General features: G+C 36.9%; 3 protein-coding genes across 7 annotated transcripts; 2 read left to right on the top strand and 1 right to left on the bottom strand.

Moving 5' to 3' along the window:
* Positions 1–3269: 3269 nt before the first annotated feature.
* LOC122078519 (dof zinc finger protein DOF5.4-like) lies at positions 3270–4634 on the top strand. The gene has a single exon (XM_042644534.1). The coding sequence runs from the start codon at positions 3473–3475 to the stop codon at positions 4373–4375; it is 903 nt and encodes a 300-aa protein (XP_042500468.1). The 5' UTR covers positions 3270–3472; the 3' UTR covers positions 4376–4634.
* A 4353-nt stretch (positions 4635–8987) lies between these two features.
* Positions 8988–15374, bottom strand: LOC122077872. Of its 4 annotated transcripts, none has more exons than XM_042643772.1 (6): positions 15240–15374; positions 14001–14078; positions 12529–12646; positions 10499–11622; positions 9388–9797; positions 8988–9305 (listed from the first exon to the last, which is right to left on the bottom strand). In XM_042643772.1, the coding sequence occupies exons 3-6, from the start codon at positions 12536–12538 to the stop codon at positions 9197–9199; spliced, it is 1653 nt and encodes a 550-aa protein (XP_042499706.1). In that variant the 5' UTR covers positions 12539–12646; positions 14001–14078; positions 15240–15374; the 3' UTR covers positions 8988–9196. The 4 variants fall into 4 exon arrangements, with proteins under 4 accessions (XP_042499706.1, XP_042499707.1, XP_042499705.1 ...); XM_042643773.1 differs by lacking the exon at positions 15240–15374 and adding an exon at positions 14560–14813; XM_042643771.1 differs by lacking the exon at positions 15240–15374 and adding an exon at positions 14240–14432.
* A 25908-nt stretch (positions 15375–41282) lies between these two features.
* Positions 41283–57257, top strand: LOC122079868 (protein MICROTUBULE BINDING PROTEIN 2C). Of its 2 annotated transcripts, none has more exons than XM_042646623.1 (5): positions 41283–41711; positions 41840–41923; positions 42437–42775; positions 43554–43772; positions 56934–57257. In XM_042646623.1, the coding sequence occupies exons 1-5, from the start codon at positions 41505–41507 to the stop codon at positions 57138–57140; spliced, it is 1056 nt and encodes a 351-aa protein (XP_042502557.1). In that variant the 5' UTR covers positions 41283–41504; the 3' UTR covers positions 57141–57257. The 2 variants fall into 2 exon arrangements, with proteins under 2 accessions (XP_042502557.1, XP_042502556.1); XM_042646622.1 differs by having other exon boundaries at positions 41284–41711; positions 41837–41923.
* The last annotated feature ends 6776 nt before the right edge of the window (positions 57258–64033 follow it).

Raw genomic sequence — 64033 nt, 5'->3', positions numbered from 1 at the left:
AAAAAAAAAAAAAACAATAGTCTAGCTTTTTAGTGACAAGCAAAATCACATAACAATCTTGCTCAAATACATATATACTAGATTTGGATTCTTCCTTGTGTTGTATTGTATATTAATATCATGATATCATTATTAGTTTTTGGTATATAAATATTAAATGGTATTTGTATTAGTTTTGCATGTGTTTTATATATGGTACGTATTGTATGTTTAGATTAAAGGCATATATATTATATAATAATTTAACATAAGGGTTCATATTCAGTGGTGATCTAGATTTAATGATTCTAATATGAAAAAAAAAAAAAAAACTAATTGAAGAGATAGTATCTTGACATGCAACAAAAAAACATTTTCTTTTTAATTCTAAAAATAAAAATTGTTTTAATGTAAAAGAGAGAGAACACTTTCTTTAGGATTACATACATACATACGGGTTTCGTTTACAAGGATTTTGTGTGCTAATCAGGCCAGAAGAACAACTACCTCATTAGTAGGCTTGAGATAAAAAACCAAGTGTTGCAAAGAGTTATACACATCTAGAAATAAAGGTATCACGTTTAAAGGCCATGAGGTATATGTTAGGGCAAAATTAAGTTCAGTATGTTGTAGGTCTTTCGAATTGCTCCACACTTCCTTCACGTCCTATTCCTTCAACTTTGCCTGATGTGCCCTCAGTAGGAGACCCCTTGTGCCTGCTTCAAGCGAATTTCATATTATCAAGTAATTAGTCATTAGTAATTAACAATTTCCCTCAAACATAATTCCCAACTAGTGATATGGAGGTTGGGTTAGAAACAACTGCACAACAATGAAGTTGAGTCTTGGAATGTCAACAGTCAGCAATTGGGAGAGAGAGGTTACCTGTTGTGTGGGCTGCTCCTGCTTTTTAGGTTGGATAGTATTAATCCACCATAATGCAGGGGAGAGAATTTTAAAAGTATTTGTTGTGACACCCAAAAATACTTCAAGTATCAGACTCGCTTGGGAGATTAGTGAGGTGTCCCTATTAAGAATACGATAAGTACTAGGGGGTTTGGGAGATTGGTGAGGGTGTGCAAAATTTAGTCTCATATCACCTAGGGGGAGATTACTAAGCCAGTTAATAACCTCTAACCTCCTTAGCATTGCATAATGTTTTTTAAAGCCTTGAGGCTCGGCCAAAGAAGATAATATTGTGCAAGGTTAATGGAACCAGGGTGTACAAATGGTATCAGAGCAGACTCTGACAGTGTATGGAGCCACAACGAGACCCTGTGCCAAAAGGGTGGAAGTTGTGACACCCAAGGATACAGCAAGTACCAAACTCGCTTGGAAGATCGGTGAGGTGTCCCTACTAAGAATACGACAAGTACTAGGGGATTTGGGAGATCAGTGAGGGTTTGCAAACTTTAGTTCCACATCGTCTAAGGAGAGATTATTAGGCTAGTTAATAACCTCTAGTCTTCTTAACATTGCACAACGTGTTTTAAGGGCTTGAGGCCCATGGGTCAAAGAGGACTATTTTGTACAAGATTAATGGGGCTAGGGCATTATAAATTGATTTTTGTTTTTATGAAATTTTGTTATTTCTATGAGATCATATAAAATAACAAAAGATAATAAAAGTAGAGAAGAAAAAATTAAGATCATTTCTAGGATACAGTTAGAATTAAAAAATACATAATCAAATGTTGAAAAGTGAGTACTAAGAGAGAAGCAGTATATAAAACCAATGGGCTGGCTACCCAGATTCTCTTGTGACTTTTTACCCACTAACTTCATGGATTCAAATTCAGACTTAATGATGTTACCCAAGAATCTCTCCCCCTCCTCGCATTCTCTTGGCAAAGCTCAGGCCATGACTGTGAGGTCCATAGTTCTAAGCATTAGTGTCAGACGATCCAAATTGGTTTGGCATGTCTCCAATCCTGATACCTGGTCATACTATATCGGTTGAAGAGTATAGGTCAAGGGTAAAAACGGTTGAAGAGTATAGATCAAGGGTAAAAAAAAAAATCAAACAAATTATCCTTTTAAGGAAAATAAGGGGTATTTCTATCTGATCGAGTAATCCGACACCGATCCCTTTCAATACCATTATGAGATCCTTGTTAAGAATGACCGTCTTATCAGAACAAAATTTAGCTACTGCCTAAGTTATGGCTGCAATCCTAACTGGCAATCACCGAAATAGAATCTTAAAAAATATTTTAAGATATTAAAAAAGAAAATATTTATGAAAAAAGAAAAAAAGGATTTATTCTATTTCTCTGGCTATCAATAGAAATTACAACAACTTCACTTCAACCCGAGCAGCAATCAAAATTTATCTCCGTCAGAGATTGATACCAGATCAACATTGAAGAGGCCTAGAAACCGTGACAAGACGTGCTGTTTCTATGAGCAGACGTGGTATATCAATTATGAATGCTGGAGTTGGGCCCACAGATATAATCTCTACGTACCATGTACTGTACTGCATAGTACCCCCTCCCTTCACGGTTGGAGCCTGGAGGAGATCCCCTCCCCTCCCCTCCCCCCATGCGCAATTGCTCAGGGACAAAAGTTCAGTGTTGAGAAATCAACCGCAACTGCTACTATCCGTAAAGCACGTATTTGTTGTCCTGTGACTCCTGTCTTTTGTTCCCATGCTCTACACAAAAAGCCATATGATACGACAATTGGCAAGCCCAAGCCCAAGCCCAAGCCCAAACTCAAGTCCAAGCCCAAGCCCAAGCCCAAGCCCAAGAGCGTCACGTCTCACCGGTACAGCAACAATAATTAGTCACCCGCCAATCACACCTTGCAACGTGGCCCTTCCGTCCACCTTTGGCTGTCAAACAGTAGCAAAGCAGGATGGCCGACATGAGGATAAGTGAACAGAAATACCCATCTTCCAACCCTACACGTGTTTCCAATGAAAGAATCCTCTGCCAGGGACGTACACGGGTCCAATTCCAAAATCACATCTCTTCACCCGGTCTGACCGGTCTCGTTGACCGTGTGAATTCCAGAAGACTAGAGTTGTGTGACTCGAGTGACTTACCCATAACCGGATCTGGTATCCCCTACCTGACGTTGACAGAAAACCCAAACAAACTGGTAGGGTTATTATCGGTATTCCGTATAGAAGGATCATGGGATGCCTTCACGTTTCCTTTCTCTGTCTATTAATAGAAGCGATTATGTTCTACGAGCCGTTAGATCAAAGGTTCAAAGGTCAATTCTGTAATTGACATGGAGGATATTTGCCTGCAAATATTGTTGTACACCCAGCTCTGTGCTGCTCTCAATTCAAAACTGTTTCAGACTTTAGTGTCTGCAACACTGTGAGAGAAAGAGAGAGAGAGAGATTGGAAATTAAAACTGATCACCGGAAATTGAGAAGATTTTGCCGGGAAAAATCCCCTGAAAATTTTTAGATTTAAACTGTCTCAATTTTTGGCCGGAGTTGGACGTCTTATTGGTGTTTAGACTGAGATATTTTGAAATGCAAGATTTTCAGGCGATGGGGAGTCGAGGAGGAGGAGGAGGAGGAGGAGGAGGAGGTAGAGTGTTGGGAGTAGACCGGAGACCACGTCCGTTGCCGAATCAAACCCTGAAATGCCCACGCTGCGACTCGCTCAACACCAAGTTCTGCTACTACAACAACTATAACCTCTCTCAACCTCGCCATTTCTGCAAGAACTGTCGGAGGTACTGGACCAAAGGAGGTATCCTCCGTAACGTTCCCGTCGGCGGTGGTTGCCGTAAGACCAAACGGTCGAAACCCAAACCCAAACCCAACTCAGAACCACACGAGGAGAGGAAATCAACGACTTCGCGTTCGAGCAGCGAGAGCTCCACTCACACAACCACGACGAACGAGGCAGCTTCTGCGCCTTCCTCATCGAACTCTGCTTCAGCTGCAACAGTAGGTTTACTCAATTTCCACGATTCGACACTGTTTGTCACTCAGAACCCTAACCTGAACACAGATTTCGAGCCGCCGATGTTGGATACCCTCGGGCAGGTGTCAGACGGTGGGATTTTCCCGGAGTTTGGGAGCTTTACGAGCTTGATGGCGACTTCAAATTCGACGTCTCTGGGGTTTAATTTCTCCGATATATCGCCGTTTCGGTTCCATCACCAACAGCAACAACAAGGGCAGAAGATAGTAAGCGAGGAGATGAAGATCCCAGAGTTGACGACGGGGTTGATGGATCAGACGGTGCCGGTCGACTTGGCTGAGATGCAGGGTAGGAACGCTAATGGGGGTGGGAGAGGGTTGCCGGAATTACAATGGCCGAGCAGTGGAGATCAAGGACTGTACGATTTGGGAAGCTCGGTGGATCAAAGTTATTGGGGTGAGAGACAATGGGCTGACAACGATCAACCTGTGTACCTCCCTTGAAGACAAAGCAACCAGTTGAGGGTCTACTAAACCTTCACTTACTGTCAGATTTTCTCACCATTTTTGAGTATTTTAACAGCAAAACAACCCAAATCGAACAGAGAAAGATTAGAAATTGTGCATCTGTGTAAATTTTCCTTTAGCCCTTTTTTCTCTTTTCCCCTTTTCTTTTGTGGATTTGATTGTAGTTTTGGCTTGATCATGGTGTGCGTCATCTATATTGCAACTAACTTGCATGAATTTTCTACAAGTTAAGATATTATCTTCTTTTTTTTTTAATTGAAAAATATAGAAGAAATATTGAGGTTTTTACTATAAATTCCTTGTTTGATCATAAATTTTATCTTCGTCTTTGTTAGAGTCAGAGATGCTTTGAAGTAGTCGAGTGCTATTGGATGAATCCGTAAGAACTTCAACATTCTTCGTCTATCTCTCTCTCTTTCTCTCATTCTTACTCTTCTCTTGGTGGGCTTGGGTTATATTTAAGAGAGCGAATCAGGACCTCATACGAAAATTGCTTTCATACGAGATTGATTCACAGATGGAATCTATCCAAAATTTGATCCACATTATTCTTCTCAATGCTTTCTTCAACCATCCTTCAATCAGACAGATGCAAATCAAGTTCCGTAAAGAGTTGTGTGTTGAATTCAGTTCAGCCATCACCCATGAGAAGACACAGTGAGCTATCAGGATGCCGTAATCATTCAATGATCGTATGAAGATAAATATCGCCGGTGGGGAGAGGGGAGAGGGGAGAGGGGAGAGGGGAGCAGGGAGCAATTTAGTGGATGAGATGGGACCACATGCCTATATGGGCTCGACCAGAAGAGGGGTGCAGTTACAATCCCACGTGGCAATTTGTGAATGACAGAGCCCTCCACCCCCGAAGCCCTCGAATTCATCTTTATTTGGCATTGGGATAGATTACTGATGTGAGAAACTTGAGAAAGGAATCATGGAGAGAGAGAGAGAGAGAGAGAGAGAGAGAGATTTGTAATGGTATTTGATGTCCGCAATGTGTGAGTGGATGATGATGTTGAGTGGTCCTCAAAGACCCCACTGAAGATGCCAACGCTCGTGGGTGATGATGACATATATGTTGGACGAAATTGGTATGAAAGCATGATTTTAAGAGTGATGATTGTCGGCCGCGAGCATCCGATGGTCGAGACGATATCGGCATGCCCTTTATATCGTTTTGGCTATCATTGGATGTTCATTATACCGTCACATCCACGGTAGAGGATGTTTTCATTAATTTTAAACATCGGATCGGAATGATCATTATTAGTTGGATTGGATTAGTAAATATTGATTGGATTGAATTGAATCGATCAATATTAAATTGACCCGCATTCCTGATGATACACTGATACACTGGCATAGTCCAAAGGTAAGAATACAATAAAAATAATTTTTTTTATTAAAAGTAGGAGTATGTCTGTTTGATCTAAACTGATTCAAACCGATTTGGCTTTGCTTGATTCTAAGTTGATTTTTCCTTTTTTCGGTGGTAAAAGATCGATCCTAAATTTTAATTTAGAACCTTGTATGGGGTATGAGGAATAACAGCTTGTTGGCTCTTACTTCTCATGATATCATTAGCCATCGTTTCCATGTGAATAGCGCATTGATAAATTGATACGGATAAAGGGTAAAACACATACAATTGTCTTACACGACCTATCTGTACTAATATCATACCGATATCGTATCGATTTTAAAGACAACCGATACCAATCAAGTACCATGCACTAAAACCTTGCCCTGTGACCCATCAGCTTTAACTTGTTTTCCAATTATAGGCTGAGAATTTTGATAGGGTTGTTGGCCGTTGGGGCTCTGGAACCACCGTTCTTTGAAACAGTATGGACCACGGAACTTTGTTAGGCCAGCATGAAAAGGACAATATATAATAATATATGTTGAAGACCACAGTTCTTGAAGTTCGACCTAACTGGTTTTTGAATCCATGTTTGAGTTAAATCGACCTATATTTTTCGTTCCTGGTTTTCCTACTTCATTTCTCAGTTTTGTGAATACCCGCGAGTTATACTTGGAAAATCAGAACTCTGCCCCCCGATTTGGTTCATTGCACTACTAATGGTTTGAGGTTTAAGAACGATATTGTTCAAAAAGTCGTGTGAATAATTGTTTCTGTTGTTTCTACACCTGCTCAGATATAGGATGAATCCCGTTGGCTTCTTGGGTTTTAATGACAGTGAATGTGTGTGTGTGTTTTTTTTTTTTTTTTTTTGGTGGGGTGGGGTGTGGGGGTGGGTTTGGGAGGACAACAAACTAAAATCACTAGAGAAGAGAACCACCCTTGCATCAGTGTGGAGGCACAGGGGCATCAACATGGAGTAAATATTTTATATTTCACAAGGGTGGGGCTGTCTCCCCCCATTTGTGTTTGGGTGCAGATGCCACATAACCAAGTATTGTTCTCTTCCCCTAAAAATATCAAACAAAATAATAGGAGGAAAAACTCTTTCCAAATTGTTGGTACCCAATTTTAGCAAATCTGGCCTACAAGACAATCGGTCAATAAATCGACATCAATTTATTGATCTATTGTGTCAAGGATTTGACTGGTTAAGATGACCGGTATTCAAATTGGCAAAAAAAATGACGACTTTGTATTAAGGAGTTGATTGGTTAGAATAACCATCAAGTTGATCGAGCAAACTGACCGAATACGGTCAGATGTAGCTAACTGATTGTGGTTTTTTACGGTCAGCTAACCGATTGTGATTTTCTACGATCAGCTGACCGTTGCGACTTTTTACGAGCAGCTGATTGAGTGCGATTTTCTACAGGTGACTTTTTATGGTCAACTAACTGGTTTTGACTTTTCGACCAGCTTGATTGATCGTCAATTAACATAGTTCGTACAAACGTGGGTTAGTTACATGAAAGTTACAAACACATGGCTTAAACGATTAAGACAGTTACAACCAATTAAGGGAGTGTATTTTCAATAACTACCCCACTAAGGATATGATACATGAGTTCCTGCGGTTACGAAACTGCCAAGAGAGCAAGATTTTGCAAATAAAACTATAAAAAGAACTATGGTGGAAAAAAGAAGGCATCATCAACGGATCAAACAAACTCAAATATCAAGTCTATCTTTCATGTTTTAGATTAGTGGTTTCTTTTAAAGTCTTGTACTTTCTTTAAGTCATGTACTTCAGTTCATAGTTTAACGATCACGTCTCTGGTATGTTTACCATCAACAGAGATACAGATCACATTTCTGATACGTCTAATATCAACAGAGATAGTAGATCTTGTTTCTAATATATTCAACATCAACAGAGAACAACAAATCATATTTCTAATATATTGAATATCAACAAAGGCAATAAATCAGATTTTTTTTTTCTATGGGTTACTATCATTTGTCTTCATCTTTTTCAATCCTTGTATCGCGTTTTTACAAAGAACATCAAAAAATCCCTAAAACAATCAGAGCAAAAGAAGAGCCCAAGTCGCTTGATTGAAGTCAGATTTACAATTAAATCCGGTCAGGAAGGATTATGGCACGCCCACGCACACCAATACGGTCAGCTGACCGTAACTTAGGGAAGGATTTTGTGGCCAAATACAAATATTCTGAAATTTACAGACAAGGTGGAGCAATCCGCCAAACCCATGATAAAAAAATAAATAAATAAAATAATAAGAAAAAAAAAACTCATTGCTATCAAATGAAAATGATGTTCTAAAATGAATAACTCAAATATAAGTAAGAAAATTGTAGCAATGAAAATGATGTTCTAAAAATGAATAGCTCAAACATGAGTAAGAAAATTGTTAGCCTTCTCATTTGCACTGTGATGATTATGCAGTACATTGGTATATCCTTTTCATATACCCAGAGATACGAGATTAATGTTTATGGTTTGATTATGGTTAAGTCGCTTGTCTGCATACCGAGCTCATGACAACGCCATGTGGTTTTTGGAGTAGATCTATGTAATAATGATGCAGTTAATACAAAAACTCAGTAATTAAAAGATAGCACCAAAAACAACCAATCGAATTACTCTAGAAAGAACATTAATTATGAAATAAAATACCAAATAAACTTATAAATTGTTGAAATCCTTGTCTTCTTCTCTTCTTCTGTTTTTCTCTTTTTCAGAAGTAAAATATAACTCTCAAACAACCTACTGAAGTATAGTAGTTGCAAAATCTGAGGAAAATGGAAGATATAGAAAGTAGACGATGTTGGCAACTTCCTAAAAGGGCTGTACAGATTTGGTAGATTAAGGGCATTCTAATGTTTCATATTAGAATTGAAAATTTGTATTCCACTAGAATTGGTCTAAGAGAAGTACAAGATCAGGATAATATCACCTTGGCCAAAAAGCTCATGCTGTGTCTTGGGTGTAAGATACAGTTCAGCATTCCCTTGGATAATAAAAGATGAGCAGTACAAGAATGCATAATCATATATCATTACCGTTGATGTATCAACCAGACAATATTATACACGACGACAGGTTATAATGACAACCATGACCAACCAATGATCAGGTGCATGATAATAAAACGAAAATTTCTTGATAAAAAAAATAAATAAATAAATAAATCTGACATATAGATAATGACTATGGCGATGATATTGATATAACTAAATTGAGATAATTACATCTCAATTTGCATGCCCCATGATATAACTCAAGCACTATAATTTGAACCCAGTGAACAAAACACACCAAGCCTGGGTAGAAGGGACTGAAAATATTTATGAGAAGTACTATTTAGATGATGTATATTGGAGCTTAACTAAGTGGATGAAAGAAGTATTCAGAATCTACAGCAAAGAATATTGAGCCTCCAACCCCGATGCTTCCGGAAATGTCTCCGATCAGCTTTTGCCATTTTGACTGGGCTGCTGTTCCACTCTGAAGGTAGTCTGTAATTGCATAAGTTACGCATGAGTTGAATTGATAAAAACAGCTATTGGAGATCAAAAGGAAAAGATTATGGCAATTTACACTGGGAAGGCAAAGGAACGAGTGCTGGTTGTACTGCTATCTGACCGGAGAGAAATGCTACCAGAATACGGTACTGGCCCTGAGTGTGATATTGGACCTGATAGGGGACCCACTGCAGAGAAACTTGACTCTCCATGACCATGTTGAATAAAAAAGCTACGGCTTGAACTTGTTAGACTATCCAATGTTCCATCTTCAAGCCCCCCAGGTAGAGTCTGACGAGGATGGTGGTCAGCATTTTGTGGGCTGTCCTCTCTACTGCTTGTTGTTGGAGAATCAAAATTGAAAGTGATGCTCCCACTCTCCACCTTACTATCAAATGGAACGTTGTTGACACAGTTTCTCTCACTGGGTTCTTCAGCCACAGAACACACAGCACAGTGTGCTGCAATTGGCTCTTTACTTGTATCCTGCTATTTTGCAGTCACAATCTGTCACATTTTGTGCTAAAGAAAAATAACTTCACACAAATAAACACTCTATAAGAATCAAGATGATAATTCATGCATCAACTTATGGCCCATTGGGTGGAATGTAGTAGTGCCATCTACAGCTTTTTTATGTCCTCTGTAGATTGTAAAGGAAATGGAATCAGTACAGACAAATGCATCATCCACCTAGGATAGTTCACTTGGTAAATAGACCTCAAATAAATGACAGAGCATATCACAGATTCTTGAAGTTGCAGGCTGGAGAATCCTAATTGCTCAATCCATATTCCATAGTGCATGGTCAAAACAAAAATGGACTATCCTGAATTAAATAGCTCACCAGTGGTTAATTGGGATTATAGCAATGTTAGGCAAATTGGACTATGGAGAAGGCCTACTATCCAAGGTGGCATGGTACTCCATGCTCTAATTTTTGTTATCCAAAATCATGCCAGAAACTCTGGAATCCTGATCATCACAAGAATGGAGCCTCTTGCTTCTAGTATAGAAGTGTTTGTCAGGGTTCCATATTCAGCACAACTTTCTAACCAACTGACAAACAGAGCTTAAACACTCAACAAATATTTAATAGTTTCATGAAACATTTGTTATTTTCGATTATACATTCTACTTCAAGAATAAAGTAGTTTCTTAAGCAAGCATTGTGGCCAACAGGTTACCTGCTTAGAATGTTCTTGATCTTCATTGCCATTAAAACTGGATGATGCAGGGTGAGAATTTTGAATGTCAATCTCTTGCAATAAAAGGACATTTAGAGGGACAGCAACATCAGAGACACCTTTTGTGGATTCATCATTTGCATCAATATTTCCTTCATTTTTCTGCAACAAATTCTCAAGACTGTGGAGCTGCTCTTGCCCACAATGTTTCTTGCCTTCATTACTCTCAAGTTTTAATGACTCTATGTGACAGTTCTCTTTCTCCAAATTTTGAAACAAAAGCATATTTTCAGTTACTACGCTCTCACCCTTGTCATGTGGGATCTCATCTTTGTAATCAATATTTGCCTCTCTTTTCTGCAATTGATTCTTAGAACAGCATTGCATGCAAACATTCTCATCAAGGTTGTGTTCAACCAATTCATTGTGGGTGATATCACCTTTTGCATCAACATTTTCCTCACTTTTCTGCAATATGTTCTCAGAATCACATTGCCCGGAAACATCCATATTGTGATAATCTACAACCAAAGATTTCATCTCTTCTGAAATGAGTGATCGATAGTCAACTGATTTTTTGCTCACTTCATTAAAATCTAAATAAGAAGTTTGTAAGCTATGATTACTATCCTCCTTTCTATGTTCTACCAAAACCTTGTCCAGGGAAGGGACTCCCTCATCAATGCAGATGTCCTTAACCACATGATAAGCATCCACCTTGAAAAATGCAATTTTCTCAGGCACTTCATATTCCATAACACTCTTATCAGTATAGCATTCTCCTTCTTTCTCAGACAATTCAACTTTGTTTGAAGGAATTGTATAAGGTACTACACTATCTTCCATCTTTTTTCCTATCCCATTTATGAAATCATCGTTCTCAATGGAATTGGAATTGAGTAAAACTGGTATCTTCCCCACTCTGTCCTCATTGTGCTTCTCGGATGGTAATTGTACTACATCCTTCTCACAGTTTTGGCTCTTTACATCAGATGGCATTCGGTTTTTGACTTCATTCAAAATCTCATTATCTGATTTTAAATCCCCCATCTCCAAAGGATTGACAGAATATTTAGAAACAGGCCTAACAACCAGAGTTGAATGATCATGCATGGGCTCGTTATCTGCAGTCAAATTCAAATTAAGGGCAACATAAGGACAGGAATACTCGGAGTCCAAACTTTTTAAATATTGTACCATGTCATACAAATAAAAGCATTAGCATAGAAGAAATGAGAAACAGAGTAAAGAATAACACTCAAATATGGTACAAAAGAAACACAAAGTGGATACAATACATAATGGCTCATTCACAACTTACATAGAAAATAAAAATTACTGGGAAGTTAAGGGCTACAATATCACATATCCAGTAACAATCTTGCATTTTGTCATTTTAAGATAATTGGCATCACATTTAAGGATCAGAAAATTTTAAATCTCAACAAATGATGCCAGAAATGTACCCACTGAAGAAAAATTAAATCATTGTTGGAGGTTTAGCTAATTAATGGTTAAGCTTTATGATGTTCCCTGTATGTACAACAAAGAATACATAATAAGGCTTCATTTGGTTGCAAGGGGAATTAAAGGGAAGGGAATATAAAATTTTCAAACCTAAAAAAGAAACTTCTGTAGTCGTTACCCATGTGAATATATCACTTACTCCAAATCATTCCATATTTGGTTATTAAATTTTACTTACTTTGCATCTAAATCCTTTTGATTTAAAAAGTAAAATAAAATTTACATGTAAAATGTATCATTAACAATGGTAAGAAATTCAAGTAATATTCACTTCCCTTACAACCAAACATAGCCTAACCAATATTCTGAAAGAGAATCATCCCCATTCCAACTCTTGGTATATAGAGAAGTTGCAGGGTAGAAAAGAAAAATGTAGACAGATAATTATGATTACAAGTCATTAAATTAGACCCTTTCAAAAATAAATTAAAGAAATGAGGCCAAGGCTAGTTTATTTTTTGTCCCGGCCCTCATACTTAATATAAGTAAGATCAGAAGATTACCAAGTTTCATGGTCTACATATGCTAAGTGGCTGTCCTTAAATTACATCAGCTTCTTGCATCATTTTGAGGACTAAGAAATTAGCAGATGTCATCAACTAAGTGAACCAATCTCCACTCCTGTAAGAACAGAAGCAATCAACTGTCATATTCAGGTTGAGATTAATTAAACTTCCAAGGATTCTAACATTCAGAGTAGAAAAATGACTAACAAGATCCTTGATCAGGTCACAAATATGACCATTCAGTAAGACAAAAAAGTCATTAGGAAAACACACAATAAAACTGGGGGCTTTGGGGTGGGGTTAGAGAGAAATGAAGGAAATAAATGTCAAGGGACAACTACCATTAATTCTAGAATGAAAAAAAAAAAAAGGAAGACATATTATCATTCCAGACGGACAATTGTGATAGAAATTGTGAGGAAACCATGAAAAACCAGGAACCATTTTAACCATTCTACTCAAGAAAATTAATATGTTAAATCTCAAGAGGAGGAAAGTTCAGATCTCTCCATTTCAGGCATATTCAATTGAAACATAAACTGCCCATTGATGTATCATAGGGTTTCATCTTTGTATTAAGGAAGAAATATAAGGGGTCAAGGGAAGAAGAAGAAACACAGACAACCTCCCCTACCCCCCCCCCCCCAAAAAAAACACACACCCGAGAGGGTACCGTATGAGTCAAGGGCACTCTCCAAAATTCAATAGAACAACAAGAACCAAACTCGTCATCCAAAAATAAAATGGTCAATTGTTAACATAAAAGAAGTCAAAGAAAAGGCAAAGCAACACTCGAATACAGTCAAGAAAGCAAAATGAGAACTTATGAAGATACTGCAGAGCCATTAAGAAACAAAAAATAAGATGCCCCCGGGTTAAAAAGAAATCCAGAACCAGGACAAAAGGGAATCCGTAAAAGGAGCAATCAAACAAAAGCAAATTAATTTCTTTCATTTAGTGGGGATCAAATGGAGGCCGTTCATTTTTTGTCAATTTGGTCATCATAACTGGCAGTATTTTCAATTCAAGCTACAGAAACTTTAAATGTACTAAACACATTGAAGTGCTCTTTGAAGATAACCTTTCTGACACCGGGAACAAAGAAGTTACTGGTTGTCAGCCTTTCTTCAGGACTAAAACTAGACTAAATAAACCTAAAAGAATTACTTCAAGAGCTAAACCCAAAAAAAAAAAAAAAAAAAAGAATCCAAAATCTGATTGGGCTTCCTTTAACAATCTGCCCTGCTCCGTATTTCTCATTTTTAACCCACTCCAGTGAGATTTAGACCATTCATCGAGTAGGGTTTCAAGCCTCGTAAAAAACACCCCCAAGAGGGTACTCCCAGAACTCACACAGAACTCTATAATAGAATCCGAAATGAAAAAAGCTGAGAGATCTGAATTAGATCCAAAACCCTAGAAACTTAAAAAGAAGATAAAAACAGTGAATCAGACAAAAAAAAAAGTACCTTTTATTAGTCTAAAAGCGCAGTCCTTTTTCCTCTATAGCTCCGCTTCTGAATAAAAGACAGCCCAATGGCCTTCGTCTGCATAAAGGATGGGGAAGAAAATAGTTAGCAGCAAAAATGGAGAACAAACGACAGAAAAATTAGAGAAGCCAGTCTTCTTAGACTAAAAACAGAGTCGTTCCAGGAAGCAACAGGACAAAAATCCAGAATTAAAAATTAAAAATAAAAAGAAAACCCACCTAAGTTCCTCAATGCAGCAGAAAAAGAAACATCCTCACTGGAATTAATGCGAGAAAATGATAAATCAAAGCTCAGCGAGGAGAAAAAAATTCTGAAAATTTGGCTTCAGCAAGAGAGACAAGAAGAGGAACAGAGGAAAGAGGATTGATCTAACCCTAAGCCAGTTATGAAAGTCAAAATAGTTCTCTCAGAATTTAATTTAAATAACGACTCCTCCAGAAGGGCGTACTGAACCGGCAGGTTCTAGCATTAAATACCGTGACAACTAAATTAATAACCCACATCCCCTCTCGTTTATAGCATTTGCTTCTCTTCTTACCAAATATGCTTAATATTTTACTTCCACTCCATTTGCTCAACCCTTAATACTTTCTCTTCTTTGCATCAATCACCGGAGCTTCGATCACTTCTATCACTTCTCCAAAGAAACCGATTTCTGTTCAGTTTTCCGGCTACTCGAATACAATGCAACCAAGAAAGAGAAACACCATTCAAATCGAGACAAGGACGATCGATGCTTGAGCTCCACTTGATTGAAAAAAGACAACGATTTATTAAAGCTTGATGAGATGATGATATATTTCCCTTTTTCTTTCCTTTTGAAGATTCAAAAGTAAAATATACAGCGAAGGAGAAAGTTAGAAAACATAAAAAAAAATGGATTAAAAATTGGATTCTCTCATCCAGAGATCTGAGATCGTATTGGATCTCTAAATACGCCTCGATTTCAGCTGTTTTCTTGCTTACTTACTATTTTAAAAATCGTTCCGAAGCTTCTTATCAGGCAACCGCGTTCTAAGGATCTTACTTACTCCGATACGTAAAACGAGACAGAAATGAGAAATCAATAGTTCTCCGATAAGAAATCCAACGATGTTTACTTCCGGCGGAGACCGGGAAAAAATCGCCGGAGAACCTAAGCTAGCTTCAGCTACTGCTTCTGAATTCTGATACTTCCAGCGAAAAGCGTAATTCTGATGAACTTGGAGGTAAGCTTACCTGAACGTCGTTTTTTCCGGTGACGGAAAACGGTGAGCAAAAGTCCGGGAAGGACGTTCCGGTGTCGGGTGTGAAGCTCCGTATCAGAAACACTCCTCGAAGCGGAGGGATCATATGGAAATGGTTACGAAATACGAACAGTTCACATTAATTATTTTTTTCCTTTTAATTAATTATAATTAATTGGTAGTGGCTTTTTTTTTTTTTTGAATTTTGAATTTTGAGCTGGACCCCACCCATGGTCTAGTGTAGAGAGGTCTTAATTTTTTGGACTTTTAAAATTCCTTAAATATAGTTCACTTTTTCACATGATCTCGCATTTACTCAGATCCACGTGTCCAAATAGGCTCTGATGCTCCTCTAGCTCCACTACTACGTCGCTCCCTGACCCTGTAAAACGGATAATGGCTGGGCTGTCCCTTCCTGCAAGTCGACTGACGGACAAAGCTGAAATTACCAGGAGATTATGAACGGCTACGATTTGACCAAGTATAGAATGATTAGAGTACTGATGTGGTTTGGTACATCACATCGAGGTAGATTATAAACCAATTGGGTCCCCAATCGTGCGGTTAGTAAAGCATCGTATAGGCATCCTGCGGGCCCAAATTCTAAGCCCCAGAGACTACGATTGGTAGGCACTGATTTGACACTTCGCTGGAGTCTTTGTATATTTCTTAGCAGCCATCCCACTTCTATAAGAACCAATGACATCGATGATCATTTGGACTGGCTTCGTCGGTCCAAAGTCCTGGCATGGTTTGAGGAATGGGATGAGATTGATTTGAATCGGTTGAACTTGAAACCACGTCGTGTGTTTCACAAGTTATGTAATCTTAACTGTTAAGGTTCTTATTTGTTAAGATGATTAAATGGTTAAATTATTTTTTTCATTTTATTTACATAAATTATTTTATTTTTTCTTTCATATAATGTTATGAACTTTAGATACAATAGTAATTATGAAGAATCGATCTAAAATTTTACTTAAGCCAAGCGATTAAAATGTCTATCTTATAATTAAATTGATAATATTACTTAGTGTAAATTTATGAATTAAGGATAGACAATGGTGGGTTATAATCTTAACATCTTTTCATCCATTTGGCAAGTATAAGCTTAGTTATTCACCAAAAAAAAAAGTATAGACTTAACATTTGTGATTCTTTGTAAAAAAAAAAAAATTACAAAAAATACATTCATAACCCTTTATAGAAGAAAAACAAAATACGGAATTTGCTAAAGTCAAGCCGACTCAACTCGAAACCCAATAAGTTTGTCTGAAAATGAATCTATTAAAATTAAGTGAAGTTAAATTGAATTTTAAGGCCTAGGATTAAGTTGACATTTTAAACTAGATCTAGTTTCACCCTCAAATTCTTTACTATGGTACTATGTGTCACCATGGATCATATACGGACGCGCACAAAACATTTGACATCTTAAAACTAGTATTGATGAAATAAAAGAGAGTGGAGCTGCAGGGGTCCCATATATGGTCCCACATCCACAGTGCCCTTGGTGTCCAAAATAATGACTGGTAGAGTAAATGGTATGGAGGATAGTTGGCTCAAAATCACAATCACATGATATAATAAGGTATTAAGGGTGTTAATATATGACATAAAATGGAGAAATAACATTGCAAACACATCTCTAGATGCCCTTTTAATCCTACAGATTACTTGGGAGAATCTCAATATCATTTTCCTTGACCGCTCCGTGTGTCTGAATATATGATGCAATGCTGACACCCACTCCCTATCCAGAATAAGTGGGACCCATGACGAACTTTAGAGTTGAGCGTTCGTGCATCATCATGATAACACCTACAGTGGCAGTACCCAAGACTCGTGTCTTATCAGCATTGGGCCCACATGGGTGTCGTCCTTCTCAATGACTACGGATGGTGGGACCAAAACTACGTTGACCGTTATAAGAGATTAACATTGCCCTGCACACTGGAACCGCGTTTTTCAAATTACAATAGCACCACGCCGCTCATACTTTCCTTTTTTTCTTTTTCTTTTTCTTTTTCTTTTTTTTCTTGTTTTTGGGGGTTAGAAGCTCATATAATTTTGCACTTGTATTTGTTGTAAGAAAGAAATTACGAAGAAACTGATAAGTTGCTTGCATGATCACCTGATTGTATTATTTAATACATATTCTTTTTGTTCTTAAATATATTTCTCTTTATCTTTATAATGGTAGAAGGTGGGATAGATATGATCATCGTACAACAACAGATCCCATCTTAGATTACGACAAAAAAAAGTATTTCACCGAGGAGAGAGAGAGAGAGAGGAAGCAAGAGCATGACCCTCTCCAATGTGCATTAGACCTATGGTTAGCAGTACCTAAGCACACACAACCTCTAAGATCTTATGCAGACTAAACACATTGGCACGTTGGAGAGGATCTGGTTTTTTAGAACATGGTATGGAATTCAATACAAGTGTAACATGGATTATTCCAATCAAGCGTGCTCCTATGCTTCTTTTGTTCTCGTAAAAGTAAACAAGTGCAAAAAACATTCCATCAAAATGTTACTAGACACAGCCTTGTGAACTCAAACCTAGAGAAAAGAACATTGCAAGGTTGGGGGCCTTCATGATGGTCATGGGGTCTAGACCCAAGCCAATGGTTCAATTATTCACGCATTGCTTAGAGCAACAACCATCCTCTCATCATCGTCATCATCATCATCATCATCATGTGTAAGCAAGCACATCATACAATATATCACAAGGGAAATACTAACACTTGATACCCACAAGGTCATGAGTTACAAATCCGCTCCATATATGTCACATGAACATACGTTTCATGTGTCAACACCATCTATCCCTTTTGTTTTCGTAAATATCCCTACTTATCCTTTAAATTATTGACAATAAATAGGACATGTGTTAGCACCTAAAGTGTATGTATAGGTGAACGATTAACATACATGTAGGGCAAAGGTCTTCAATTCGATCATGGGTAGCATTAATTATTATTAGCAATAACTGTGTGGGATTGTGGTGTGCAAAAATCCACATTCATCAGGAGATCTTGAGTTCGAGTCTCCTGGTTGTAATCTTCCCCCCTCTCCCCCTCTATAAGTGTACCCATATAAAAAAACATACACGTAGGGAATCTCTCAACCTAGGTCACAAGGTCCACAAGTGGTTATCCTCATCTTAAATAACTAACTTGATAACTAGTTGGTGCTTTTTTTGAGTGAAGTAGAAGTGGTTAAACATTGTTTCGTCAAGACCTCACCAACCAATAAAGAGTTCATTCCAAAAGCATTGGGAGAGTTGGTAACCTTATCGTACGTGGGTCCAACAGACACATTTCTTATTTCAAAACCATATCCTCAATGTTCCTTCATGACTTCACCAACCTTTCTAACAAATAAAACCAAACAAACCTGAAAATAGGATTGCTTTGGAATCAATTTTCGTTTTCTTCTTTACCTATCGTTTTGTTGGCACTTACAAAGCCCAGCTACCACAGCTGGAGAATGGAATGGATGAACTACATTAATAATTAATTTGTTCTCTAGCTAATTTTCTTCTTTGAACTTCCCCATTCATTTTACAATAATATGAAAGTTTGACAAATAAAATCAAATCAAATCATAAGGCCCACTTAAAATGATCTTTTGTGGAATTTGGTGGGGGATTCGAAACATGCCTCACCTATTTACATCCATCCGTGGATTTAAGAATTTTGGGATTACCTAGAACCTATCAGCTGGGTCAATTCGGGATCAATTGAGACTGATATGAGGTTTTAAAGCGACATAGAAATGAGGGAAGTGTTTTTCACCGGGGGGGGGGGGTGCGGTTCCTGTACTTGTATGAGGGTCAATGAAGAAAAGCATGAGAAAGCATCATCAGAAGTGTCATTTACCATTTCATGGGGGTAGGCTAGTCATTTCCCCACCACCCCCATGTATTTAGGTGCAGGGACCACACTCCCCTACATAAATCATTTTCTCATAAAAATGCAAATATTAACTTGTTTGCCTCTTGTTTTGCCTCAAGGTTTTAAATTTTGGGGATTGGTTTGGTATCAGTCTTAGTCAATAGCTATCGGATACTGATTCAGATTGATGGTACGCATCAATCTAGATTGGTCAATTTTATCCTTATTTTTTATTATTAAAAAAAAAAGAATTTTTTGATGATTTTACCTTTGATTGGGTACCGATACCAAATCCATGATCAGCCATATATCAATATCAATATCAACCAATACCAAATACAATTTGGTCAATCTGATATCGATACTTAAAACCCTATTTGCCCCAATTCAGCTCATCTCATCTTAAACATGATCAAGGACGAAGCTCGATTGATTACTAGTCACTCTCTTATAATAAAGAGACTGAATGTTTTCCTCACCACTCTCAAGTAGTTATGTTTGTACACTATATTCGGTCAACTAGACCAATCACGAGGTATACATACAAAGACTTAGTTGGTCATAATGGAAATGGCTGATATAAGGGATTGGCCGACACGGTAAAGGAAAGCAAGACTAGACCGAGACAGAGACGTCAGAGACCGAAAGAGGAAATGTACTAATGGGGCTTCAGTGGTTGGCATGAACAAAGGACTTAGTTACCACTCACTAACAACATGATGAGTGAGCCAAGACTGTTAAAAGAGAACTGCCAAAGGATCTGATAGAGGTATAAAAGGAAGAGTTTAGTGTGGTGGAAAGAAAGGCATGAACAAATCAACACTTTTTGGAGGCCTATAGCAGCGTTATATACACATTCAATGGTGTTTATTTCAAAACGTCGTTACATACAACAAAATATGTGGCATTTCTTATTAAACGCCGATGTAAATTCATAATGACAAAATCCTTCCCAAAAATAAAAGAGAGAAAAATATAATGTTTCTCCTTGTAATGTCATTCTTAATGTCTTATGTTCTTTGATTCTTCCTTTATAACTTTCAAATTCTTTTGGACACCTGCTACTAGTGGTAAGTTCTTTGTGAGGTCTTCTTATTTTATTTTATTTTATTTGAAGTTGGCTTCAAACTAGTAGGCTTTCTCTTTGGATAGGGACGGACCCCTTTGGACTAATCTTTGGAAGTTGGATGATATGTGCTTCAAATGATTTTAGTAGTGAATCAGCTTTTATTTTCTTGGAGACTCTCCATTAGTCTGTTTTATTTCCTTTGTGCAACTAATGATGAATCAGTGATTCATGCATTATATTTTGGTCCCCACATGGCTATGAATTGGTATACATCTCCAATTCGGTTTGATCTTTCAAAACTTAAGCTTCGGTTCTTCGGAGGGTAGTTGGAGTTTTTTTTGTCATTTTAGGGGTGTCCTTGATGGGAAGGAATTTACCACCATTTAGTCCTCCCTTTTGTAGCAGATCTGGAAGACTCGAAATAGGGTCATTCACAATCACCTTGACCCTAGTTGGGTGTTCACATTGTGGGTGTTTGAGAGCAGGAATGAAACAAGGTCGGGTTGGCACTGATTGGCCTAGATTTTTGCCAACCCGACCTTGTTTCATTCCTACTCTCAAACACCCACAATTTGGCCTAGATTTTTGCCAAGGTCGGGCTAAACCCTGATTGGCCCTATTTTTTTCATTTGTGTCCTATGCATTGAGAGAGAGAGAGAGAGAGAGAGAGAGAGAGAGAGAGAGAGAGAGAGAGAGGAAGAAGAAGAAGAAGAAGAAGAACAAAAGATCAATACAGAATAAATTATGAGGTGCAACACAACAATAGATGTTGAGGACACTTAACCAGAAGAATCAATTACCTAGATTTCATTATTCTAAGTAAAAGGATAGGATGACAACCCTAAACAAAAAACAACAACTCAGCCTTTTCCCAGTTGAATGGGATCCGCTACATGGATCTGTCAAAGAAAAAGAAAAAAGAAAAAAGAGGTAAAATGAGAAAAGAAAGAAAAGAAATAAGGGAATGCAACACCTCCGGCCATGGATCTTTACCCTCCAAATTGCTATTTTTTATATCATACTATGGTCAAGACTTCGCTTCCGCATGTCTTTCCTTACCAACTCATCGATGGTCATTTTAGGTCTGCCCTTAGCTCTTCTAGATCCTTCCAATTGGATCTAATCACTCCTTCGTATTGGAAGATCCCAAGGCCTCCTTTGACCATAGTCATACCACCTTAAAAGGCATTCTTGGAGATTGTCCTGAATCGGGGTCACTCCCAACTCAGCTCTTACCTAATCATTCCTCACTCTATCTCTCCTAGTTTTTTTGCACATCCATCTCAACATCAGCATCTCTGTTACACTTAACTTATTAATGTTACACTTCTTGACTGACCAACATTTTGCCCTATACAATATAGTTGGTCTTATAACAGACCTGTAGAACTTCCCTTTAAGCTTGAGAGAAATACATCGATCACACAATACTCCAAATGTACTTCTCTACTTAATCCATCATACTTTAATTTTGTGAGAGACATCATCATCTATCTCACCATCCTTGTTAATAGTTGACCCCAAATATTTAAAACAGTCGCTTTGTGAAATCTCTCATCAGTCCTTAAACTATTAAAGTTACACACCATATACTCCATCTTCATTATATTTATATAAGACCTATTGATTCCAAGGTAGATCTCCATAACTCCAATTTATCATTAATCCATGCCACTAATTTATCCACTAAAATGATATCATCGGTAAAAAGCAAACACCACGGAATCTCTCCTTGAATGTTCTTGGTTAAATCATCCATGATAAAAATAAATAGATAGGGGCTCAAAGTAGATTCTTGATGTGAATCAATGGTAATTGGGAACTCACCACTATGACATCCCATAGATTTCACACTTGTCAGCATGCCCTCATATAAGTCTTTAGTTATGTCCATATACACAATAGACACCTCTTTCTTTTCCAATGCATGTCAAATTAACTCTCTGGGACTAGCCTTTTTCTAGTTCGATAAAAACCATATAAAGATCCTTCTTGTAGGTTCTCGAATTTTCCATGAGTTTTCGTAGAAGGTAAATCGCTTCTGTCATGGATCTCTCAGGCATAAAACAAAATTGGTTGTTTGAGGTACTAGATTCTCTTCTTATGCAGTCTTCAATGACCTCCCATAATTTCATAGTATGACTCATAAGTTTTATGCCTCTATAGTAATTGCAAATCTATATATTATCTTTATTTTTGTAGATTGAGACAACAATTTTTCCATTTATCAAGTATCTTTCTCGTGCTCATAATTTTGTAAAATAACCTGGGTAGCCAGATAGCCCCACACACTCCCAGACACTTACACACTTCAATTGGTAACTCATTCAGGTCTGGTGTCTTACCTACTTTCATCTTTCTCAGGATTTCTTTAACCTCAGTCACTCCTAGCTTTCAGACATATATATGATGTGTACTATTATGATGTATACTCACATTATCCTTTTATGTATTGTCTCCATTGAATAAGACACAAAGATACTCAACCCATTTCCTGTCAATGTCTTCATCCTTTACAAGTACTCTACCATCATCACTCTGAATACAACGAACATTATCAAGATCTCTAGTCTTCCTATCTTGAATTTTAGCTATCTTCTAGATAGTTTTCCAGCCTTCCTTGGTGTTTAGATTATTGTACAAGTGCTCATATTTCTTCATCCAAGCTTTGACCACAATTTTTCTTGCCTCATTTCTGACAGATTTATACCTCTCTTGATCTTTGACCTCTCTAGTCCTTTGTCAAATCTTAAAATTGTCTTTTTTAACATTAATGGTTGCCTTCGCTTTCTCATCCCACCACTAAGTCTCTCTAGGGGTTAGTCGAATACCCTTAAATACCCTTAAAACCTCTTTAGCAACATTTATAATGCAATTTGTTATCTTAGTCCACATCGTGTTGGCATCTCCTTCAAAATCTCACTTTCTCTGCTTCACCACTTTATCAGTAAAGGACCTCAATGAATCTCCTTTCAATATCCACCACCTTACCTTAGGGCAAACATATTTTCTTGACTTACGCTTCAACACACCGAGGCACATATCCAAGATAAGCAATCTATAGGTTAAAATCAGGGCCGGGTTGGACCTGAACCTCAATCCAGGCCTGGCCCAACCCTGACTCAGGGTCAGTGTTTTCCAACTCTAAATCGCCCTCAGGGTAAGAATCTTTGCCCAGACCCTGTTCGAGCTTAGGCAGGTTAGCGCCATCATGGCCAAACTTATACCCCTTTCTGAGAGCTTTATGGTGAAAGGACGTATTGCCTCTCAATATAGGCATGTGACTCTGCCAGTTTAGTAGCTACTCTGGTTACTAATCCGCTGGTTCTAGATGATCACTATTTTTTATTACCATGGATGGTGCGTTGTCTCTTAAATCCACTGTTGAAGGACACATTTTTTGCTTTGGTTTTTCTGCTTCAACAATGGTGGCTTCTCAATCCGTGATGCAATAATCTCTCGTAGCTTAAATTTGCAGCACATTTGGTCGTCTCTCCAATTGTGCCTTGGTGTTCTAATCCTTGAATAAGGATGGATCGTTTGTTACTGAGCTACTACTTCTACTGCTGAGGACATCATCAAGTTTGTTTCACTTCAGGTCGACAGAAATTTTCCTCAGCCCTCTTTAGTTAAATGAATTGTCCTAAATGACCAAAAAAAAAAAATCTTTCTCAATATGAAAGATCTTTAAAGTTATAATAACTAATTCAAACAACAAATTATTTTTTTTTAATTAATAATTGTACTTTGAGGAGCCAAGTTGGTTGAACAATTTATACAAATTTACGTACAACTATTCTTCTTTTAGGGGAGGGCGTTGAGGGAGGTACGTCTAGTCTCTCTCATAGTAATAAATAGAGATGAATGTTTTCCTCATGTGTTGCTAAGGAAGTCAAACTTTTTTTTTTTAACACCAATAGATTTGGCTTAATTTGTTGTTGCCCTAATTTACCACCCAAAAAAAAAATTGTTGTTTCCTTATGTGCTACACTATATGGCCCCTTCATTCATTAGTTAGAACCAAGTTTTTGATGCTTGAATTTTTCTGATCGGGGCAATGTTTCTAGGCAAGCTAGTCACAAGCAAGGATTTAAGGCCCATTTACTTTTGTTTTCAGAAACATATTTTTCCATTTTTTTATGCTCAAAAATGAAAAAACACTCAAAAACCGTTTGATTTTTTATTTCATTTCACTTGTTTTTCTATGTCTAGAAACAAGTTAGACTTATTCTAAATCTAGAAACAAGTGGGAGGGACAAAATTTGTAAAAAACCCGATATTTCACTCGACCTACCCCAACGCATTGTTGAAACTTCTCGCCATCCAGAAGTGGCGACTCCAATCTGGTTGTGCGAAGCTCACAATTCTGAACTACCTTTTCAACCGCGAAATCAGACCGGGTTTAAGAAGCGGGATATTACATGTAACTCCAACGTCGTGCCTTCACTCGTGAGATGCATACCTGAAATTGCATGCCATCACTCATGTCTTGAACCCAACTACACTGCTAAAAATGTTTAGGGAAACAAAAAAATCAAACACACTTTTTTGCAATTCCAAAAATCGTTCGTTAGCACAGAAAGGAAAAAAAAACCAGTTTTGTTGTTTCTAGACACAAAAATAGCAGAAACAGAGTCAAGCGAGCTCTTACTTCTTGGGTATCGGATTAGTCTCGGTCGGTCTCTGTAGACACTGATATGATATGGATCCTAGATCAGTCTGGATTGATCAATTTTACCTTTGTTTTTTCATAGGAAAATAGATTTTTTTCCCTTGATTTGTTTTCAATACCCAATCTTGGATCAGCTAGGTATTGGTATCGATCTCGATATCGGTTAATCCAAGCAATCCGATACCAATACTTAGAACCATAGTCATGTGAGGCATCTTCAGACCAAGGTTTGAGAAGATGGAATCAAGGGTTGGGATTGGTTGAGTCCAATATCAATCTGATCCCAATCGGCCTAGATTAGATAAAACTACCCTTGTGTTCTTTTTTTTTTTTTTTTTCATACTGATCCATCAATTTGGTTTCGACAAAGAATTGAGGTTGATCAAGATCGATACCAATTCGATCCAACTGATTCAAGTCAATTTGATTTGATTCCTCAAATCATGCCCTAGAAAAGCCTCGCCTCTGCCTTGTGGCAGCAGATGATAGTCATTCCAGTAAGAGTTACCTAAGTGGTAAAATCAATTATTGAAAAATTAACGATTGACAAGAAATGGATGGCTGACAATAAGAACAAACACTAGGATAGCCTAGTGGTGGAAGATTCTTCTTGAAGAGCCGAAGCCCAAGGGAAGAGGTCATGGGATCGAACCTTGTCCTACTCCTTTGTGTGTATGTAGGAGTAGGAAGGATACAAATTAGAAATAATTGGTGAGCTTAGAAAACCTCTGCTGGTGATGCCAGCCTAATGAAACTTTTGTCTTTCTTAGGTAACTCTTACTGGAATGACCTATCATCTACCGTCGCAAGGCAAAGGCAAGGTTTTCTATGAAACTTTTTTTTCCACCTGTTAGGAAAAAAAAAAATGCTATATTTGATTGTAAGGAGAATATAAAGGAAAAAAGAAGTGAAATTTTCATATTTAAAATAGAAATATATATAATCATTACCCATGTGAACTTTAACATTTTTTTTTTAAGTGAATATGTGAACTTTAACATTAACTTCAAATTATTCCATATTTGGTTATAAAATTTCACTTTACTTTGCATCCAAAACCATTTATGCTATAATATCTAAAATAAAAATTACATGTAAAATACATTATTACTAAATATGGTTAAAAAAATTAAATAGTTCATACAATCATATGTATTAATGACTATAAACATTTCTTTTTAAAGTAAGAAAATTTTACTTCCCTTCCCTTTAAATTCACATTGCAACCAAATGGAGCCGAACTTAAATCAAAATGTTTAATGACAAAGCGATATATTTATAAAAAAAATTCTACTCCAAGCACACTCAATGGAATCATCAACAACCAAGTGAAATTCATTCTAAGATATAATTTGATTAATGCCAGAGCCGTCTTAAAGAAACTTTTGCCTCATTTCTCGATGATGGATTCTATGATCTATTAAAATATATATATTTTTTTTTGACTAATTTACTATGCATTAAAAGAATTTATAATATTATGTTTTTTTTTTTCTTTCTCACATTAACTTTGACATATATTCTTAATATATGTTGGTCAGCTCCACAGTCTAGTCAAGATGGTCAGAAGAAACCTTGATTTGTTATTACGTAGTTAATTAAACAAAAAAAAAAAAAAAAAGTTAATTAAAAACTATCTATTCTTAGCTCCCCCCCCCCCCCCCCGGCGTATTGTTTATACCCTGAAGTACTCAAATAAGTGATCATCTCTACGAAAGCTAGCTGTTCCAACAAGTAACAATCTTAATTAATCTTAATTATATTTTAATTCATGTTAAAATCAATAGCCATGAACGATACGAGTGATTTATAATAGAATATTATTGGGAACAATGATACATGTGTTTAGATTTTAATCGGTGATATTCCGTGTCTCACGCGTAAAGAAATATTAAAAAAAAAAATGATTTGTGATTAACATTTTGAAATTTTAAAATAGCCCATGATACTGATGGAATTCAGTTCTATGAGACTATTTTACTTCTAAGCTTCATAAAAAATAGTAGAAAGAAATATAATAAGATGATTCCTTGTATTTGGAGCTAAAATGGGTTTAATGAGAAAAGTATGGATATGAGAGGCGGGGGGACTCTTATGGATCCATTTATTCAATAGCTTAGAATGGTAGTTGATCTACATGATAATGCATACTTAATGATATTATTTAATTTAAAGTTGTAAACGGATTATACGTTTATAATGTTTAGTTAATGGGAAATGGTTTCATGAAAGGCAGCGTGGTCCCTATGATTATACGTTTATCATGTTTAATTAATGGGGAAAAGTTCCATGAAAGGCAGCGTGGTTCCTCCGATTATACATTTATTTATCATGTTTAATAATGGGAAAGGATTCCATGAAAGACAGCGTGGCCTCTACATCATTGTAGGGGCCAATGAGAATGCATATGATAACATCAGTAAGGGTGGGATTTTCATCTTTCATGAGGTCGGGGTGAGACTATCATTTCACCCCATTTAGCATCTAGGCATAAGAGCCACATTGCTTTTTACGTTTCTTTTTTCCTTGATTAATTTATTGTATTTGGATCTTTTTTTTTTTATTATTGAAGAAGAAAAACCATGACATTAGTTTCTACATAAATTTACAAAATCAGCAGTGGTAATTCTATCGTTTGCTAAGGTTCGTTTTGTGAAAGATACAAAAAGAGTTACATGTTCAATTGTGTTAGGAATCTGCATGTTACTCCATTCATTGACTTATATACATTCAAAAAGATGGGAGCTAAATTTAGAGGCCACAAAAAATTATCCAAGTCAAAAGAGAGTTTGCAAACGAACTCTAAGTTGGTCCATATTTCCTTTAGGCTCGCTCATTTCCTTTCTGCAAATTGCACTCCAAACAATAGAGCTTTGGTGCTTCCTTCAAAAGGGTTTTCTGTCATTAAATAGTCAATTATTAGTACATAATTATTAGCGCCCTCAACTATTCCTACTGCCCAGCTTGTTAAGCCATAATTTGAGTTGCTTATAATTGCACATGCTAGTATATATTGAGAGGATGATGCGGGGAAGGTCTCAGGGGGTGTTGGGCTGGACATAGTCAAGGAATTAAATTGTTATGTTTGGACTTGGTTCGTCCCTTGGTCGCCACGATCTCTGAGTTGGGAGATCCACTTCAAAGATGGCCCCAAAACATTTTGTGGAAGGGGTTTTACCTTCCGAAAAAAGACCTTGTTCCTATGATCCCATATGAAATAACATAATATTATGAAACGGAAGAAGCAATACTCCCTATCAACTTGTGTTTGGATCTTGTTAGAAGCTTCTCCGTTCTTATCTTTTCAGTCTCTTTGATTTATATAAAATGAGTAAATTATAAGAAACTTCCCTCATGGGGTGAAAGTCCAAAAGAATAATAGCAACTCTAGCCATAGTTTTGTTTCACTCAGCTATTGACCTTTATTTGGTTGGCTGGAGAAAATTTCACTTTACGTTGAACATTGTCTTTGTTGAATTGCCAAATTTTCTTGTAAATCATGAACTTTTTATATTTTAATATAATATCAAATTTTTTTATTAGAATGGAAAAAGAACTCTGATAGAATTTGTCTTTTCAAGTTCTTCCTAGAGTAACTATGGGTGTTAATTCTAAGTCCGTCGATTATTTAAAGTATGAAACAGTTCAGTCCGATTAATAAAAGTGTTGGGCTTAAATCAGCCTGATTATAATCAGTCGGTCCCAATGAAAAGACCCTACCTGCTGGTCACCCAACCCAGTGTCCCGGTTGATGGATGACCTAGCCCGACCTTTTAATGATTACTTGAAATTTCTATTATACCCCCACCTGAGGCTCAAACTATAAAGACTAAGTAGTAAAACAACTAAACCCCACTTTAGGATGTTTTTAAGGTCCATATAAATCCCATTTTATTTCCTCTTGAGCTTCACTTTAGAGATCAAGTTTAGGCATGACCCGTTTAGAACAGTCCTGTAATCCCTCTAAGGCCCTTTTAGCTTCACTATATGAAGCCCAAATAAAGCCTAAGTCTGATATAAGCCTGATTAGTTAATCGGGTGGTCATGGTCAGGGGTAAAATTGGTCACGCCCGATTAAGCCCAATCGAGCCAGACCGGTTGACACCCTTGATGGCAACATGTAAATTCTTGAGAGATTTAAGTGTTTCCATAGTGTGGTATCACTTCAACCATTGAAAAAATTCTAATAGAGAAGAATAAAGTAATTCAAGGTCCTAGGGAATACTGTCTTACCAGTCTCCATTCACTGATGCCTCTCTTTGCTTCCTTGTTTTTCACCTTCATCACCTCTCCATACCCTTCTTTATCTTTCTGCCTAGCAATCTTTCCTTTTGCCTTGTCTTCTTTCACTCGTATCTCTTCTCAGGCCTTAATTAAGAAAGTGTTGGGATTTTACGATAAAGCAATAATTTCATATCCAACGTAGATAATCCAATGTAAAGACTTATAGGTACTTAAAAATCCTCTCCATTATGACTAGCTTTTGAGGATACGTTTTAATCAAGTCCCTAACAATAGTGCAATTGCCCAAACTAAGCTGTGTGATTTTCTACTCATTGCCTTAGGTTTGTCCTTTGACCTTCGGATTTACCAAAAAAAAAAAATTGTTTGACTTTGTTAAGGTCTTTTCCTTTTCTGTTTCATCTTACTCTTCTTTGTCCCATTCTGTGGTATTTTTTTTTCCTGGGTTACTGTGGGCTTTTTGTTGGGCTTCTAATTGGATATTTCCCATTTCAATTTCCACTCTGTTTTTTCCTTCTTGGGCTTTTTTTGTTTTGCCTTGGCCCATCTGTGATGCCATGTGCTGGGTTAGAGTGTTAGACTGTTAAAGCAGAGTGAATGGAATTCTTTTATAAATATAGCCCGGATCGATCCGAAGTAAGGATGTCAAAACCTAGTCCAAATCGATCAAAATGGATATGAGTTTCTTGGATCATGTTTCGGTTGAAATTTTACAATATCAACGTCAAATCGAATCGCTTCAAAACTAATATTAAGACACTGAATGGAACTCAAAAACCATTCCAAAACTGAGACCAAACCAATATAACCCATTAAGAAACCGATAGCAGCCCAGGACAAATTCATACTTAACCATGGTAAACAAGATAAACGGAAACCAAATCAAAATCAAACCGAAATCAACACATTCTTATTGAATCATGTTTGGGACTCACTCATTCTTACACGGATATTAATGAAATCAAATCAAAACCGATCCAAACCAATAGATTGACACCCTTAAATTCAGTAGTTCCAATATCTCAATTGATATCTTTCGTCTTAACAACGCTTTTCTGAGAGTAGAACTCCCATGCCACATCTGCGCAGATGGAGAGGTACTTTCCAAACCCATCTATTCCTTATCATGATGATGACCATGTGTTATTTATTAGTTGGGATAGCAACTAATAAAATGGTTACTTCTTAATTTATGTCCAATACGGTATAGATGATAATGATGATAATAGAGATCATGAGAAGGAATTCAATTGCTATCTTTTGGCCTGCAGTTCCTCATCACCTGCCTAAAAATGAAGAGAGAGAGAGAGAGATTGATTGATTATTATTGTTGAATGTTTTAAATGTTTAAAAATTTCCAGAAGTAGATTGGTCCTTATAATGGAGGTATCACATCTCATGAGTCAAATTTCATTTTAACATGGTTTAAAGTTGAATCTAAGGGGCATCTTCATAATTTTTTCCCCACAACTTTAGATACACATTGGTACATAATACAATGCTTTCAACCAAAAAACATAATATCATGCTCATTTTAGATTAAAATTATTATTCTCTAAAGAATCTAACATGCACTCACTTCTTTTGGTAAATAAATATTCATTTAGATAAAGGACCTAGGTAACATATATAAGGTTTCAATACAAAATATCAAAATACCAAGGAGTGAAATATGACAATCCATTTACCAATATATATATATATATATATATGGTTTATTTTTAAAAAATATTTATGAAAACCACTTTTTATCAAAATATAAAAAGCCTTTGGTAAACTTTAGACATAATAGAGTATCAAATGAGAAACCATTTGGTAACTAATTAGGTGTAAATAATTTTTATTATATTTTTTAAGAAATGGGTCCAAATTGTGGAAAATTTTAAGTACTGGGTGAAGAGATTCCCTTTTACCCATCTTCCATCTCAATTCCTTCAATGGTTGTCTATAAATGAATAGAAAAAAACAATAAATTTTAGGAAAGAGAGAGACACATAAAGTAGTCATTGAATCATTATGATGCAAAGATTGATCTATGTGTCTATCTCTCTTTTCTTTTTCTTTTTTTTTGAATATTTTCTTTTTCTTTCTCAGCTACAAAGTCTTCCAAGATGGTTTCTTCATTATAAAATGGACATTAATATTTATTTGATAATATCTCTCTCTTTCTCTATCTTTCCACTATTCTACTCCATTTCTTTATTTCTTCTATTATCATTTTGGGTTAGTAGAGAAAATGACGGCCTTGGGGTTGTTGTGGTGGTGAGTCATTGTCGTGTAGTTACAAAACCAGGAGGGTGAAATAGAGTTGCAGGGATGGACCAATGTTGTAGGATAGCGTGGGTGGGGTCGCTGGAAGAAGAAGAAGAGGGGTTGGGGGGCTGACCTCTCTAATAACACAGCCAAATTACTATTTTACCCCTCAATTTTTGGATTTATAAGCATATGCTCATTAAAGTGTCAACATATATTGCCGAAAATGATTTTTGGTCAAAATACAAAAATATGTCTTAACTTTATTATGGGTTTCATATTCTACTTATGTATTTATTTTATTTTTTCTTAAATAGAAATAAATGATACCACACACAAAAAAGTTTGTGTGTTAGAAAAACAAAAATAAAAGTAATAACAAAGAAAGCCTTAGTAGTAAGCCTTATATACATCCTGCTATGGTAAAAAGTGTACACGCCAATGCCAACCTGACACTTAGAAATGGGCCTAGATGAGGCAAGCCCAAGGTTGAACCTCTAGACCCAACTTAGGAGTTAAGGGGGTGTTTGGTTCAGTAAATCTTTGGGATGACATTCTTTAAAATGATAATTCTTAATTTTTGGAGTTGTTTGGTTCCACTAGGATGACCCTCATAAGTGAGCATCCTACTTCCCATGAATGACCATATTACAAAGGATGTATTCCAAATCTGAGTTTACCTCAACACTTAAACTCAAACTTGAGTAACCTTTTTACCACCTAGTATAAAAGGAGAAAGTAAAAAGACGTTCTTTATGGAAGCCAATATCTCAACCCGGGAGAAACATGTACTAGCCTTAAGGCAACCAAACGATTTTTCAGAAAGAAACATAATTCGGAAGAATGTCTATCAAAAGATTGACATTCATATCCGATACATACACCATTTGATTTGTTGAACCAAACACCCCCTAAGAAAATGAATTAGGACCAGCATATGGATCGATCACCTCCAAATCCACATCTGTGGCTTGGCAATCAAGAGACTGAGCTACTTGTGGGCACTCAAAGAATCCTAGTAAAGGAGGGAAATCAACAAAAGGAAATTCACTCCCAATCAAATACGTAACCTCCAAGAAAGGAGTGGATTTATCCTAATCAGGAATAGTCACTTATAAGAACCCCTAATCATCCCTAAAAGGAAGGAGAATCTCCCTCATTGAGCGGGATTCATAAGGTTCCGATTGATTGAGAAATAAAGCAATATCGTAAGCGTCCGGGTCGTGTGTAGCTACAGGCCGATTACAGGGAGATGAGTTCTATGGCATTTCAGTCCTAACCTAGGCAGAGTGCAATATCTAACAAGGTTGTCATGATTGAATTAATCTCAATTGACAATAGTGAAAAGTAATTAATTAACAATAGAATTAAGACTAAACTAATTTAACTAGCTTGAATTACCAAATAAAAGTAGAATTAAGGCTACAAATTATAAACTTAGAATAAAAAACACTTAGGGACTATGAAATTAGAATTGGGAAAAGTACTTAGGAATTGAAATTCACCATGAAATTATGAGTAATTGGAAATCAATCTAAACCCTATATCGCATGCTTGAATTAAGTCAACAGAAAATATTGATTTTTAAATCTAATATGTTCTATGAGAAATTCGAAACATGCATGACATAAAAGATTATAAGCAAGACCATATGGAAACATCTAAAATTATGCATACGAACGGCGATCAACGGCATGCATGATTTTAATATTATAATATGGTTTTGGTTGCATGGAATGAAATTAACAGATATCAATTGTTCATAAATTACTTTTCTCTCGTGGTTTCATTTAATCCCCAAATTACAAAAAATTAGTTCGCCATGGGATGAGGAAAGATGGAGAATAACTACAAGACGGATAATACATAATATGGAATGAAATATGAAATTTAGAAAAAAAATAAAAAGAAATATTTTACTGAATATGTACTGCAGAAATTCAGGCTTTAAGGACTCCAAACTTCAACTTCAATCTATACTTACAACCCAAAAGAAAAGAAAAATCTCATACTAAAAAGCTCTCTAAAAATTAATCCACCTTTTGATTGTGAATTAGGTTCCTATATATAGACTACGGAGAGAAAGTGTTTGAAACAGTTTAGGAAAGATAGAGATACGTGCAAGAGAAGAAAAAGGGAGAGTTAAAAACAAATTAGGGGAGGGAGAGACCGGAAAGAAAATTTATTTAGTTAAATCTTAAATTTCAATTTAGTTAAAAACAATTTTTTTGTTATATCTCTCCATCCTGACCCAGACTGACCTGACCCAAAAATTAAAGATGCATCATTTTAAATTATAAATGCAATGAACCCAATATCCAATATATTCCAAAGAACTCATCAACTTTTAAAATTACCATCATGCCCTACACTTCTCTTCTCAAACTTGTGCAAGTCCTCCCTTGTTCGATTTTTCTTTATTGCTTAGTCTCTTGGTCAAACTTCTAATTTGAGGTTAAATTCACTATTTACCCTTGATTGCTTAAAATTCTTCCCATCTTGCCTTTGATCACATGTGAGTCGATCCATGGGTAGACAGATATCTAGATTGCATCAAATCCTCATATTTAGCATATTTTATATACATGACTATGTAACCTGCAAATATAAGAAAATCACATTATATAGTCACTTTTGTCATCGATTTAAAATCAAAATACTTAATTAAAACGGCAATGGATGTAAAATACAACCTAATCACCTATAACAGGAATAATTGCTATCTACACACTCTCTAACTATAACATTTACTATACTCGGACTCCTAACAATATTAGGACACCTACCTAATTGGGACTTTCCATGGCCGCCATTACAGCTATAAATACTCAAATAAGCTCCCTTCAAAGAGATCAAATCTTTTTCATTTTTCTTATAATTACTATTTGTAGGTAGATCTAACTTAGGCATCAGAGAGTCCCTCGTTAAATTAACTCGATGCTCACTCTCTTCTATTTGTTCCTCTGTGCAGATCATATGGAAAGACTAGGACAATTTCTTGCCATAGCATATCCCACATGTTTGTAATGAGGGAGGTCAAACGAAAAGTTTGTTTCTTTGAACCATTGATCATGCAAATAAGGATTAATCAAATACAAAAATTGGAGGTTTAAAATAGATGCACATCACCGCTACCCTACTGGGGATAATAGTGAGTTGTGCTCAGTAGAAGTATGATAACAAGAAGCACAAATTTGGAATGTAAATCTGTTAAAAAAAAAAAAGGAAAGAAAGATGACTTACCCCCTTACAACTTTCGTAAAAGGAGTTTTATGGTTGAAAGGGCGTGTGCTTAAGTGTGACCAATACAAGTTCAAATTGTTTTGAAGTACAACAATAGTTCTTTACGATTCTAATGCATGAGTTTCGACATCTTGGATTAAAGTTGTTAGATATGTGTTCGTAAGATTGCGTGGGATCACCAAAATGTGGGAGGGGTCATATATTTATAGTTGAGGAGGCTCCTTGTCCACCAAGGCAAGCATGATAAGCTTCCAACTGAGAGTGTGATTTCCTTCTTTGCTTAGAGATAGATAGATTTAGATTTATTTATGGGAAGTGTATATTCTTATAGGGTGTGGACAATTAACGCATGTCGCATTTTCCCGTATGTGTTTCTAGAGTCTTCTAAGGTGTCCTAGGGCCTTAGTGATTGTCTTGGGTAGCAAGTACGAGATTTGAAGGAGATATAATCAAAGATTGACGAAATTCCTACAAAATTGCTGCAATCAACACAATATGCCATATGGTCAACATAGTTGACATTTGGCCAACGTTGGCCTAAGTCGAAAATGGCATTGTCCAGAAGACATCCGATGTCATCTTGAGTCAATACAACTCTGGCTCGAGTTGACTCTAGGGGGTCTGGTCCAATTGAATTTTTTACTCAATTTATGACCAATCTATGGTTTGTTGGGTGGTCTTGGTAAATTCAAAGCATATCAAATCTATTAATTATTTTTTAAAACAATTTGTACATATGCCATCATAAAAGCAAAATGCGTTGTCTAGGTGTGAGAGAAGATCTCGACCCTAAAGACATGGTCCCTCCACATCTCAGAGGGTTCCCAGCTCATCATTACATAGCCTTTCCAAAGGTAAAAATCCGATGTCTATAATACGCCATACTAAATGCATGTATGCTAGAGTTAGGCATGGATATGGGATACGAAGTGATATGGCCAATGGTGATTTCAGTATTGTATTAGCCATACTAACTATATCATTATAAAAGAGCATGCATATTTATTGTGGTTATAAATAATTACCATATACAATGATCCCTTGCCAACCGGGGGTGAGGTGTGGAATAACCCAAAATTGTAAGTTTAATGACATTTTTTGGGATATCACTTTGTAGTACAATATAATTGTTACCAGAGACAGAAACTAGCTTGGTATGGCTGATGTATGATTTCAGTATCGAGGTGCCATGATAGGGTTATCAAGGGTTTATTGGGTGACCGAGGGCACATTATGGGACCAGTAGGCTCCTAGCCGCAACTAGGGTTTGTATTGTTAGATGACCAATGTGCGATTTTTCGGGGCCATGGATACTTCCTAATGTGTTGTCGTAGAATTATACCAAACTTAGTTGCTTGCTAGGTGGATAATAATAAAATGAATTACATCATATATGCATCATGGAATATATGTGTTTGCTTGCATGAACCCATCCCTCACTAACTAGTTGGAACTTACACCATATGCATGTTGCTTTTTAGATGATGATACATGTATTGTGGTACCTATAAGCAGTGTAACACATCCTCTTCTATGACTGACTACAGTGGGAACTAGTGGACATTAGAGGTCAAGGAGCACAATATGGATTGCGCTTGTAACAATTGTGCCTATAATGCACTGTGATTGTGGATTGTGATTTCCATTATCAATCACCGTCTTTTTTTATATACTGTTTGTGAATTATTATCATATACGTTTCGATGTTAACTTTTGAGATAAACTTGATTATTTTAATAACATTATCATTTTTAGAATTCTCCAGTGCAAGAATCATCTTTATATACTATCTTATTCCGCTGCATTCGTGTTATGGATTGTAAGTATAAGGTATTGCTTAAGAGAGCCTAACAGTCTTGTAGTACAATGATAAGCTTCCTAGTCACATCATTGACACCTAGGGAGGGAAGGGTGTCACAATAATTATATATATAAAAAAATTAATTTATAAAAAAATAACGATGATCTATACCAACCTCTCAATTTGATCATGTCCAACACATATACAATATGAGTGCTTACATTTATATTTTGGAATTGCATTTCGAAAATATACAATATGTAAACCCTATGAGCATTATACCCAATGGCCCCGTGAATAGTATACCTGATCTCAACATGAACCTTTTGAGTTCGTCTCTTTGCAAACAAATTTTCTATTATTGAAGGTGGAGAGAAGAGTCTACCTTTCAGCTTTTCTAGCCTCCTTTTAGGGATTGTAATTTTCACTTTCATTTTTAATCTCAATTTTTTCATTAGCTTAACAAGATTTAGTATTACGTGATCGTTCACTCTCAATACTAACTCTAGTGTTTTTGTTTATGGGGAACTGGGTAAATAGGATTCATCTGAAGAAGAATCTTCTGAGGATTAATGTTCTCTGGAGTTCTCCACATGAGCATTCCTCCCTCGTTTGCAAGTTTGGTGGGAGGCCTAACCTCTCACCATCAAATGGAGAAACAGAAAGTAGAATTCCCACCATATTGAAAAGCCAGTAATGTCTACTTACTTCAAAGAGTAGTAATTGTCAAAATCAGCCCAGCCCCATTGAAAAACCAACTCTTATCTCTTTGTTCCAGTCCTATGGTCCATGTTTTTCCACTTCAATTCTTGAGAAGTACAATTTTACAAGTTGCTCTTTGAACTTAAAGAAGATTTTTCCAGGAATAACTTGAAAGTAGTAATTAAGGAAGTCTTGCAGAAAGCAACAAGAAATTCATTTCAGATTAAATATTAAGAAATATATATGTACTAATTCGTGATAAAATCCAGCAGTGAGAAGGCTATAAACAAATTTGAGTGGGTTTTAGTTGGTTTTAGTACCAATGTTTTTGCCATTTCTTGCATTCCCTGCATTTGTGTTGCATCTCTGCAACCAAAAAAACAATGAGGAACCCAAACAACATAAGGTTGAGTTGTTGATGTTGTATTTGGTATTATTTACTAGGTAAATAAGACTAATTATTATTATTATTAAGTGCAGCTTTAATTGAAAATAACAAACAAACCTTAATAATAGAATTCTACTAGATTTTAGTTCATCCACTTTAATAACATCATATAACATTTTTACGGTTAAGGAAAATGATACTATCAAAAAGCCTTATTTGTCATAATAGTTAGTACAGAGAATCTGTATCATAGATTAGACATAAAATATTTATGAAAAAACCTTTGAGATATAATTATTTAATAATAATGTATTTAAATTTATTTGTAAGAAAATTCAAAACTTGTACCAAGCTCAGAATTTCATCCAATTAATGTCATATAGTTCTACCAGGATATTCCCCTAATTGGGAAGTGAATTCCCTATTGATCAACTCCTCCACTCACGTGAATAGATTCACTGATATATAGTCCGTGGAGGCATCAATCATTGGAATACCAACACTCACAAAGTCTAATTGCAATGATAAGACACCATCATGTATGGGGATAAAATAATTATTAAAAAAAATCTTCTTGTATAAACAAGTGACAATAATCCATACAAGAATCTCAATTTGATCATGTCCAACACACATAATGTCCCCATGACCAATATACCCAATTTCATTAGCTTTCATCTCAACATGAACCTTTTGAGTTCATTTTGTAAACAGATTTTCCTTTACTAGAGGTGGCAAGACGGGTGGATCGTTTTCTAGTCTTCTTTGGTAAATTATAATCTTTTAAAAACTCACTAAAATTGACATATGGTTTGTCTTGCAAATTTGTCATCCATCCAATAGTTAACCTAACTCAAGGGTGGATAGCTTTCTAGTCTTCTTCTCCGGTGAATTATAATCTTTTAAAAGCTCATTAAATTGACATATGGCTTGTCTTGGAAAGTTTTCATCCATCCAATAGTCAACCTAACCCCAAGGTTATGAAAATTGGAATAAAATATTAAATCGATCAATGTTGATTTCAATCTCAAATGATCTGAATATTGGATGAAATCTAGTCAGAATTAGTCAGAATTAGCCAGAATCACTCAGATATTTCATGATTCCAAATTTTGAAACATTTAACATGACCACAAATTCTCTCTACATTGCACAATTACTCTTTCTAACAGAAATATTTCTTATTTTTTAGTCGATTAATCAATTTTTGTCACAAGGAAAATTATATGGCAATTGAAATTTTGGTGGATAAATAAACCCCGAGCCCCCAAGCCCCCCTGCTTAATTATTAGACTTTAGCTTAAATGGAATTTTCCGGTAGAGTGAAGCATTGAAATTTTTTTGACTACAAAGAGGATGCACATATTACCAAGGGCAAAAGTGCACATATAACAGAGAGGATACATTAACATATATGAAAGGGTTAAGATGAAATTTTACACATGCCAATCTACAACCATTTTCTAATCATCCATCCATAAAATTGACACCCACATGTCCTTCCTTGGGGTATAAAATCTAGACCATTTTCTAGGCATTGATCTAAGGAAATTGCCACATATCCTTCTATTCAAGGTTTTAAATATTGGGAATCGGCATCATATGATACCAATCTGGGTTGATCTGTATTGATCTAGATCAATCGATTTTATTCTTTCCAAGCATTAAAGAGATAGTAAGGATTGTTTTTACTTAGGAACTATTTTGTTTTTTACCTCACGTCTTACCTTGCTTTTCCAGAAAAGGTATGTCGTTTCTTGATTCTTTTTATCTTAAGTTCTGGAATGGTGATCCTTGTCATGGTAAGAAAGTTCTTCTTATTGCTTGGAAAAAAACTTTGCATTCCTAAATCTGATGGTGGCATTGGCGTTCATGACTCTAAAACCCACAATAAGGCTCTCCTCCTTAAGTGAGGCTGGAGAATTTTCACGGATGAGTTTTGGCTATGGGTGCAAACCTAAGCGCTAAGTACTTCTATGGTAAGTCTCTACTAGATTCCTCCTTTTGTAGAAAAAAAAAAAAGGGCTCAGTTACTTGAATCGCATTGCATATGTTGTTCCTACTTTAAAGAAAATGGTGGTTTGTGAAATTGAGAATGGAATGAATTATTATTGTTTTTTACCTATTGTTTTATTGAAAATTCTTTTCTTTTTCTTTTTTTTGGTGAAAGTTTTATCCAAGATTCTGGCATTATGGAATGTTAGCCTCTTTAGTAGTTGTCTTCCTCTTTTGATTGTTAATAATATTTTATTTCTCTCCCCATCTTTGAAAGAAGATCAATGGGGGTGTGCTTTGTCTAATCATGGCAAGTTAATCACTAAAATTGTTGCAAAATTTCTTCATTTACAGAGTTGCACTAATTCAATTACTATCTTAATTCTTAAACATGTCTTTCAGGTCTTCTTTCTTCTCATCATGGTGAGGTTTCTTTTGGAAACTCAAAAGTCATGCAAAATTAAGATGTTTCTCTGGAGACTATTACAAAATGGGTCTCCTATCAGAGGCAACTTAGGAAAGTGGATTGCTATGGATGTTTCATGCTGCCTTTGCCACTACAAAGCTGAGACTCTTTGGCATGTTTTTTTTTTTGGTATCTTGTGACTTTGCTACACACATTTGGGCGATTGGACCCTTAGGATTAATGGATCCTTTTCTAGTTCGTTTCTCTCCTCCTTTATATTATATCTCTTTAATTCCCTTTCATTATGCCTCTGATCAATATTGGTTCTTTCGTGTTTTTATTATTACTGCGTATTTTGGACTCACAAAAATCAAGTTGCTGTTTTTAAAGTTATACCCAACCCATTTATAGTCATGAAAAATATTAATCATTGGGTCTCTTTTTTATTTCCCTCCCTTTTTACAGGTGATTAGTTGTCTGCGATTTTGAACCTCGATGAATGCTTTGAAAATTAGGTGCCTCCTCTTTTTCCCTAGTCTGGAGTTTCCTGTTCTAACCTATGTAGTGGTTACCAGTACTATAAAAAAAAAAAAATTATTCTGAATGGGCTACTGGCATTCTCTTTAAGGGAAATCTGATGTTAGTTTCATCTAATTTTTTAATGACAAAAGAAAGCATTGAAAGAATCTCTTGTAGTCTTCTCCAAGGACTGAAGATAGTGAAGGACCACAATTGGAGTAATTTGCAAGTTTGGAGTAACTCAATAGGATTACTTTTGTTAGATCTGAAACCAATTAAGGCCTTGGAACAATCTTTTGTTATTTTTTTTTACGTCTCACATGATCAATTTGGTCAACTTTAGTTTCACGCCTTGATAAGAAGTGATGTTTTTGGTTTAGGAAGTTAAAAGATCTAAAAATTTAGTGAAAATCCCAACTGTAAAATGTAAATACCTTTAATTTTTAAACTTAATGATACATTCTTGCTTATTTAAAAAAAAAAAAAGTAAATATATTTTATTCTAATTTTTCATGAAAAAATATTTATTTTTTTTCGAATTTACCGTTGATATGAAACCTTTTTTGACGATTTCACCCTTGATTTGATATCAATTTTGACAATTTTACTCTTTAGTCTTATTGATACCCAATATCAGCGAGGTATCGATGATTTGACCTTACCTGCTTGACAAGCAATCCTTTCGCTTTTGTTTATTTACTTTGGATCATACACCAGAGAAACGGGGAAAGTGACACGAATACAGGTAAATCCGTAATTTATTGAACTTGGAGGGGCATCAAGGGCATACTATCCTTTTAATCCTCCCAATTTGAAAGATCTCTGTCTGGGGACTCCGGAGAGTGGAGATCCTGGACTTTGGACTTTAGTCTTTAGGACTTAGAAGAGAGGGAGTGAAAGAAACGACATTAGATTTTGAAACGAGTTCTCTGTTCAGTCTCTGCAATTTCTCTCTCTCTGTCTCTCCGCCACTATTCCTAGAGTTATAGAACTTTAGAACTTTGTGGGATCTCTAAACTTTTACTGTTCGAATCAAAATATCAAATCGATCTTCTCAGCGATGTTCGAGCAGCAGCATTTCGTGGATCTGCAAGAAGACGAGAGCTTTGGAGACCCGAAATCGTGGCTGTCGGGAGAAGATCAGTCGTCTCCTCTTCCACAGCGAACTATGTCTTCCCTCTCTAACGGAAATGTAAACAACGGCAATGTCGACAGAGTACTCTACAAGAACCTTGTCGAGATGGTCCCGCTCATCGAGTCGCTCATGGTTTAACATCTTTTCACTTACTTTGATCCTTAATACTTCATCTACGTTTTTGCCAAGATTTTCTGTTTAATTCTGACTTGTTTTGTGGTTCTTTCTTTAATTTTTTTTTTTTGGGTGTGTTTCAGCAGGATCGGAGAGCCAACACTTCCTTCACTCGTCGTTCGTCGTTGGTCTACACCAAGACGCCTTCCAGAGAACCATTCTCCAAGAAGGTAATTTTTCCTAGTTGGGAATAAGAATTTACTGACAGAGTCAAACCCAACCAGACTATGGATTACCACCTGGTTTGATTTTCTCTCTTTTTTTTCCTCTTAGAAGATTTTGAAATTTTTGTAGCACGTGTGCAGCTTTCGCTGGCAATATCGGTCTTTGTTCTGTTTTAATAGTATCTCGAATGTGAATTATACATGTTGGGATTAGGGCTGAAGCAATTCCCTTGTGGTTTTGTTATTTCCCAATTTGATCTACAGATTGTGTGACAAGAACTGGGGTTATGCAATTATTTGATTTCTAATTATGTATAGATACAAGATTTGGAATTCATGTTTCCTATATCCCAATGCATTAGACTAAACGAGAACAGTCTTTAATTCTTGGAAGTCACGAAGTGTCTTATAAATCTGCACTAGATGTTAGGATAAGCTTGATTAATAAACCAGTTACATTCGAATCAAAGGGATAAAATGAGCTGACATCATGAAATGGAATTTTCTGCTTGGTTACAGGAATCAAAAGGTAGGAAAGCTGCCCAATCCATTCCTATCAGAAAACAAAGGGATATTGAGGATAAGGATCCAAGCAAAAATACCTCTCCTGATGACTTCTCATTGTTTTCATCAAAAACATTGGCACTAGAAAAGGATAGGGAAGATTTGATTGTATTGCAAAAACAAGTGGAGGATCTACAGAAGAAATTATTGGAGAAAGATGAGTTACTGAAGGCAGAAGTATCCTCAAAGAACCTGATGATAGAAGCCCATGCGAAAATTGAAGAACAGAGACGTCTTATTGCAGAGAAGGACTCACTAGTCAAATCTGCTCATTCACAACTTTCAGATGCGAAGGTGTGTGGATGTCCATCTATAGGTTTTGTTGTTATATTATATTTTTGTTATTTTAAGGATGACTGTAGGATATGATTTTTTCTGTTACCATTTAAATATCCTTATTTTGCAAAAACAAATTTATAGCAATATATTTATGGACATAAGCTATCATCTTAATTGTAACGGCTAAAATGATTGGAAGATACTCAGAATATGCACGGGAAGCTCATTTGCGTCAATAGAAAAAGGTTGATTTAAAGTACCATATTTACCTTGTTAGTGATGGTATCTTATCAGGGCAATAGTGGGAAGTTACATTTCCATTCTGATTAGGTTGTATTCAACATAGCTTTTAAAGCCAAAAAGCCCATTGAACCTTGCAGGTTTTGGCTTTATTTAATAAATGGCCCAGTTTCAAAAAAAAAAAAAAAAAAAAAAATCACCTATACTGAGGCACCCAAATTCTCCATTTTGTCTCCATTCTATTGTATCGCTGATTCAAATCATCTAAAAAGCACTTTTGCAAAAACTGGAGTCCTTGTATACGCTGTTTGGAAGACACACTTGAGGATTCCTCTATACCATGATAGCAGTAGGCTGAGGAGTTTACACAGGGTTTTGTAACCTGATTTGGTGCTTGTATTGGACAGTTGTATCTTCATGTCTGCAGTTTCAGCTTTTGCTGCCATAACGTATGCCAAAGCCAGCATAAGACACTAACGTTTGATGGTTTGCTAGAAGTTTCTCTTGTTTGCTTGGATCGCCTAATGACACTAACAGTTGGGTTCTTCCACAGATTAAGCTTGCAGACAAGCAAGCAGCATTGGAGAAATTACGATGGGAAGCAATGACATCCAACCAGAAAGTTGAGAAGATTCAAGAGGAACTAGACTCTATGCAGGGAGAGATATCATCATTTATGCTGTTATTTGAAGGGTTGACAACAAATGATTCCAGTGCATATGCTGAGGATTATGATATCAATCCATATCATTTGGATCCTCTTCCACCTATAGTAAGTTCACTTCTTCCCCTTTTGTTGGCTGAACTAGATGATAACCTTAAAATTTGAATCTTTAGTGACATGCCTACAGTCATGGCTCTGTAATTTATATGAGACTTTAGTTATTGGGTTTAAAAATGTTAGCATATTTATTTATCTCCATGTTCCACTATATGCTTATAAAGTAAAATTTTCATGATTAGTGCCAGAAATTTCAGTTGAGCAGGGTTGAGTTACCAATAAGGACGCTGCCCCATTATACCTTACAAGGCTAACAACCAAGAGGCTTGATAATATAAATTTACAGTAGCCGCTTAATAGGATCTGTTAAGAAACTATTAGTGCCACAGGGTATTGAGGTCAGTATCTTTATGTTATTCTTTCCTTATTCTGCTCTCTCTAATTGTGAGATGTTTTCTCCACTCGCTTCTCTCCTCTTTCTTTCTTCTCTTTTTGTTCAGGTGCTGGTTCAGGTTCTAATACTGTAACATGCTATCAGAGCATTGATTTCAGTACCTGTTGTTCTCCTTTATCATTTTTTTGAGTGACTTTTAAGGTTTTTCCCCATTTTGTGGTGTACAGCCACCTATGCTGTTTTTGTTTGGTAGAACCCTAGTTTCTTAAACATGCACAACTAAGGTTTCGTCACATACCACAAGGGTTTGCTGTTTTGTTACCTGAGCATGAGAGTTTTCTCCATGCACATGAGGGTTTGATCTCCCTATGGTATTTTTGGTGCTGTTGATGCATTCTCTTCCTCTAGGAAGTCAAGAATATTATTGTGAGTGCAGTATTGAGGACTGGTTATATTCTTTCTGTGTATTGGATCAGATTTCCTCTGTTATTACAAAACCCTAAATTTTTGTGAGATTTTTCATGAACCCTAGTTATTGTGGGTTGATCATTTTGAAATTTCGGGGATGTATTTTCTCTATATTGGAGTGTCTGTGGTCAAAATGTAGACCTGATAGACAACCCTAATCCTATGAGGTTTTAGTCTATTTGCCCTAAGATTTTAGGGTTTTGTGTACCATACGGCTGGTTTTTTTGTTTTAAATCAGATCTGGGGTGGTCCTTGTTGTTTATCAGTATTGGTTATGCATTGTGACTTGGGTGTTATCAATGTTAGTTCTTTGTGGCTGGTTGTTTCTGAGTTCTTCTTTGTGAGTGGGTATCGTTGAATATTGTATCATTGCTGATTCTAAGCCTCCTATGGACAATGAAAATTTCCAAATCACCTCTATAAAATTGACTGGTGCTTCAAATTATCTTCTTTGGGCCCAGGTTGTTAAGGTGTATATCGTTATCCACCTGCCACAAACCACCTAATATAAATAGTGGATGACAGAGAATGCTACATTGCTTTGTTGGTCGTGGAATAGTATGAAGCCTTTTGTGGCTGTCAGTGTTACGTTGCACACCATAGCCAAGGGTGTCTGGGATGATCTCAATGAGAGTTATTCTCAAGATAGGAATATGTCCAAAGTATATGATTTGTATAAGAAAATTTTCTCCTTCAAGCAAAATGGTAAGTCTATTAGTGATTACTATAGTGCACTAAAGGGCATGTGGGACATGGGAGGAACTCAACGTTTAGCAGCCCCTCTCTACTGAAATTGAATTCTTAAATCTTAGTGGGCTGAAATTTTAGTTACAATTTTTTTAGGGTAATTTACAACACCACCCCCTAGAGAATGCCATTATTATAAGAACACCCTTTATGTTTCATCAAATTAGACTCAGACCCCTTACAGTTAGTTACTGTTAAGTGATTCTATGAAATGATGCTTTAGCCCTTAATTGGTTTGTACTTTTGAGAGAGAGAGAGAGAGAGAGAATGGAGGGAGAAATAAATAAACGCTAAGAGTCGTCCTAGCCTGTTGGACCCTTTGTCGTCCTCCATGGCCTTTATCTTAAGATAAGCAATGAAAGAGAAAACACAGAGAAGCTTCAACGTCTCCGTCACTCTGCGCTTATCCAAACACTATATCAAATGCTGCTACAGAACTCTATAGCGAAGATGAAGAGGTTCTTCCACAGAACCGTCTTAAGGGTAGGCTTGCAATTCGGATTTTCCGGCTGTGTTTGCAGAGCTGAACATTCCAATCTTCTAAGCCCTTAACCAATCAAAATGTAAATCTACGGTTACGTTCTGCAGTACAAATTTAAATCTAGATAGTTGAAGTCTATCTTTATCTCCTTATTAAACAGTTCATATTTGATGAGTTCTATTTTCTTCTAAAACGATTTGGGCCCCCAGAGCTTTGGAAATGTGAAGAAACATGTCTCTTCTGTGAATTTGTTTTTTCTACCTCCAAATCATTCCGGATCCTCTCCTTCTGCTAGATTTTTTGTTCCAAGCAGAAAGAGTTGGGGTTACTGTTATTGGGAAAGAAAACAGAATGATCGTTTGCGCTTGTACAGTGCCTCCAAGGAACTGGCCCGATGGGCAGTCAAGGGTTAATGTAATAATCAATCTAACACACCGTCGGAGAAAATGAGACCCGCAGCGGCAACCTGTTTCACTATCCCACCTCTCTTTTTCTCTTCAACCCTGTTCAGAACATTCAAAACAGCGTGATGAGATGGTATTCCCCACACAGGCATAGCGATTTCATGTTGGTTGCCGATGTCGCCATCTGTCGTCGATGTCATTGCCGCACCGCCATGATCTCCGGTCTTCTAAACGATCACTGGTGATAGCGTCAATTTGGGAGAAAGGTAACTCAGGTGTAGTAACTAATTACATGGGCATTTTAGGTATTTTATATTTAATAAGGGCATTTTGGTATTTAAAATAAAATATAGTAGTTGACATCAGCATATAAGGTATATTCCTTAACGGTGACTGACGGTAGGGGGTCTAAGTCTAATTTGGTGAAACATAAGGGGTGTTCTTATAATAATGGCATTCTCTAGGGGGCGGCGCTGTAAATTACCCATTTTTTAATCTGGATTAGACTAGCTTGCGGCCTATCAAGAGTCTTATACTAGCTGGTGAGAAAATTCCTTCTATGAATGAGGCATATTGCATGATTCAACGGATTGTGCCCCCCTCTCTTTCTAAATATGAGCCACATCCTCTTAAAAGGACAGTTTTACCTTCATTGCTAGCAATTGTGGATGTGGTCGTGAGATGGTTATATCTAGGATTGTTCTGAGCAAATGTTTGCTTTTAAAAAAATTTATAATGAAATAAAAGTTCACTTTGGTGTTTGTTTACAACTTATGCATATCGATAATGCTCGTGAGATTACTTAATGTAAAATTTTATCTTTTTGTTATGATAATGGCATTATCCCCAATGATTAAAGTATCGGTATCGATCGTTGTATCGGTCAGCTAAAATCAAGATACATATCGGAGGGTATCGTATTGTAACAGAGATACGCTAAGATATATTAAAGATACACATATAAATGAATATGAAACACTTTTTTATACACTTTTGCATAAAAAAACAATTAAAAAAAGTTATATATAACATGTATTCTGCATAAACACTAAAATGGAGAGTATCGCATGTGAGACAAGTATATTCAATTGAAATTGGTGTTGAGGGCCTTGATGCTTTGAATCTTTGCCTTATCTTTGTTGAATCCAAGGTATGTAATTGTTTATGGGTGTAATATGGATTCCCAACTTTGATTTTCACTTTAGCTAGGGAGAAAAATGGTTGGCAGCAACTTTGGAACAAAAACCCCTCTAAATAAATCGTGTTTTGTTGAGAAATGACCCATATTGGCCGTTATATGACCGTAGCGTGCGTATCTATACGTATCGTACCTTACCGGTATGTATTGGTTGATACATACCGATATGCATCGATACTTTATGGAAAGTTAAAAACCGAAGTGAAATGTATGTTTTGGTATGTATCGGTGCGTATTGGTATGTATCGTAAGATACATATCAATGCAAAATGATTTTAAATTTTTTTATGAACTGTATCGGTAGTATCGTATTGATAAGGGCCAATACCGATATGTATCGGCCAATATGGTATGATACGTACCGATAATTTAAACCTTGATTATTCCTCAAACTAGTTCTTATACACCTCAACATAATGGTGTGGCAAAAAGGAAAAACCACCATTGTTAGAAATTGCTAGATCCCTGATGTTGTATATGATCTTGTACCCAAAATTTATGGCCGAGATGATTTTTTGGTCATTTGTTATTTGATAAATCGCATGCCCTCTTTAGTCCTTCACAATCATTTTCCTTTTTTTGTTGTTTTTTCAAACAATGCTTTATTTGGTATACCACCAGATATTTTTGGGTGCACATGTTTTGTTTATGATCTTTGTCCTAACATTGATAAACTATCTCAATGTGCTATCAAGTGTATTTTCTTTGGGCATTCTCATACCCAAAAAGGATATTGTTTTATGATCATGTTACTCGTTAGTAGTTTATCAATGTTACTGTTACGCTTTTTGAAAATACTCCCTACTTTGGTATTGTTATTCCTCGTTTAAGACCTACCTCTCCTAGTCTTCCACCATTCCTCTATTAATTTTTCTTGAAAATATTTCTTCCAAGTCCACGGGAGCACACCATTATAGGTTTGGAAGCGGCAACCCAAGCCGTGACCAATAATTGCGACCCCTCCTTACCTCTCCCAATCAAATTCTGTGCTAGAGGTTCTTCTACTGATGACTTGTTTGTTGCTTTACTGAAAGCTACTCATTCATATACTTAGAAATCTTTAGTTACCTATCCTGTTGCTCATTATGTTTCTATTTTCCTCCTCCTTTCTACCCTTCGTAATTTTGCCTTCTCCTTTACTTCCCTCTCTAGTCCTACCAAATATCAAGATGCTTTATCTAACCTTTGGTGGAAGTCAGTTATAGATGTGGAAATGGATGCCTTGCTTTCTTGTATGACTTGAAATTTGGTATGACCTACTTCCAATAAGTACCATGTGTAGTTTCGTTGGGTGTATACCATTAAGTATAACCCTAATGGATCTGTTGAGCGCTTGAAAGTTCATTTAGTTGCTAAATGTTACACTTGAACCTATGGGGTTGACTATTTTGAGACCTCCCCTATTGCTTGCGTGAATTCTGAGAGATTTTTTATTTTTTTTTACTATTTTTTATTATTTTTTATCTCTTTGGTTGTTAATCTTGATTGGTCTCTCTTTTAGCTAGACATATAGTTTTTAAGGCGATAAGGCGACGAAGGCGTTTGAGGGTCTTTCGGAGCGCCTTAGCGATAAGGCGGGCATAAAGCGCCGCCTCATTGACTAAAGCATTTCTGTGTAATTTTTTTATAAAACCAATCTATTTGGCTCAAATTCTAGTTGAATCCTATTACTTATATGTTAAATAAATATTAAAGGTTCATATTCATACCAATGTAAGATATTCATCAAGAAAACAAATCAATAAAGTGAATAAACTAAGTTCATCAATCATCATAACATATTAACATATAATATAAATACATAATTATGAAACAAAATTATAAATATAAAGAAAAGAAGACATAAAAAATACAAGTATTTATTATACTTACCTCTATGATGCCAAAATGAGTGCTTAAGCCCTAAAAGTATCCACTATATTTCTACTCCTGTCAAAGAAGAATGAAGCTCACCCCTGCCGGAGCAAACTCACCGCTGTCGGAGCAAAATGGTCACCTAGATCAGTGGTTCTTCCTTGTTCCTTGATTCCTTCTCGAAGCCCTTTCTTAAAACCCTTGACAAAATCCAAACCCTGTTTGTGAATCGTGTTTTTGTTTTGTTTGTTTTGGTTATTTTTTGTGGGGTAAAGCTGATCCCATACATCTCAAGAGTTAACAAAATCATACACCTACCAATAAAAAAATCTATATTTGAAATCTTCGAGTAATTTTAAAATGTGTTTAAAAAAAAATTAAAATAAAATAAAATAACCCATAAGGTGCCACTTCACGTAAGGATGAGCACTGTCTTACCATTTCTAGATCGCATCAGCGCCAAGGCGCTGGTAAGGTGACGCCTTAGCAGCGCCTTAAAAACTATGGCTAGACATCAAGAATGTATTTTTGTATGACGATTTGCATGAGGTCTTTATAGAGAAACCTCTTGGGTATGTTGCTTAGGGGGAGAATGCACAATAATTTTATTGGCTGAATAAAGCTATTTATGGGTTCAAACAGACCTTAAGAGCCTGATTTGAAAAATTTTGCGAGGTTGTTGTTGGCTATGGTTCCTCTCAATGTTTCTGTGACCATTCGATGTTTGTTTGTAATCAAGACTCTAAAGTGGTTGTGCCGGTTGTATATGTTAATGATATTCTCTTTTATCGTAATGGCTTATTTGAGATTGAACAATTAAATCTTATTTACAGCAAAACTTTCAGATGAAATATTTGTGTTTTCTTAGATATGTTCTTGGTATTAAGGTGATTCCCAGTAGGGAAGGTCTTAGTTTGTCTTAGTGAGACTATGATGTTAGGTTGCAAGCCTGTAGATACTCCTATGGATCCTTATTTATAGTTGGAGCTTCTATGACAAGGAGTTTACGGGCAAACATCATAATAGGAGGATAGTTTGCAAACTCATTTATCTTACTATTAGCAGAATTGACATCTTTTTTTTTTTTGGCGTGACTAGTCAATTTATGGAGAAGCTTAAGCAGGCTTTTTGGAAGGCAGCATGTCGTATCGTGAGGTATCTTAAGGTTTCTCTAGGAAAATGACTTATTTATCATCGTCATGGTTACACTAAGGGCCCGTTTGATTTTGTTTTAGAAACGGTTTTTCTATGCTCAGAAACAGAAAAACACCCCAAAAACCGTTTGATTATTCTGTTTCGTTTCACGTGTTTTTTGAAACAGAAATTGAAATTTATGTTTATTTTTGTGTCTAGAAACAAAAATGGAGAAACAAGTTAGAGTTGCTTTTCTGTTTCTAGAAACAAGTGGGAATGAAAAAAATTGTGAAAAACCTGATACTTCACTTGACCTACCCAAACCCCGACCCAACCCATTGTTGAAACTTCTCTCTATCCAAATGCGGCGATTCCAATCTGGTTGTGCGAAGCTCACAGTTTCGGATTGCCTTCATCCTTCTGAAGTTCATCTCCATCATAGTTGTCACGGCGTCAAATCGATCTAAGGCGGTGGAGGGGTGGCTAATCGATTTGGCGATGAATCGCCCGTTTTGGCGTTGCCATGGCGGTCAAATCGCCCGTGTGTCATTTTTTATTTTTTCTATTTTCTAAAATTATTTAATATGCTACTTTTTTATTTTTCCTATTTTTTAAAGTTATTTAGCATGCTACAAGCCTAGAATATATACCCTAGAACATATAAAACAAACATTAAGTAACATCAAATCATCAAAAAATCAACATAGCCATATCATGTCATCAAAAATCAACATAAATTATTGACTTATGCAGTTATACATCAATTCATCACTCATCAAGTCATAAAAAATCAACATGTACATCACACAAAAGTAAAAAGTAAAAGGTTAACCTGTGACTGAAGCTTAAAAGCAATGATTGGAAGTGAGTGAGCAACCTGAACAAAGTAAAAGGTATATATGTCAATATATGTCATATATGAATGAGTGATATATATTTATATATATTTGGAAATCTAAGAATAGATCAAATGATAAGATAAGTGGCTAACCTGTTAAGCTATTAATGACTTACTGAAGCAATGAAGCTTGATAGCAAATGAACTCAACATAAAAAATAAAAAAAAAACTTAACTAATCAGTTCAAAGTTCAAAGTTCAAGTTTAAAGTTTAAAGTTTAAACAATACATAAAATCCAAACACTCAAACAGTCAAACACAAATAACTTAATCATCATAATCATCCAACAAATCAGCAGATGGCAGATTCCTTTGTTGTCCACTAGAAGCATTTGCATTTTCACCAAAGTTATCTATGACATCCAAGTCATCATTCACATCATCCTCTTCTTCCAAATCTTCTTCCCCATCTGATTCTGATGACTCCCCAATAGCTCTCCCTGTACCACGGCGTGTGTAGCACAAATTTCCTCTAGAGGTTGATGATTGAGCTCTCCTGGGTCGATTGAGCCCCTCCATTGTTGCCCCCATTGCTCTACCAGCAACGTCCCATGTGAGATCAGCATCGGGATGGACTACATCATCCACTTGCTTGTCAATCATCCACTCACTACTCCAATCCAGTTCATCAAGCACAAGTGGATCATAATTTCTGTTGAGGAGACGCCTTTGTTGAAACCTTTCTTCTAGGCGGCGATTGTATTGAACATAGACTAGATCATTCAAACGTTGATGTTCCAGCCTATTCCTCTTCTTGGTATGAATCTGAATTCATAAACAATAGAGAACAACAAACAAAGTTATTGTTCCAAAAATAAAAAGTCTAAAATATGAAATAGATGTAATACCCAGCTACTTACAAACTCAAATGTGCTCCAGTTGCGCTCGCAACCAGAAGAGGAGTAACAAAGCCCTAGAATACGTCTTGCAATCTTTGAAAGCTCAAAAGCATGACCTCTAAATGAACCCCACCAAGTAACTATAAAAAATAAATATATATAAAAATAGCTAGATTGATATTTAATATATCACACAAACAAAACAACTAAACAATGTACTCTACTTACTAGGACTCATGGTTGCCCATTATCTAATTGCCATATCCGAGGCAAAACCACCTCGAGAATATCTATATAAAGTGGCTTGAGTATTTATGTTGTCTTGTAAAGCTGGTTCATGTATCATTCTTTCAATGACTTCATCAAATGCAAGTTGTAGAGAAGATATAATTTGGTAGCCACCATCATCACCTTCCTTATAAGAAAAAAATTTGCCAGGATTAAGAAATAGTGCTGCTTCATGCAAAGGACGCCCCATCTGAATCTCCCAACGCCTATTAACAATATCTAACACTTTCTTGTATTGCCTTTCTTTATCTCCAAAATTTTCTTTTATTTTCTTTTTTGCCTCATCCATGGCAAATTGAACCTCAGGCATAGAAGGCCTCTCATCACCATCCAAAATCCTTAAGACAGTAAGAAGTGGCTTTGAAGCTCTAAGACAATTTTCCACACCATTCCAAAATGCTACCGCAAACACCGTCTCAACCACTTTCTTCCCAGCTTCGGTCTTTGCCAAATTAGAACTAGTCCATTGTTCAGAAATAAACAAATGTCTCAAGTCATTTTCATGTTTTAACAAGCTTTGAAGTGTCAGAAATGCAGTTGCAAATCTAGTAGCTGCTGTCCTCACAAGATCCCTCCCATTTGTTCTAGTCCTCATTGCATCAAGAATGCGTGTGTGCCTGTAGATGAAGTTGGTTACTTTTTTTGCCTTACTTATCACAGTCCTATTAAAATTCAAGAATCCTATTTCCTCCAACATCAGGTCAATGCAATGCGCTGCACAAGGAGTCCAATACAGCTTTGTCCTCTTTTGCATCAGCATTGTTGCACCGGCTAATTTATAAGCCGATGCATTATCTGACACAACTTGCACAACATAGTCCTCACCAATTTCTTGAACTTTGTTGTTAATCAATTCAAACAACTTCTCTGCATTTTGAGATATACTAGATGCATCAACAGATTCCATAAAATAAGTCCCCTTTGGACAGTTAACGAGGAAATTAATTAAATGCCTTCCTCTTTTATCCGTCCACCCATCAGTCATTAGAGTGCACCCATACTGCTTCCAATACTCTTCATATTTATTCTTCATCTCTGCAGTTCTATCCTTTGCTACCTTTAACAATGGTACTCTCACTTCATGATAACTTGGGGGCTTATATCCTGACCCGTACTGTGCAGTAGATTCTACCATCACCTCAAACCTCCTTGACTTAAGAGCATTGAATGGAATACCACACTGATAAACCCAGTCAACAATGTGATTATCAACTCTCTTTTTTTCTTCTGCTGATCTAAACCGGTTCTCTATAGTAGTCTGAGTACTACCTTTAAGATGCCTCTCAGCAACCACTTGCTCAGGAGTCCTTCTAACATGAGCATCCATGGGGCCCCTTACTTGTGGCTGAATGACTACTTTCTTTTTCTTAGCAGATGTCCCAAAGCTAGGAATAAGTCTAGAGGTTGTAGAAGAAGGAGTCCTACTAGACTGTCTTTGACCTTCAACTTCTATATCAACATCCACATCAGCACCAGTACCAACACCAGCATCAGCATCAGCACCAGCACCAGCATCAGCACCAACACCAGCACTAGCACCAACACTAGCATCAACATCAACATCAACATCAACATCATCATCATCATCATCCAAAATGTCTTGCATCCTTTTCTTCTTATTGCGCATAAGAGCTGCATTCATCTCTGTAGGAATCGCTACAGTTGTCTTGGTACACTTAGCAACATCTCCATATCCACCCACCAAATGTTGCTTTAACCTTTTAATTCCACACTTGAGGTTTTTTCCACAAAGAGTGCATTTAACAAGCTGTCTGAAAGGTCAGGCCAATACCCATATTTCCACTCAGGGTCATTTGATTTGGTCTTTCTGGTTGGGTCTTTGGATGGATCATATGTAGCCGTGCTTATATTATCACCCCCACTACTACCAGGTCCACCAACAGTACCATCCATTATGAACTCCTATAGTCCTATTATCCTACAAGTTACAAAACAGAGTAACAAAGTATGCTAAGTGTTAACCAATAACATGAACATGATAACATAAAAAAGAAAAAAAAACAATCAAACACTCACAAATCCAACTTAATCATTTCACTTAACACAATCAAGACCATTGTCAAGTTCTTATATTTGTTTTTTCCAGCAATCTAAAATATATGATTTCCCACCTTCAGATCAAGCTCTAGATAGTAGATAACTAGATATACAACTAAAGAGGAAAACATTTTATAAACATCGAAAAGGCTAAAAGTATAACAACATAGAACAGAAAAATGACATAAATCCATCTAAACCCATATGATAATTCTTGCATTTCTTTCAACCCACTAAAAAACAAATAATAGAAGGTACTGAAACTAAAAAAATCAAAGAGAAACTCAAAGAACCAGAGGGCAGAGGTTGCAGAGAATAACCAACCGAAGCAGATAACAGAAGGCAAGCGGCATAAAAGAAAAGAACAAAGATCGAAGTTACTCGCAGGTGGGGCCCTTACCTGGTTGTCTCTCTTGCTTCCGGAGGAGAAGATGTCGCAGGCGATATCGTATTGTGGTTGTTGTCGTTCTTGCTGCCGGAGAAGGAGAAGAGAAGACGTCGCTGTTGGTTGCTGTCGGAGAAGGAGAAGAAGAAGATCTTCTCCGCTGTTGGTTGCTGCCGGAGAAGGAGAAGAAGAGTTGCAGGCGGTGGCTGCCGGAGAAGGAGAAGAAGAAGATCTTCTCCACTGTTGGTTGCTACCGGAGAAGGAGAAGAAGAGTTGCAGGCGGTGGCTGCCGGAGAAGGAGAAGAGAAGAAGTTGCAGCGGTGGCTGCCGGAGAAGGAGAAGAGAAGACGTCGAGGGTTTTCGTCTCTTCGAGTTTGAGCTTCAATCGAAGGTTTTTGTCTCTTCGAGTTCGAGCTTCGATCGAGGGTTTTGGTCTCTTCGGCAGTGTTTCAATTTTACGCTGCCATATTATAATAAACAAAATGTTAGTAAAAAAAAAAAACCATAAAATATAAAAACAAAATATATGTAGAAAAAAAAAAAAAAACACAAAGTCGACTATCTAGGTACTAAATCGTGATATGGCGTCCCATGGCGACGCCTAGCTATCCATGGCGACCGCCAATTGTGAGAACCACAAATCGTTGGACTGCTATGCCCACTTTTTACCGCCGGGACGCCAAGGCGCCGCCTAGGCGACGCCTTGACAACTATGATCTCCATGAAGCATACCTGCAACTCCAACATCATGTATTCGCTTGTGAGTTGCATTCCTACAACGTCGTGCCTTCACTCATGTCTTGAACTCAACTACACTGTTGAAAACGTTTCGGGAAACAGAAAAATCAAACACTTTTTTGCAATTCAAAAAATCATTTCTTAGCACAGAAACGGAAAAAATTGTTTTTGCTGTTTCTAGACACAGAAACAGGAGAAACAAAATCAAACAGGCCCTAATATCATTGGTTATTTTGGTAGTGTTGATAGTGATTGGAGATCTGTCACCTGTTATTGTATGTTTATTCAAGGTAATCTTATTACATGGAGGAGGGAAAAAAAGAAGAAAAAACAGACTATTGTTCGATTTGTGTTGAGGATGAGTATATAGCTAAGGTTCATACGGCAGCTAAATAAATGTAGCTAAAATCCTTTGTTCAAGAGCTTGGTCTTTCGGTCAGTGAACCTGTGGAAATGTTATGTGATAATCATGCAACCATTTGTATTGCTAGTGATCTAGTCTTCCATGAGAGAACCAAACATATTGAGGTGGACTTGTCATTTTGTGCGGGATGCAGTGATGATGAAATTGATTTCTACTACTTTTGTGAGCTCTGGTGATCAACTTGGAGACTTGTTTATCAAGGCCATGTTTTGAAAGTGTTTCTCCAAGGGTGTTCCAACCTATGGCATGGGTGATATCTATGCTAAACTTGAGAGGGAGTGTAAGAGATATCTAGTGTCACAGGGGTTTTTATGTTAGTATCCTTATGTTATTGTGTCCTTATGTGTAATTTACACATAAATATATCCTTCCATGCAATTACATTATATTTTAATGCTATAAAAGGTTCCCCCACCTACTATTAGAGAGTTATTCTATTCTCTCATATCGATGGGTGTTTACTCTACTCTCCTCTCTTTCTTTTTTCTCCTACTTGCTTCCCTCTTCTCCCTCTTCTCTTCATGTGCAGGTACTGGTTTCAGGTTCTAATACCATCACAGAATCAAATTTTTTTCCCTATTAATTTCTATTTTGAGGACAGAACACCCCTACACACCATTAACATAAACTCTACCACACATTTTCATTGCATGGTTCTCTAATGAAATACCTTTTGTTTTTTGGAAGCCGGGGGGGGGGGGGGGGGGGAGATAAACCCCAATATTCTGAAATTGTACAGAAGAAAAAAAAAATTATTCATTTTCCACGACTAATAGAGCTGAAATCATGAGTGACTGTGCAGTCAGGTTCAAAAGATATGCATGAGAACTGTCCTGAGTCACTGCAATTTCTGTTTTGTGGTTGCTGGTTGGTTTCTGAATGAAATTCCTTGGTCTGGACAGGATCAAATGGATGATATGGAGATGCAGAAAATGGAAGAAGCAAGGGAGGCATACATTGCAGCTGTCCATGCTGCAAAAGAAAACCAGGATGAGGAATCTCTAGCAGCTGCAGCTGAGGCAAGATTCCGACTTCAATCCTTTGTCTTCAAGACCAACAATCAAAATGCTGACATAAGTAGAGACCGTCCAAGTTTTCTGAGTTCTTGAGTTGCCAACCTGGTATCCCTTTCCCATATTATGATCATATAATTTAAGCTTGCATATCAGTCACTGGAAACCGTTTGTTCATATTTTTAATCCAATTTATGCAAGAAAATTTTTTCACTCCTTGCTATTGTCTTAGTAAATAATGCATTTCTTCTTACATGCTGGGTCTCAGAGAGATTTCACAAGCATGATATTATAATATGAAGTTCAAGATCGAAGCATAGGTTGGGATGGACGAAAGCTTCTTGACCATATAAGGATTTTCATTTTTATTATTTTTTTTGGGGGCGGGGGGTTTGGGAGTGTGCTTTGTTTCTTTTTAAGTGTTAAAATACTACTATTAATTACTTTTACTTATGTTGCCCACTGCATGTAGGACATAAGGGAGGAGAGTTCAATCGTTCATGCCATGATCCGGAAAATAATCATTAGATAATTGACAATAGACCATTGATTGCTGCAATTTAAGAGTATAATCTAGTAGGACCAGTGAGAGGTGCTCAAATTTTCAGCTGTATTAGAATTTTACATGCCTTTAGTCCTAGCCATGACATGACATGAATGCAAAACATCAAGCTTTCAGAATTTATAATTAAGAAGGTCTATACGCAGTGGTTTGTGCTTTCTGGAATGCAGTTCTTCGGGTTTTGGCTTTCTTGCTGGACAGCCATTATACTCACTGCACAATCTGCATAGGTACGAGCAAGTCGGAACATCGACTGTAGCTTTATGGGATAAGAGTGTTATGAGATTTCAACAATACACAGGGCAGGCAGATGAACCTGTGCTGCCCTGCGACTGAGTTAAGGTAGAGACTTGATTCTGGAGAATTTGTTCCTGAATCATCATCATTCCCCTTCTTGAAGTGTGCTTCTGTTCTAATCTCTGGTATTAGGGCCTCAGAATTGAAATATATACTAAGTAGAAAAAGTATATATATGGTTCTGAAAATATCACCAAACCTCTTCATCAGTGAGTTTGTTACATCAGAATCAATTCCTTCCTCAATACACTCGCTTACCCATGGTATTTGCTAACTGTATGTCTTTGTAAGCAAGCTGTTTTTTTCAAATCCATAAAGATGTCAAAATATTTGCTTGGATCTGGCTATACCATTTTTTAACTCACAGTGTTAGGCAAACACACCACACCTCTTGTTTTTTTTCATTCAGCCATAAGGCTATTTATAGCTCAATACAAATATGCAAACCCTGACACGTGTCTCTGTGTACATATGCTTTCAACTTTCATAAAGAACAAGAAGATAAGAGAGTGATAGACCACTTATCCTATCTTTATCATGTAGACCGACACTTTTGGTTACAATACAAGACAAGACAAAATACAATACAGTTTTCACAGGGAAATAAGAGAGGCATCCGAACTATTAGAACTGTTGTCCGAGTAGGTACTGGCAGTGTCAATGAGCCAATCATTACAGGCTTCCAGTAGCTGTTCGATGCGAGGATTAGGAAGTCTGCTTGTTTGATGAAGGTCCCATGTCGTATCCATTCAAAGGAGGAGAGGGGCTGGAACTTGACTTGGAGAGACATCATTTGTAGTATACAGTGTGTAAAAAGGATCTCCATTAACTTCTGTGCTGGATTCGGGTTGTGAAGAGGTCATATGGTTTGACTTCAAACACTTGGAAATTTGGATTGTAATGGATGTAATGGTAGGGTTGTAGGTTTTCAAGGGTCTGGTGAATGAGGGGAGGTCGATGAAAAAGGATGATAATGTAGTTTTGATTGGGGTATTCTTCAGTGGGTTCTAGAAGATAGGAAGAGAAGAGGTTAAACCAATGTTCTATGGGAGCAAATAGGTTGAGGAAGTTGAGGATTGTAAGGTTGAGACGTGGACGACCTTGGATAGGAAACATCCAACGGGAGGTAAACCAGTGGATAGTGGTAAGGGGAAGGCTTAAGCCAATGGTGTAAGCCGAACATGGATGCCAAAAAGATACATTTGTAGATAAGGGGAAGGCTTAAGGTTTTCATCATCAAGACCACCAATCTTGTGAAACCGATCTGTCATTCAGGAGAAATGTTTATCAAGATCTGATCTGTTAAGTGAGCAGCACTTCATTTGAAGAAATTCATCACAAGCCTTTGAAAGATCATTTGAGACTGGACCCAAGAATTCTTGATAGAGAGTGGTAATAAATTGATTTTCTGTAAGCTGGACAATTTGAAGTTATCGGTAAGTACCAAGAGCTAAATACCATTTTCTGAGTTTTCCTTAAAGTCTTGCAACAAATTTGGATAAGACAATCCCGGTGGTAGCTCCTTCTTGGAGTAATTCTGCATTTATCTAGGAGTGAAAGTCCGCAATTCTTGATGCCCATTTGGAGACAGGGATATCATCTAATGTAAAAAATTGATTTGGATCTTGGTTTTGATACAGGGTAAAAGGTGGGGATGGAGCAGGAGGCCTGTGTTGGGTATCAAGAGGATTGTGAATTTCAGGGTCATCATCCATCTCTGAAACATGAGTAGGTGGGTTAGGACCTTCATTCATAAAAGAAGGAAGAGGTTTTGATAGGGTTAGGTTTGTAAGGAATTCAGAAAAACATTGTCTGAGGGGGTGATGATGGTATGGATGGATTGGGTATTTGGTGAAGAAGTGGTATTAGAAGGAGCAAATGGCTGAGGTGGATTATGTGGAGCAGATGGCTGAGGTGGATTATGTGGGTTTATCGGTACCAGAGGTGGAGGAGCTTGGTAAGAAACCATCATGGGATATGGGGTGAAAGGAGGTGGAGTGTCTTGGAGGGCATCTGGATCTTCATCAAAATCATCACTAAGATCCATCAAAGCAGCAGTAGAAGTCCAAGCCGGAGGAAGTCTACCACGAGTACGTCCTCTAGTAGCTCTGGTTCTTTTTGAGAAAGAACGTTGTTGTCTTTGAAGTTCTTTAAGTTCTTCAATTGGAAATATTCTTGGTGACGAGACAACTGGAGGAGCCGGAGGAGCATACATAGCAAAGGGATCATGTGGAATGAAACTTGGCACTATGATAGGAAGGGGCTGTTGTCGACTTGTTGCAGAAGAGGGAGGATGTGTCCTTTGAAGACTATGGAGTTGAGCTTCAAGATATCTGAGATGCTTTTCTTTTTGTCCAATAAGGGCAAAGGCAGTAGTGATATCTGCCACACTTGAAGCAATTCCAGCCTGTTCCGTATGAAATTGGTCAATTTCTCATCGTAAAGAGTGGAGAAGATGATCATGATGAGTCAATGTGCCTTGAGTTTGTTGAGTCTGAGCAAGAATGCGCTCAAGGTATTGATTTTGGACAACAGCATTCTCTGCTTGCCAGTTTAAAGCTGCTTCTGCTGGGGATATTTCTGAGGGTTGTCCAGTGGGACGAATTGGAGGCTTAATTTTCCAAACATGCCGAACACCATGAGTATCAGGGCCTGGGTCACCAAGACCCGGGAATTGTTTAAGAGGAGAAGAAGATGAAGAGCCTGGTGTATACATACAACATGGAGGAAGAGGACATGGAAGATTTGGCTTTGGGGAATGTTTGCAAGGAGAAGGTGAAGATTGAGGAGTGACCTTATCATCACCATACTTGACAAAGAAAGGGTATTTGGATTCATCACTAAGAGGGCCAACAGTGGAATCTCTTGACTCATAATGGGCTCGTAATATCTGTTGGGAAGACTTATGTCTTGAAGAATGATATCTGAGTCTTGGAGGCAAGAGTCACAGTCACATAAATCAAAATATTTATGACTTGTAACAGGATCTTGAAAATAGTAAATAGGGCCACCTTGAGAATCAAAAGATCGTATGGGAATCTTTTTCTTGGATCATTCCGAAAGAGGTTGGAAAAGTGGGAGAAATAGTTTGAGGTCTCGGAGGAGGAAACCTAATTTCTACTTCTCCGTTGGAGTGCCAAATATATTGAGGATCAGTGGACTGAATGGGTTCTGCAGGGGTTTGTTGATGAGAATTGGAGATATGTTGTTCATAAGCCGTTACTCAAGAAGGAAGAAGACAAAGAAGTTCGTCTCGAGGAATTTGTCTAGGGACATAGGCACAGCAAGGGACTTGTGTAGAGTCCATAGTGATGAACAAGGCATCCTCTTGATGGCCTGTAAGGAGATCAAAAGCATGATTTTGCAGGCGATAGGCCATTTGATAATGTAAAGTAGCGATGTGGGTTGTAGCTACCTGAGGAGCACCAATAATCTGGACCTGGAACTTGAGGGCAGTGGGAAGATGAGGATCTGAAAGAGAAATATTGAAGTTGCGGTATAAGGTTAAGAAAGCTATTCCTGCATTCAGAGTAGCCTGAACAGTGGCGATTACAGTATGTTGATACTGCAAGAATCGACTGTCAAGAAGGGCTATACGGGAAACCACGGGAAGACCTTTCCGTCTATGGAAAGAGGGAAAATTTGATTGCTCCGAAATGGAGGTGAGTATAACCTTGTTGGGTCCACTGGGGAATTAGTTCTAGAGGTATTTCAAGGGTGAACAATTGTTCTTTTTCCGTAGCTGGGATCTGATACTGGTCAAAGCGAGAAGCCTGAACCAGTTCTTTTAGAGGGGGAGTCTTCTTAGGTTTCAATAGAGCTGTCCAGCGAGAAGAAGATGGAGCCCTTGGGAAAATAGTGTAAGGATTAAGAAGAGGAGAAGGGGTAAAAGGAATAACCTAATCATCGGGAACATATGATAGTTCATAAAGGTAGTCCAGAGAAGAAGAAGATCGAGAGGAAGTAGATCGTCGAGGTGAAGAGAAAAGAGAAGAAGAAGGCGAAGGTGAAGCCATAAAAAATTAAGAGAAATAAAAGGGGGCATGCTCCAGATCTGAACCATTACAACTCATCGGAGAAACTGAACGAGGTAAAGACACAGCTAGTCGAGGCCGATCAAGAACCCCCTGATCATAGTACCTAACTTCAGAGCAACCCGAGCCAAAAAATGGCACAAAACAGCATCCTTAGCCTGAAAGCCCACCACGCTCAAGGGTCTTTTTCTGACAATAGGAATCATAAGCAGGGATTACTTGCAAAAGGGCGTGGCCTAGACTGTATCTTTAGCTAGAACAGGTTCAATCCGAAGAAGAGTGACGGCCAGAGGAGGAGATTAGCCGGAGAAAGAGAAGACTGACTCTAATACCATTTTTAACTCACAGTGTTAGGCAAACACACCACACCTCTTGTTTTTTCTTTTTCATTCAGCCATAAGGCTATTTATAGCTCAATACAAATATGCAAACCCTGACATGTGTCTATGGACACGTATGCTATTGGTAGCAGTGCCCATCCGACAGCCTCTAGCATCGAAGCCGCGGACCCAGCACATGGGTGCACACTTTGAGGTGTTTCAGGCCATTGGATGTGTACTGCCACCTCTGCCGCGCCGTAGAGGAACCTATCCTGCTTTGTGGGGTTGGATTGCTTGGACTTCACTACAAAGCGATTTAATGGTTATATACTAACATTTTGGTTGACAGCCCTTGACGGTTCAGCCTATACTTACTTGACATTGGAGCTAATTCTGTTTTTTCATCTTTTACAATCATGAGGTGCCACCACCCACTGTAAAGCAGAGAAAACAATCTACTCCACTATGAAAGGTGGATAATGTGAATAAAGTCTTTTTTATTTGGCTGTCCAAAATCTTCTATGGGGATTGAAATGGAGACTAGTTTATGTTTATTGGCCGTGTGTTTCAACTTTCAATGGGGCCTTTGCCTTATTAATATTATTATTTTTTAATTTATTAATATGAAAATTCGAAAGAACAAGATCATCATTTTGTTTGAGACATAAATTTTGCCCTAGGCAGCAAGTGCTGTATATACAAAGGCATATGGAAAGAGCTCCACGGCCAAGTGAAGTTGATTGAGTCTGACAGAAAAAATCGCTTCAAAGTCCTTAGAGTCACTCATATCTCCAAAATCTGCTGGTTTAGATCCATGGCCTTTTTGAAAAAGGGCAAAGTATTATCATCATCCAAAAAGACTTTAGAATTAACATCAACAGAAACCAAGGTTTTAAAACTCTGTATTGGTCTTGGGAATTGGGATTGATCTTAATCGATACTAATACTAATACTAATCAGATTGATATTAGTTGCGATTGAATTGAGATCGATACCAATCCAGATTGGTCAAGATAGGATAGAAATATTATTGCTTTCAATTAAAAATCATTTTGACTATTTTACCCTTTGTACGTACTACTGATCTACCAATATGGTATTGGCCATGAATCAGGATTAGTCAAAGTCAATTCCTATCCTATCCAATCGATCTAATCCAATTTAACAAAACCATGAGAAGAGTCTCCAAAAGAAAGATCTACTTAGAATGTATTCCAGAAGAAGTACCTCCAACTAGCAAAACAAGGACAGATAACATTTCTATGCGAGAACAAGCCACCAATCGAATCATTAAGTATAGAAAGAAAATAAGCACCAGTTTTGCTAGTAAAAAGTACTTGTTTGGAAAGCAAACACCACCATCGATCTACAAAATCACTAAAATCAAAGCGTGAGATATGACAAATCAAACTACATGTGCAGTTAGAACATGTAACCTTCAGATTGTCCTTTTTTTTCCCCCAAAATTCTTCAAGTTAGAGGTAAAAAGGGATTTTCAAAATTATTTGAAACTGATTTATCATTATGTCATTTTCAAGAATTATCATTGTTTGGCACATGTTTTTTACTGCATCTATTAACCATTATCTGTGTTTTTCGTTGGATAGAAATGGATAGAAAAGAAAAAATGAATCTTGAATAAGGACGGGAAAAAAAATCTAGGGATTTGATTGTGAAAATAAAATAAAATAAAATAAAATAAATGCATCTTGCCACATTGAATGGAGAATATCCTATATTGTATCCTCCATGCATTTTTTTTTTTTTTTTTTTTTT

The sequence above is a fragment of the Macadamia integrifolia genome, chromosome 5, assembly GCF_013358625.1.
Source record: "Macadamia integrifolia cultivar HAES 741 chromosome 5, SCU_Mint_v3, whole genome shotgun sequence".
Lineage (NCBI taxonomy): Eukaryota > Viridiplantae > Streptophyta > Magnoliopsida > Proteales > Proteaceae > Macadamia > Macadamia integrifolia.
Note: the sequence above shows the minus strand (reverse complement) of the source record. Positions and strands in the feature narration are given on the sequence as shown.

Bases quoted from the DNA above. Each gene is read 5' to 3' on its own strand.
- LOC122078519 (XM_042644534.1), top strand. From the start codon at position 3,473: ATGCAAGATTTTCAGGCGATGGGGAGTCGAGGAGGAGGAGGAGGAGGA.
- LOC122077872 (XM_042643772.1), bottom strand. The intron at 9,798-10,498 runs GTAACCTGTTGG...GCAAAATAGCAG, and splicing joins ATCAAGAACATTCTAAGCAG to GATACAAGTAAAGAGCCAAT. The intron at 9,306-9,387 runs GTAAATTGCCAT...ATGCAATTACAG, and splicing joins CGTTCCTTTGCCTTCCCAGT to ACTACCTTCAGAGTGGAACA.
- LOC122079868 (XM_042646622.1), top strand. From the start codon at position 41,505: ATGTTCGAGCAGCAGCATTTCGTGGATCTGCAAGAAGACGAGAGCTTT. The intron at 41,924-42,436 runs GTAATTTTTCCT...GCTTGGTTACAG, and splicing joins GAGAACCATTCTCCAAGAAG to GAATCAAAAGGTAGGAAAGC. The intron at 42,776-43,553 runs GTGTGTGGATGT...GTTCTTCCACAG, and splicing joins CACAACTTTCAGATGCGAAG to ATTAAGCTTGCAGACAAGCA.